Here is a 72,089-nt window from a genome sequence, read left to right on the forward strand (position 1 = left end):
GAGAAATAGGTATTCAATGGCATGCTAATATTTATTAGGATTTAGGGACGAAATTATATACTTTTTTTTTTCTCAATTTGGTTTTCTAGAGTGATAAGTAATCATCATGTATAAAAAAGAGATCAAATATCACATAAGATTTGCTTTAAAGAAGTGATAGTGGAAGGATTATAAACTCTATCCTCTATTCATCAAGACATCTAAACACAACCCTAGCTAACGAATCTTTAAATGTGAAAATCAAATTTTGAGTAATTTGCTTAAAAAAGATACTAGTGATATAATTAGTGATAATAAATAAATAAATAAATAAAGCCTTGTCGTGAAAACCGACGAGTTTACCAAAATCAAGAACTTAGAAAATATATGTATTTAATGTCCACAAACCTAAGATAAGATTAAAAGTTAAAATGCGGTTGGGTAAGAAAATGCTTCTCCTTGTGGTATTTCATGTGTTGGGGTTCCCAATTTTGTAACATTATATTTGGAATCAATAAAGGTTCGTTTGGCAGTCTCAATGAAAAGGGCTTTCTTAAATTCTAAGGTACATTTCACACCTAAATGGCTAAATACACTTTAGGCCTTTGCCTTGTGTTGGACGAATTCATGCATTCACCGTGCCTCGTGCTTCGTTTATTACGTTGACTTCAAACTTGACATCTTTTTTGCTTTCCTTTTACCTTCAATCTTGGACATCGAGATATTGATTATTTTCATGTCTAAGTTATAATAGTTCAATCATGAATAAATAAGTGAAATGTGTAATGTGTTGGAGATCGATAAATGTTTTTATAATTAAAAAGATTGAAATTGTATCATTATATCGTAGTTTTCCAGTTCAGCCTATCTTAAAGGTATTAGTATAACTATAGATTTAATATCTCATGATTTTCCACATAAACAATATATCATTAATTATGTTCATGTGTAGAGATATGAAAAATTGCAGATTGATTTAAAAAATTGAAGTTGCACAATTAACATAATATATGATTTTTGCTGACAACCATTGCGGACTCATTAATTATGCTCACCTTTCTATTCATTTTTTTTTTTTAAAAAAAAAATGAATAGAAGAGAGAACAAAAGAGAACCTAATCTTGTCCAATGTACATTGGAAATGGCATTACGAGACTCCAACAATTTAGTGTAAAATTGAAATTCTATACAAAAGCAGTGTCTGAGAAAAGCTTACTTGAACCATGAAGCTTGAAGTTCAAATATTTACAACTCACTGGTTTAAAAAATTAATAAAACAAAAATGACTCCTCAATTAATCTTTTTGTACAGCATACATGGGCCAAAAAGAAATCAAGTGGGCTTTAAGAGCCCAAATATATTGGGAGATTTCGCATTTTGAGCCCACAAGGTCCTTGAATAAAATTTCTTATAAGTAGAATTAAATGGATAGCCCAACCACTAATTTCCAGCGCTATCAGTGGCACCTATGCAAATATTTTTGGCAAAAATTATGGATGTACATTGAGTGTTACAGAGTTAATACACAATTGGTCCCTCTTGTTTGTCGCTACTTCCAAAATAGTCACTCTTCTGTTCAGGCAGCCCAAATGATCTCAAATGTTTTGTAATTATTTCCATTAAGTTCTTTTCGTAATCTACCCATTAAAATCTAGCGACGATTCAGCTCGTTTCCTTTTTAAATCTTATGAAATAGTATCTGAAAATAATTTTCTCCAAAATTGAAACCTTTGGACGGATGCACCAAATCGCGAGAACAACAAAGTCGACAGACACTAATTTGAAGCATAACAAGGTAAAGAACATGACCCGATAGGAATGAGAAACAAATGAAAATGAAAATTGAAAACTTTGACCAAGTCAAAATTGATTAGTGAAAAGGTGAGAAAATGGAAAAGAGAACGTGAACCATTTTGAGTAGTGGAGAAAGTGGGAGTTTCTCTAAAAGTTGGAACAAAAACCAAACGACAAAACAATTGAAAGGTCTCTCGCAAATTCATCAATCACACAACTCCAAAAGCTTTGATTTTTCAGCAACTTTCTACATATTTTTCGAAGCTTTCATAGTCTTCATATTTTTCAGAATTTCCAGTGCACGTGTTTAGCACTTTTTGCTAGTTCCTTGAGCTATCCAGCAGCTTATTTTTTTGGTTTTGATAGCAAAAAGTTGTCATTTTCAAGTTTGTAATAGCAACATTATTGATTGTTATTAGGAAATTTTCTCCAATATTTTAGTGTTTTTTGAAATATAACCGGTGGAATTGAGACCGACGACGAAATCGGGACTCACATTCACTTGGTTTTAGAAGTTAGATTATATTTCATTTATTTCATCTTTTGGCACATGAGTGCCTAGCATGCTGCAATCAACTCACTCTAGCCATTTTGTATGCAAACATAATTTTGGCATGTTCGGTGGGACCCCATGCCGTCAAGGAACCTCAGATCAGGAAAAAGGCGACGGGAAGCCGTTGCAGGATGCTACGACAGGGGAATCTGTTCCTCATGTTGATACTGTTGAAAATGTGGTTCAGCCAATGGTTGAACATGTGGAGACGAACAGACAAGCTATTGAAGGAGGATACAACAAAATTCCAGAAATGTTAGTGATTCCTTCTGACCACTTTGATTCCATAGTCTCGAAGAAGTTTGAAGACATGGATCTGATGGTTGCGAGCACTATGGAGTGCATGGAGCAAGCGCATAAACTGATGATCTCCGTCATGAGTTACATGCGAGGTGAAATGAGCAGAATCAAAACTGGTGGAGAACTTGTGCCTAAAACCATCGAAATATCTCAAGAGCAGACAATTAATCCAAGAAGAACTGCTGGTGAGAGTCACAAATCCAACGAAGGTGGAGGATCAAACAGAGGTTCCCCGACAAGCGATCCTCGCCGCCCTGGAAATTCTGGATTTGACAACCAGAATGATAGGTACACTCCCCCTCACAGAAGGGAAGATGAACCATGGATGAGAGTTCTACCCAACCAGAAGGTTGGTGGTAAGGCACCCATTATTCAAAGTTTTGCAGTTACCAACCCTAGAACACAATCTGGGTTATATGATGAACCAAATGATCGCCCGTATCTTATGTTGAACACTCTGGGAGCAACCACTTATCATCATACATTAACTGGACCACCACCAGTGGATCGAGAACTCATACAGAAAATGGTGCAGGACTTGTATGGAATAGAGATTAGGCCAATGACTAGGCCTGAGTTACTTTCACAAGCCTTATCCAAAGATCATTGACATCAATAACCCTTATCCTAAGGGTTTCAAGGTACTTGATTTCACACTGTTCTCAAGAGATGATGGTCAGTCCTCTACAGATCATGTAGCATAGTTCACCATACGATGTGGAACACTGGCCAACTATGAGTATTTTTCATTCTTCAAAATGAAGTTGTTCCCGAATACTCTGAATGGGACTGCGTTCACATGGTAAACTCAATTTCCAAGAAACTCCATTTTTACTTGGCAGGAAATGGAAAAAAATTTCCACACTCAGTTCTACCAAACTGAGCCAGAAACTAGCTTTGCTTATCTGTCCAGGTTAACTCAGAAGTCCAGGAAAACTGCATGGTTGTTCATCAAACGTTTCAAGCAGTTGAAAATCCGTTGTAAGTGTTCCTTCCAAAGCTTGAATTTGTCAAATTGGAGGGTTGGATTTTGAGTTGAGGAAGAAGTTCCAAGGAACCTAATTCCATGATTTCTATGAAATGACCACGAAAGTGGCTGAGTATGAGGAATTCCTACATGAGGAATCATGTAGAAGGAAAACCACTGCTGGTTCCTATTATCAGGATGTGGCATTGGCAGAAGTTGGCAAGGCTGGTTCCTTTATATGCCCATTGCTACAACTTAAATTGTAATTCACCCAAGTGTAGGTTGTCTGAAAGTAATATACTCGTGAGTACGAGATCGATCCATGGAGAGGATGTTGTAAGTTTAATTTTAGCAATGATATATTATAGATGAAAATATTATTATAAAACTTCAAATACACAAATTATAAAATTGTCAAAGCTTCAAAGGTTCATTGTTGGTTTATTTAAGATTGCTTAATAAAAATAAATAAAAGAAACTAAAATAAGAATAAACATAAAATAACAATTAAATATTTATACAAATATATCATATAATATAGTTCCCACTATATTAATATCAGATTAACCGATAATTATCCATAATATATATATAAGTGCAAAAATATAAATTGACATAAAATTAAATGTTAGATCAAATCACCATATTTCATTTAGAACAACCGGCAGAGCCACGCTATCGTCTAAATAAAATATATGACTTTTTATGTTAGATGCGATAAAGTAAATGTTAATTGCGGAAATGTAAATGTTAAATGTTAGTTGCGGAAAGTAAATGTTAATTGCGGAAAGTAAATGTTAGTTGCGGAAAGTAAATGTTAGTTGCGAGAAAGTAAATGTTAGATCAAATCACAATATATTATTTAGAACAACCGGCAGAGCCACGCTATTGTCTAAATAATATATATGACTTTATTAAAAATTGATGCATATATTTATAGTATATAATTATTGTAGTATTTATTGTATCATATTAGACAACAAATCAAGGTAACCACATTCAAGGTACCAAGTATTTGATGTAAATAGATAACAATAAATCATCCAAATTATACCTACAAATAAAGATCAATTAGTAAAACAAAATAAAAAATAGAAAATAAAGAATATACAAAATATAAACAATCTTACTTGACCAACAATGAAACCTTTTCACCTTGACATAAAAAGATTTAGCTTGCCATGAACATGAAACTCAAGAATAAGGATAAAAGAAATTTCATACTTGAACTTGAGAAACTTGCACACTCAAAATTTTATTCTCACACACAATATTTATTTTACAAATGAGGAATTTCTCTACACTCTTGCACACTACAAAGCTTATACAACACATCTATTTATAGGCCAAATGAGAGCAAGGGTCCAAAACTCATTAAATGTAGAATAGTAAAGTTGGTGGGTGCTTGTCTCCTTGAATGTCAATACATTGACCCAACTTTAATTGGCATGTTTGATGCCTTAAACTTTCGATTTGGCTTCTGAATAAAACATATAACACGTAGCCCTTTGTCTGTAAATGTGTTTTGATAACTCATTCACCCCATTTGGATAAAATATAAAATACTTATGATATTTTTACTCCAAGCTGGTCATAGTAAAAGTAAATTTGTCTCCATTTTGATGTTTGATTATTTTGATCATCTCAATGAACTTTTTGGAATTTCTTGTCTTCTACAAAGTTGAAGATGCCTCTTTTGTGATTTTACAGGATTTGAGATTACTCCATTATGACTTCTGTAGCTTGAGTAATTTTGTTTTTACCAAACCTGCGCAAACCGTAAAATACAACATTTTAGTAAAACATTTAAATATAAACACATAACACTAAAATAATACAACTTCATAATTTTAATTAAACTTTAATTTTAAAACACACTTTTTAACATATAAATAATTACAAATTTTAAGTTTCATCATACCCCCAAACCGGCTAATTACTAGTCCCTTAGTAATAAAATTTCATAAAATCACAAGTTAGATTTTTATTCCTTAATATATATATTCAAATTTGCAAACTTTGAAATTTTAAAACATACTTGTAAGAAGATCATATGTTTATTTATAAATCTTGATATTAACTAATATATTAATATATAATTGGATGGGGTATACATATATATTTCACACAATATCAAAATATTAAATATATATAATTTATTTATATTAATATTTTCTAAAAACTATGAGAATAATATAATCAAAATGATAATAGAAATCCTTTTCGTAATACCCCGAATACCCATCAAGAAAACAATAAAAAAGATTACCTGCCACTTTCTCTAAAATTTGATCTAAAAATGGTAACGGAAAGTGATTTTTTCTAGTTGCATCATTTAATTTTCTATAATCAATGCACATACGCCAACTAGGTGGAATCCTAGCTTGTAATAATTCTCCCTTTTCATTTTGTATAACAGTGATGCCTGATATTTTTGGTACTACTTGTGTTGGACTTACCCATTTACTATCCGAGATTGGATAAATAATTCCGGCATCTAATAATTTTAACACTTCAGTTTTAACAACTTCTTTCATGTGTGGATTTAATCTTCTTTGAGGTTGTTGATATTTTTAGCATTTTCTTCCAAGTGAATTCTATGCGTAAAGATTAAAGGATTTATACCTTTTATATCTTGCAAAGTCCATCCAATTGCATTTTTATGCTTTTTAAGTAATATTATTAAATCTTCTTCTTGTTTTGGTAAGAGGGTAGAAGATATTACAATAGGATATGTTTGATTTTCACCAAGAAAAGCATATTTTAGTTCTTTTGGCAAAGGTTTTAATTCAAGTTTTGGATGATCATCTTCTTTTACTTCTTCAAGTTCATTAATTTCTTCAAATAACTTTGATTTAAAAACACTTTTTACTAAATAAACTTCAGATTGTTGATTTAAGTTTTCTTGGTGTATATTTTCTTCCACAATTGTTTCTATTGCATTATCATCTTCATCTTCATTAATAATTGGTTGTTTACATAAGTTGAACACATTAAGTTCTAAAGTCATATTTCCAAAAGATAATTTCATTATTCCATTTCGACAATTAATTAAAGCATTTGAAGTTGCTAGAAATGGACGTCCCAATATTACTGAAATTTCATTATGCACTTCTATTGGTTGTGTATCCAAGACAATAAAATCCACAGGATATATGAATTTATCGACTTGAACTAACACATCTTTTACGATACCTCTAGGTATTTTGATTGACCTATCAGCTAGTAAAAGAGTGACAGATGTAGGTTTTAAATCTCCTAACTTAAGTTTTTCATAAACTGAATAAGGAATTAAATTCACATTTCCTCCCAAAGCTAACAAAGCTTTTTTAATTTTATTTTTTCCAATAATGCATGAAATTGTTGGACAACCTGGATCTTTATATTTTAAAGTAGAATTATTTTGAATAATAGAACTTACTTATTCAGTTAAGAATGCTTTCTTCTTTACATGCAATTGTCTTTTCACAGTACATAAACCTTTTAAAAACTTTGCATAAGAAGGCACTTGTTTAATAGCATCTAATAATGGAATATTTATTTTTACTTGTTTAAAAACTTCATAAATATCAGAATCATTTTTTTGTTTTTTATTATTCAATAATGCATGAGGGAAAGAAACATGTTTATTTGACTCACATATTATTTCAGATAATTTATCATCAACTTTCTTAATCTTAGGACTCAAAGTATCATCTTTCTCGAAAGTATCAAGATTTTCATCCTTACTTTTTGAGTTTGACTGATCTTTGTTTTCATCACTATATGGATCATTAACTATTTTATCACTTTTAAGAGTAATAACAGATTTTACTTGATTTTGATTTTTAGGATTAGGTTGTGGTTGAGATGGAAATTTTCCTTTTTCATGAATATTAAGTGCAAATGCAAATTTTGCTAGAGTTTCTTTCAAATCATTCATAGATTGAATTTTTTGAATATTGATAGACTCTTGTTTTTGAATGTATGCATGAATTTCATCTTCAAAATGTTTTCTTGGAGGTGGGATATAAGGAGCATAACCTTGATGATTTTGGTTATTTTGAAAAGGTTGTTGTGAAGGTTGTGCATTATTATCGTTTCTCCAACTAAAATTAGGATGATTTCTCCAACCAGGATTATATGTTTGTGAAAAAGGATCTAATGTTGGTTTTTTAAAATTGTTAACATAATTGGCTTGTTCATGGAGGCATTCTTTAAATGAAGGCAAAGTAGGACAATTTTTTGTAAGATGATCATGTGTGTCACATATATGACAAACAATTTCTTGAACACTTTTTAATTGATCACTCTTTTTCATTTCTAATGACTCGATTTTTCTTGCTAAAGATGCAAGTTTAGCTTGAACATCTACATCATCTTTAAGATGATAAATACCACCCCCATTTATTGAATTATTGGTTTTACTTGGTGGTTCAATTGAGCTTATATTATCCCAATTTTGAGTATTTTCTGCTAATGACTCCAAATATTCCATAGCTTCATTTGGGTTTTTATCTTCAAAAGTTTCATTACACATGAATTCAATCATTTGCCTATCTTTAGGTATTAAACCTTCATAAAAGTGAGAAACTATCCTCCATATTTCAAAACCATGATGTGGGCATGTATTAAGTAACTCTTTATATCTATCCCAACATTGATAAAATATTTCCCCTTGTTTTTGAGAAAAAGTTGTAATTTGTATTTTAAAAGAGTTTGTTCTATGGGAAGGGAAAAACTTTTTTAGAAATTGTTGTTGCATTTCTTCCCATGATCTTATTGAACTTGATCTCAAATTTTGCAACCATGTTCTTTTTATCTTTTAAAGAAAAAGGGAAAAGCTTTAATCGAACAACATCCATGCTACAATTTTGATCATTATAAGTGTTGCAAACCTCCTCAAATTCTCTTAAATGCAAATATGGATTTACAGAATCTAGGCCATGAAAATTTGGTAAAAGTTGAATGATTTGTGGCTTAAAACTGAAATTAGACGCATCAGGAGGAAAAACTAAACAAGATGGTGTACTAGTTCTTATTGGATTCATATGGTGCCTAAGTGTTCTTGGTTGTTCATGTTCTTGATTATTATTATTATTATTATTATTATTATTATTATTATTATTATTATTATTATTATTATTATTATTATTATTATTATTATTATTATTATTATTATTATTATTATTATTATTATTATTATTATTATTATTATCATCATCAACTTGATTATTAGAATTATCCTCCATGTTTAAAATATTTTCAGATACTCGAACAAGTCTACCACTTTGTTTACGACTTCAAACAATCATACAATTAAAAACAACATACTATTTACATAATAACAAAATTAAACTATTTACATAATAACAAAATTAAAACTTCAAATACACAAATTATAAAATTGTCAAGGTTTCAAAGTTTCATTGTTGGTTTATTTAAGATTGCTTAAGAAAAATAAATAAAAGAAACTAAAATAAGAATAAACATAAAAGAACAATTAAATATTTATAAAAATATATCATATAATATAGTTCTCACTATATTAATATCAGATTAACCGATAATTAATATATGGTACCCATAATATATATATAAGTGCATAAATATAAATTGACATAAAATTAAATGTTGGATCAAATCACCATATTTCATTTAGAACAACCTGCAGAGCCACGCTATCGTCTAAATAAAATATATGACTTTTTATGTTAGATGCGATAAAGTAAATGTTAATTGCTAAAATGTAAATGTTAAATGTTAGTTGCGGAAAGTAAATGTTAATTGCGGAAAGTAAATGCTAGCTGCGGAAAGTAAATGTTAGTTGCGAGAAAGTAAATGTTAGATCAAATCACAATATATTATTTAAAAAAACGGCAGAGCCACGCTATTGTTTAAATAATATATATAACTTTATTAAAAATTGATGCATATATTTATAGTATATAATTATTGTAGAATTTATTTTATCATATTAGACAACAAATCAAGGTAACCACATTCAAGGTACCAAGTATTTGATGTAAATAGATAACAATAAATCATCCAAATTATATCTACAAATAAAGATCAATTAGTAAAACAAAATAAAAAATAGAAAATAAAGAATATAAAAATTATAAAAAATCTTACTTGACCAACAATGAAACCTTTTCACCTTGACATAAAAAGATTTAGCTTGCCATGAACATGAAACTCAAGAATAAGGATAAAAGAAATTTCATACTTGAACTTGAGAAACTTGCACACTCAAAATTTTATTCTCACACACACAATATTTATTTTACAAATGAGGAATTTCTCTACACTCTTGCACACTACAAAGCTTATACAACACATCTATTTATAGGCCAAATGAGATCAAGGGTCCAAGACTCATTAAATATGGAATAGTAAAGTTGGTGGGTGCTTGTCTCCTTGAATGTCAATACATTGACCCAACTTTAATTGACATGTTTGATGCCTTAGACTACCGATTTGGCTTCTGCACAAAACATATAACACGTAGCCCTTTGTCTATAGATGTGTTTTGACAACTCATTCACCCCTTTTGGATAAAATATGAAATACTTATGATATTTTTACTCCAAGCTGGTTATAGTAAAAGTAAATTTGTCTCCATTTTGATGTTTGATTATTTTGATCATCTTAATGAAGTTTTTGGAATTTCTTGTCTTCTACAAAGTTGAAGATGCCTCTTTTGTGATTCTACAGGATTTGAGATTACTCCATTATGACTTCTGTAGCTTGAGTAATTTTATTTTTACCAAACCTGCGCAAACCGTAAAATACAACATTTTAGTAAAACATTTAAATATAAACACATAACACTAAAATAATACAACTTCATAATTTTAATTAAACTTTAATTTTAAAAAACACTTTTTAACATATAAATAATTACAAATTTTAAGTTTCATCACACCCCCAAACCGGCTAATTTCTAGTCCCTTAGTAATAAAATTTCATAAACTCACAAGTTAGATTTTTATTCCTTAATATATATATTCAAATTTGCAAACTTTGAAATTTTAAAACATACTTGTAAGTAGATCATATGTTTATTTATAAATCTTGATATCAACTAATATATTAATATATAATTGGATGGGGTATACATATATATTTCACACAATATCAAAATATTAAATATATATAATTTATTTATATTAATATTTTCTAAAAACTTTGAGAATAATATAATCAAAATGATAATAGAAATCCTTTTCGTAACATGTATATCTTCAGGATTTTAATGTAAAAATCTCAACTCCATATTCTCTCGGGTTATGATATATATATATATTTTATATATATAACTGGTTTTCACTTATGGAGTTGAAAGAAAATTACACACTCATTGAAAATGGTTAATATGTAAAGCAGACAATCAAATAACCTAATATTAAAAATAAGATAGGATAATTTACAAAGAATAAACTCATTTTCTTTTTATTTTGTTTTTATTTTTTTTTTCTTTTTTGCTTGGCTGCAAAATTATTTTTACATAACCAAATACCTCCAATAAACTTTGAAAATGTAACATATTTTTTTTCAAAGTTTATTTATTTGTTTATTTTTTATGAGGTAAATCTATTACATTGATAATTATAGTAGAGATATTAATACTCTACATCTTTACAATCAAATTTCAAACAATCTTTGCAGCCAATTTTCATATGCACAATTTTTTTTTTTAAAAAATGGGTTTAATCTAGTAATCAACCATTTCTTAATAATCAATAAAAGCTTATAAGTTATTTTCTCAATTCTCACCTCTCACTCACAAAATTTATGTGAGTAAATATTGCACTTTTACAAATTAATTCCCTCAATTATACATGTTATTATTAAATCAATCAATATCACTTTAATTATATACTCATAAAAGTTTTAGAAAATATGTTATTTGAAAACACACAATTATATATTATTTATAACTTATATCCCATCAATTATATATTTTCTATTAAATTGATAAAAAAAAGAATAAATAAAAATATATACAAAAAGACTTCATTTTCTTAGTACTTTGCAATTTAAATATATACGAAATATTAAAATCTAATCTATTGTGATAATATGATAAATAAAAACTAATGCGTGTCAGGAGTTTTTGACTCCTTACTCTGCCATTGAAAAAGGAAAAATATATATTATTATAGAAATATATATTTTTTTAAATTTAAATTTTTTTTTTAAGATAAACCCTCCCCCAAACCTGAATATGACATTTTTTTTTAATTTTTTTTTAAAAGAAAAATAAAGAGTACATGATGAAAGAGATATCACCTAGAATTTATTGAAGATAAGGAACAAACACAAACCATTTCGTGACATGTTGAATCAATGATTCAGTTTCCTTTTCTTACTGGTTGGTTGAGACCAATTGATATTTGTTATAGCCGAATCAGGTTGATGAACAAAAGCTTGGAGATCATCAATTAATTGGTCGTCATTCGAAGCAGAGATGAGCATCCTTCGCGAATTTTCTGAAATGAAATTTTGTTCCACAGCTACATCAAGAAAAGTCAACAAACCATCATAATAGTTATTGATATTCAACAAGCCAACAGGTTTATTATGAATATTAAGTTGTGCCCAAGAAACAACATGAAAAATTTCTTCTAAAGTACCAAAACCACCTGGTAAGGCAATAAAAGCATCAGAATTATCTATCATTTTAGTTATTTTCTCGTACATTGATGAAACTTTCAACTCTTTCCCAACCGTAACACCTGTAATATTTCCTTCAGCTAAAGCTGTAGGAATAATACCCAAAACCTTACTACCTCCAAGATGAGCTGCTGTTGAAATAGATCCCATTAACCCAATATTGCCTCCTCCGTATACCAAGTGAATTTTTCTTTCTGCTAACTTTTTTCCAAGATTAATTGCTGCATCAACAAATATTTCACTCTTTCCAGTATTGGAACCACAAAATACACAAATATTTTTCAATTTTTGTGAAGCAGATCCTGCCATGTTTTTTTTTTAATTTTCTTTTCTGCAAAAATATAGAGATAGTTGAGTGATTTTATAAGGAAAACAAGGAATACGACAGAAATAGGAATACAGGTGTGAACATAATAACGAAAACAATAAAAATAATAATATATAATAATGACATGCATGCGTATATACAGCGATTGTGGCTCACAGTGTTCCTTCAATATTTATGAGTCGAGGGTTGGCTTACCATCCAATTTTCTTATAAATTGGCAAATAGGGTCTTTTTTAGTCAGATTCCCAAGACCATTACCATGACGCTGTGCTTGGAATAGTTTTCATAAATGGAGAAGTTGACCTTGCACATCTCCACTAGAATGCGTCTCAAGAGTCAATGAGATATCATCTAATGACTCTTTACTCAGCCCATTCTTAATGAAATCAATTTTATCTTCTCTATTTGTGGAAACATATCCCAAAGATCTGCATCGTCTATCACAAGTCCATCTGGCACATTTATGACAAACATCTAACCTCTTGGCCCTCCTTTTCTTCGTATAGGTGCTTTTTCCTAGTCCAGACATATTTGGAACAAGTAAGAATTTTGGAACTTCACCACCCAATCGAACTTTGGCCGGCTTCAATTATAAGACGAATATCCTCCGAAATTCCTTTTTGCATAAGCATTCTCAATCATTCACATCTACCTTCATAAATCATTCTCAGAACTTTTTTAGAAACAATGGAAAATATTTACCATGTTCTTTGATAGCTTCATCCATTTTGAAAATAAAGAATATTTTTTTTTTCAATTATTTTGGGAAATTGAAATAAAACCGACTAAAAGAAGTCACGGAGTACCGTTATCCGCCACTTAACCGGGAAGTGAACTCAATTCTGCAAAAATAAAATGAAAAAATAAGTAACAATTAATTTGGATCATATAAAGGCATAAACTCATCATTAAGAATTTCATTTTCTAAAAATGGTTTAAGTCTTTGTCCATTAACTTTAAACACATTATTATTTTTAGGATTTTCAACATCAACAACACCATGAGGATAAACATTTTTTACAACATATGGACCTGTCCATCGTGATCTAAGTTTTCCTGGAAACAAATGAAAGCGAGAATTATAAAGTAAAACTTTTTGTCCAATTTCAAACGATTTTCTCATAATATTTTTATCATGAAAGACTTTTGTTTTATCTTTATAAATCTTTGCATTTTCATATGCATCATTTCTTAATTCTTCTAGTTCATTTAGTTGCAATTTTCTTAATTTAGATGCATCATCTAAATTAGTATTAAATTCTTTAATAGCCCAATAAGCTTTATGTTCAATTTCAACAGGTAGATGACAATGCTTACCAAAAACTAATCTATATGGTGACATCCCCAATGATGTTTTAAATGCAGTTCTATATGCCCATAATGCATCACTTAATCTTAAAGACCAATGTTTTCGATTTGGATTAACAGTTTTTTTCCAAAATTTGTTTTATTTCTTTATTTGCAAGTTCAACCTGACCATTCGTTTGAGGGTGATATGGAGTAGAAACTTTATGTGTAATACCATATTTTCTTAACAACGAAGAAAATGATTTATTTATAAAATGACTTCCCCCATCACTGATTATAGCTCTAGATATTCCAAATCGACTAAAAATATTTTTTTTCAAAAATTTTATCACAACTTTATGATCATTAGTTCTACATGCAATCGCTTCAATCCATTTTGAAACATAATCGATAGCTACTAAAATATAAGTAAATCCAAGAGATAATGGGAATGGACCCATAAAATCTATTCCCCAACTGTCAAATATTTCAATAATCATGATTGGATTTAAAGGCATCATGTTTCGTTTTGAAATTGAACCCATTTTGTGACAATTTTCACAAGATTTGCAAAATGAATGCGTATCTTTGAATAAAAAAGGCCAATAAAATCCACATTGAAAGATTTTTGCAGCTGTTTTTTTTGACGAAAAATGACCTCCACATGCCTCAGAATGACAAAATTTAATAACACTACTTACCTCATTGTCGGGTATGCAACGTCGAAAAATTTGATCAGGACAATACTTAAACAAATAAGGATCATCCCAATAAAAATTTTTGACCTCTTTCAAGAATTTATTTTTATCTTGTGAACTCCAATGAGAAGGCATTTTATTTGTCACAAGAAAATTTACAATATTAGCAAACCAAGATATAGTAGTAGCATAGAATAGTTGATCATCCGGAAAATTTTCATTTATTGGTATTTCATTTTGAGACGATTCAAAAATTATTCTTGATAAATGATCGGCTACTACATTTTCTTTTCCTTTTTTATCTTTTATTACAAGATCAAATTCTTGTAACAACAACATCCATCTTATTAATCTCGGCTTAGCAACTTGTTTATTTGATAAATATTTTATGGCAGAATTATCAGTATAAACAATAGTAGTAGAACCAATTAAATAGGATCGAAATTTATCTAATGCAAACACTACTGAAAGTAATTCTTTTCCAGTTGTTGAATAATTGATTTGAGCACTATTTAAGGTTCTACTAGCATAGTAGATCACATGAGGTTTACCTTCTTTTCTTCGTCCTAACACGGCTCCTACAACATAATCACTTGCATCACACATTAATTCAAATGGTAAAGACCAAATCAGGAGGTTGTAAAATAGGTGATGTAGTTAAAAGATTAATTATCTTTTTAAAAGAAGTTTCACATTCTTGAGTCCATTCAAACTGTGCATCTTTTGTTAAAAGATTTGAAATTGGTTTCGATATTATGCTAAATTTTTTTATGAATCTTCTATAAAATCCCGCATGTCCCAAAAATGATCGAATTTCTTTAATCGTGTTTGGTGATGGTAAATTAGCAATAACATCAACCTTAGCTTTATCAACTTCAATTCCTTTTTCAGATATGACATGCCCTAACACAATTCCGGATTTAACCATGTAGTGACATTTTTCCCAATTTAAAACAAGATTTTTTTCTTCACATCTTTTTAAAACTTCTTCCAAATTTTTAAAACAGTTTTCAAATGAGTTTCCAAAAACAGTTATATCATTCATAAAAACTTCCACAAATTCTTCAATCATGTCACTAAAAATACTTAGCATGCATCTTTGAAAAGTTGCCGGAGCATTACATAAACCAAATGGCATTCTTTTAAATGCAAAAGTTCCAAAAGGACAAGTGAAAGTAGTTTTTTCTTGATCTTCTAATGATATTGGTATTTGATAATACCCCGAATACCCATCAAGAAAACAATAAAAAGGATTACCTGCCACTTTCTCTAAAATTTGATCTAAAAATGGTAACGGAAAGTGATTTTTTCTAGTTGCATCATTTAATTTTCTATAATCAATGCACATACGCCAACTAGATGGAATCCTAGCTTGTAATAATTCTCCCTTTTCATTTTGTATAACAGTGATGCCTGATTTTTTTGGTACTACTTGTGTTGGACTTACCCATTTACTATCCGAGATTGGATAAATAATTCCGGCATCTAATAATTTTAACACTTCAGTTTTAACAACTTCTTTCATGTGTGGATTTAATCTTCTTTGAGGTTGTTGATATTTTTAGCATTTTCTTCCAAGTGAATTCTATGCGTACAGATTAAAGGATTTATACCTTTTATATCTTGCAAAGTCCATCCAATTGCATTTTTATGCTTTTTAAGTAATATTATTAAATCTTCTTCTTGTTTTGGTAAGAGGGTAGAAGATATTACAATAGGATATGTTTGATTTTCACCAAGAAAAGCATATTTTAGTTCATTTGGCAAAGGTTTTAATTCAAGTTTTGGATGATCATCTTCTTTTACTTCTTCAAGTTCATTAATTTCTTCAAATAACTTTGATTTAAAAACACTTTCCACTAAATAAACTTTAGATTGTTGATTTAAGTTTTCTTGGTTTATATTTTCTTCCACAATTATTTCTATTGCATTATCATCTTCATCTTCATTAATAATTGGTTGTTTACATAAGTTGAACACATTAAGTTCTAAATTCATATTTCCAAAAGATAATTTCATTATTCCATTTCGACAATTAATTAAAGCATTTGAAGTTGCTAGAAATGGACGTCCCAATATTACTGGAATTTCATTATGCACTTCTATTGGTTGTGTATCCAAGACAATAAAATCCACATGATATATGAATTTATCGACTTGAACTAACACATCTTTTACGATACCTCAAGGTATTTTGATTGACCTATCAGCTAGTAAAAGAGTGACAGATGTAGGTTTTAAATCTCCCAACTTAAGTTTTTCATAAACTGAATAAGGAATTAAATTCACACTTGCTCCCAAAGCTAACAAAGCTTTTTTAATTTTATTTTTCCAATAATGCATGAAATTGTTGGACAACCTGGATCTTTATATTTTAAAGTAGAATTATTTTGAATAATAAAACTTACTTGTTCAGTTAAGAATGCTTTCTTCTTTATATTCAATTATCTTTTCACAGTACATAAATATTTTAAAAACTTTGCATAAGAAGGCACTTGTTTAATAATATCTAATAATGGAATATTTATTTTTACTTGTTTAAAAACTTCATAAATATCAGAATCATTTTTTTGTTTCTATTTATTAATAACTAATGCATGAGGGAAAGAAACATGTTTATTTGACTCACATATTATTTCAGATAATTTATCATCAACTTTCTTAATCTTAGGACTCAAAGTATCATCTTTCTCGAAAGTATCAAGATTTTCATCCTTACTTTTTGAGTTTGACTGATCTTTGTTTTCATCACTATATGGATCATTAACTATTTTATCACTTCTAAGAGTAATAACAGATTTTACTTGATCAAATTTTTCTTGATTTTGATTTTTAGGATTAGGTTGTGGTTGAGATGGAAATTTTCCTTTTTCATGAATATTAAGTGCAGATTCAAATTTTGCAAGAGTTTCTTTCAAATCATTCATAGATTGAATGTTTTGAATATTGATAGACTCTTGTTTTTGAATGTATGCATGAATTTCATTTTCAAAATGTTTTCTTAGAGGTGGGATATAAGGAGCATAACCTTGATGATTTTGGTTATTTTGAAAAGGTTGTTGTGAAGGTTGTGCATTATTATCGTTCCTCCAACTAAAATTAGGATGATTTCTCCAACCAAGATTATATGTTTGTGAAAAAGGATCTAATGTTGGTTTTTTAAAATTGTTAACATAATTGGCTTGTTCATGGAGGCATTCTTTAAATGAAGGCAAAGTAGGACAATTTTTTGTAAGATGATCATGTGTGTCACATATATGACAAACAATTTCTTGAACACTTTTTAATTGATCACTCTTTTTCATTTCTAATGACTCGATTTTTCTTGCTAAAGATGCAAGTTTAGCTTGAACATCTACATCATCTTTAAGATGATAAATACCACCCCCATTTATTGAATTATTGGTTTACTTGATGGTTCAATTGAGCCTATATTATCCTAATTTTGAGCATTTTCTGCTAATGACTCCAAATATTCCATAGCTTCATTTGGGTTTTTATCTTAAAAAGTTCCATTACACATGAATTCAATCATTTGCCTATCTTTAGGTATTAAACCTTCATAAAAGTGAGAAACTATCCTCCATATTTCAAAACCATGATGTGGGCATGTATTAAGTAACTCTTTATATCTATCCCAACATTGATAAAATATTTCCCCTTGTTTTTGAGAAAAAGTTGTAATTTGTCTTTTAAAAGAGTTTGTTCTATGGGAAGGGAAAAACTTTTTTAGAAATTGTTGTTGCATTTCTTCCCATGATCTTATTGAACTTGATCTCAAATTTTGCAACCATGTTTTAGCTTTATCTTTTAAAGAAAAAGGGAAAAGCTTTAATCGAACAATATCCATGCTACAATTTTGATCATTATAAGTGTTGCAAACCTCCTCAAATTCTCTTAAATGCAAATATGGATTTTCAGAATCTAGGCCATGAAAATTTGGTAAAATTTGAATGATTTGTGGCTTAAAATTGAAATTAGACGCATCAGGAAGAAAAACTAAACAAGATGGTGTACTAGTTCTTATTGGATTCATATGGTGCCTAAGTGTTCTTGGTTGTTCATGTTCTTGATTATTATTATTATTATTATTATTATTATTATTATTATTATTATTATTATTATTATTATTATTATTATATTATTATTTATTATTATTATTTATTATTATTATTATTATTATTATTATTATTATTATTATTATTATTATTATTATTATTATTATTATTATTATTATCAACTTGATTATTAGAATTATCCTCCATGTTTAAAATATTTTCAGATACTCGAACAAGTCTACCACTTTGTTTACGACTTCAAACAATCATACAATTAAAAACAACATACTATTTACATAATAACAAAATTAAACTTAATTTATACCTCCCCGGCAACGACGCCAAAAACTTGCTACGACTTAAATTGTAATTTACCCAAGTGTAGGTTGTCTGCAAGTAATATACTCGTGAGTACGAGATCGATCCACGGAGAGGATGCTGTAAGTTTAATTTTAGCAATGATATATTATAGATGAAAATATTATTATAAAACTTCAAATACACAAATTATAAAATTGTCAAGGCTTCAAAGGTTCATTGTTGGTTTATTTAAGATTGCTTAACAAAAATAAATTAAAGAAACTAAAATAAGAATAAACATAAAAGAACAATTAAATATTTATACAAATATATCATATAATATAGTTCTCACTATATTAATATCAGATTAACCGATAATTAATATATGGTACCCATAATATATATATAAGTGCATAAATATAAATTGACATAAAATTAAATGTTAGATCAAATCACCATATTTCATTTAGAACAACCGGCAGAGCCACGCTATCGTTTAAATAAAATATATGACTTTTTATGTTAGATGCGATAAAGTAAATGTTAATTGCGGAAATGTAAATGTTAAATGTTAGTTGCGGAAAGTAAATGTTAATTGCGAAAAGTAAATGTTAGTTGCGGAAAGTAAATGTTAGTTGCGAGAAAGTAAATGTTAGATCAAATCACAATATATTATTTAGAACAACTGGCAGAGCCACGCTATTGTCTAAATAATATATATAACTTTATTAAAAATTGATGCATATATTTATAGTATATAATTATTGTAGTATTTATTGTATCATATTAGACAACAAATCAAGGTAACCACATTCAAGGTACCAAGTATTTGATGTAAATAGATAACAATAAATCATCCAAATTATACCTACAAATAAAGATCAATTAGTAAAACAAAATAAAAAATAGAAAAAGAAAGAATATACAAAATATAAAAAATCTTACTTGACCAACAATGAAACCTTTTCACCTTGACATAAAAAGATTTAGCTTGCCATGAACATGAAACTCAAGAATAAGGATAAAAGAAATTTCATACTTGAACTTGAGAAACTTGCACACTCAAACTTTTATTCTCACACACACAATATTTATTTTACAAATGAGGAATTTCTCTACACTCTTGCACACTACAAAGCTTATACAACACATCTATTTATAGGCCAAATGAGAGCAAGGGTCCAAGACTCATTAAATGTGGAATAGTAAAGTTAGTGGGTGCTTGTCTCCTTGAATGTCAATACATTGACCCAACTTTAATTGACATGTTTGATGCCTTAGACTACCGATTTGGCTTCTACACAAAACATATAACACGTAGCCCTTTGTCTGTAGATGTGTTTTGACAACTCATTCACCCCTTTTGGATAAAATATGAAATACTTATGATATTTTTACTCCAAGTTGGTTATAGTAAAAGTAAATTTGTCTCCATTTTGATGTTTGATTATTTTGATCATCTTAATGAAGTTTTTGGAATTTCTTGTCTTCTACAAAGTTGAAGATGCCTCTTTTGTGATTCTACAGGATTTGAGATTACTCCATTATGACTTCTGTAGCTTGAGTAATTTTATTTTTATCAAACCTGCGCAAACCGTAAAATACAACATTTTAGTAAAACATTTAAATATAAACACATAACACTAAAATAATACAACTTCATAATTTTAATTAAACTTTAATTTTAAAAAACACTTTTTAACATATAAATAATTACAAATTTTAAGTTTGATCACACCCCCAAACCAGATAATTTCTAGTCCCTTAGTAATAAAATTTCATAAAATCACAAGTTAGATTTTTATTCCTTAATATATATATTCAAATTTGCAAACTTTGAAATTTTAAAACATACTTGTAAGAAGATCATATGTTTATTTATAAATCTTGATATCAACTAATATATTAATATATAATTGGATGGGGTATACATATATATTTCACACAATATCAAAATATTAAATATATATAATTTATTTATATTAATATTTTCTAAAAACTTTGAGAATAATATAATCAAAATGATAATAAAAATCCTTTTCGTAACATGTATATCTTCAGGAATTTTAATGTAAAAGTCTCAACTCCATATTCTCTCGGGTTATGATATATATATATATTATATATATAACTGGTTTTCACTCATGGAGCTGGAAGAAAATTATACACTCATTGAAAATGGTTAATATGTAAAGCAGACAATCAAATAACCTAATATTGAAAATAAGATAGGATAATTTACAAAGAATAAACTCATTTTGTTTTTATTTTGTTTTTATTTTTTTTCTTTTTTGCTTGGCTGCAAAATTATTTTTACATAACCAAATACCTCCAAGAAACTTTGAAAATGTAACTTATTTTTTTTCAAAGTTTATTTATTTGTTTATTTTTTATGAGGTAAATCTATTACATTGATAATTATAGTAGAGATATTAATACTCTACATCTTTACAATCAAATTTCAAACAATCTTTGCAGCCAATTTTCATATGCACAATTTTTTTTTTTAAAAAATGGGTTTAATCTTGTAATCAACCATTTCTTAATAATCAATAAAAGCTTATAAGTTATTTTCTCAATTCTCACCTCTCACTCACAAAATTTATGTGAGTAAATATTGCACTTTTACAAATTAATTCCCTCAATTATACATGTTATTATTAATTCAATCAATATCACATTAATTATATACTCATAAAAGTTTTAGAAAATATGTTATTTGAAAGCACACAATTATATATTATTTATAACTTATATCCCATCAATTATATATTTTCTATTAAATTGATAAAAATAAGAATAAATAAAAATATATACAAAAAGACTTCATTTTCTTAGTACTTTGCAATTTAAATATATACGGAATATTAAAATCTAATCTATTGTGATAATATGATAAATAAAAACTAATGCGTGTTAGGAGTTTTTGACTTCTTACTCTGCCATTGAAAAAGGAAAAATATATATTATAATAGAAAAATATATTTTTTTAAATTTTAATTTTTTTTTAAAGATAAACCCTCCCCCAAACCTAAATATGACATTTTTTTTTAATTTTTTTTTAAAAGAAAAATAAAGAGTACATGATGAAAGAGATATCACCTGGAATTTATTGAAGATAAGGAACAAACACAAACAATTTCGTGACATGTTGAATCAATGATTCAGTTTCCTTTTCTTACTGGTTGGTTGAGACCAATTGATATTTGTTATAGCCGAATCAGGTTGATGAACAAAATCTTGGAGATCATCAATTAATTGGTCGTCATTCGAAGCAGAGATGAGCATCCTTCGCGAATTTTCTGAAATAAAATTTTGTTCCACAGCTACATCAAGAAAAGTCAACAAACCATCATAATAGTTATTGATATTCAACAAGCCAACAGGTTTATTATGAATATTAAGTTGTGCCCAAGAAACAACATGAAAAATTTCTTCTAAAGTACCAAAACCACCTGGTAAGGCAATAAAAGCATCAGAATTATCTATCATTTTAGTTATTTTCTCGTACATTGATGAAACTTTCAACTCTTCCCCAACCGTAACACCTGTAATATTTTCTTCAGCTAAAGCTTTAGGAATAACAACCAAAACCTGACTACCTCCAAGATGAGCTGCTGTTGAAATAGATCCCATTAACCCAATATTGCCTCCTCCGTATACCAAGTGAATTTTTCTTTCTGCTAACTTTTTTCCAAGATTAATTGCTGCATCAACAAATATTTCACTCTTTCCAGTATTGGAACCACAAAATACACAAATATTTTTCAATTTTTGTGAAGCAGATCCTGCCATGTTTTTTTTTTAATTTTCTTTTCTGCAAAAATATAGAGATAGTTGAGTGATTTTATAAGGAAAACAAGGAATACGACAGAAATAGGAATACAGGTGTGAACATAATAACGAAAACAATAAAAATAATAATATATAATAATGACATGCATGCATATATACAGTGATTGTGGCTCACAGTGTTCCTTCAATATTTATGAGTCGAGGGTTGGCTTACCATCCAATTTTCTTATAAATTGGCAAATAGGGTCTTTTTTAGTCAGATTCCCAAGACCATTACCATGACGCTGTGCTTGGAATAGTTTCCATAAACGGAGAAGTTGACCTTGCACATCTCCACTAGAATGCGTCTCAAGAGTCAATGAGATATCATCTAATGACTCTTTACTCAGCCCATTCTTAATGAAATCAATTTTATCTTCTCTATTTTTGGAAACATATCCCAAAGATCTGCATCGTCTATCACAAGTCCATCTGGCACATTTATGACAAACATCTAACCTCTTGGCCCTCCTTTTATTCGCATAGGTGCTTTTTCCTAGTCCAGACATATTTGGAACAAGTAAGAATTTTGGAACTTCACCACCCAATCAAACTTTGGCCGGCTTCAATTATAAGACGAATATCCTCCGGAATTCCTTTTTGCATAAGCATTCTCAATCTTTCACATCTACCTTCATAAATCATTCTCAGAACTTTTTTAGAAACAGATGGAAAATATTTACCATGTTCTTTGATAGCTTCATCCATTTTGAAAATAAAGAAATATTTTTTTTTTCAATTATTTTGGGAAATTGAAATAAAACCAACTAAAAGAAGTCACGAAGTACCGTTATCCGCCACTTAACCGGGAAATGAACTCAATTCTGCAAAAATAAAATGAAAAAATAAGTAACAATTAATTTGGATCATATAAAGGCATAAACTCATCATTAAGAATTTCATTTTTTAAAAATGGTTTAAGTCTTTGTCCATTAACTTTAAACACATTATTATTTTTAGGATTTTCAACATCAACAGCACCATGAGGATAAACATTTTTTACAACATATGGACCTATCCATCGTGATCTAAGTTTTCCTGGAAACAAATGCAAGCGAGAATTATAAAGTAAAACTTTTTGTCCAATTTCAAACGGTTTTCTCATAATATTTTTATCATGAAAGACTTTTGTTTTATCTTTATAAATTTTTGCATTTTCATATGCATCATTTCTTAATTCTTCTAGTTCATTTAGTTGCAATTTTCTTAATTTAGATGCATCATCTAAATTAGTATTAAATGCTTTAATAGCCCAATAAGCTTTATGTTCAATTTCAACAGGTAGATGACAATGCTTACCAAAAACTAATCTATATGGTGACATCCCCAATGATGTTTTAAATGCAGTTCTATATGCCCATAATGCATCACTTAATCTTAAAGACCAATGTTTTCGATTTGGATTAACAATTTTTTCCAAAATTTGTTTTATTTCTTTATTTGCAAGTTCAACCTGACCATTCGTTTGAGGGTGATATGGAGTAGAAACTTTATGTGTAATACCGTATTTTCTTAACAACGAAGAAAATGATTTATTTATAAAATGACTTCCCCCATCACTGATTATAGCTCTAGATATTCCAAATTGACTAAAAATATTTTTTTTCAAAAATTTTATCACAACTTTATGATCATTAGTTCTACATGCAATCGCTTCAATCCATTTTGAGACATAATCGACAGCTACTAAAATATAAGTAAATCCAAGAGATAATGGGAATGGACCCATAAAATCTATTCCCCAACTGTCAAATATTTCAATAATCATGATTGGATTTAAAGGCATCATGTTTCGTTTTGAAATTGAACCCATTTTGTGACAATTTTCACAAGATTTGCAAAATGAATGCGTATCTTTGAATAAAAAAGGCTAATAAAATCCACATTGAAAGATTTTTGCAGCTGTTTTCTTTGACGAAAAATGACCTCCACATGCCTCAGAATGACAAAATTTAATGACACTACTTACCTCATTGTCGGGTATGCAACGTCGAAAAATTTGATCAGGACAATACTTAAACAAATAAGGATCATCCCAATAAAATTTTTGACCTCTTTCAAGAATTTATTTTTATCTTGTGAATTCCAATGAGAAGGCATTTTATTTGTCACAAGAAAATTTATAATATTAGCAAACCAAGGCATAGTAGTAGCATAGAATAGTTGATCATCCGGAAAATTTTTATTTATTGGTATTTCATTTTGAGACGATTCAAAAATTATTCTTGATAAATGATCGGCTACTACATTTTATTTTCCTTTTTTATCTTTTATTACAAGATCAAATTCTTGTAACAACAAAATCCATCTTATTAATCTCGGCTTAGCATCTTGTTTATTTGATAAATATTTTATGGCAGAATGATCAGTATAAACAATAGTAGTAGAACCAATTAAATAGGATCAAAATTTATCTAATGCAAACACTACTGAAAGTAATTCTTTTTCAGTTGTTGAATAATTGATTTGAGCACTATTTAAGGTTCTACTAGCATAGTAGATCACATGAGGTTTACCTTCTTTTCTTCGTCCTAACACGGCTCCTACAGCATAATCACTTGCATCACACATTAATTTAAATGGTAAAGACCAATCAGGAGGTTGTAAAATAGGTGATGTAGTTAAAAGATTAATTATCTTTTTAAAAGCAGTTTCACATTCTTGAGTCCATTCAAACTGTGCATCTTTTGTTAAAAGATTTGAAATTGGTTTCGATATTATGTTAAATTTTTTTATGAATCTTCTATAAAATCCCGCATGTCCCAAAAATGATCGAATTTCTTTGATCATGTTTGGTGATGGTAAATTAGCAATAACATCAACCTTAGCTTTATCAACTTCAATTCTTTTTTCAAATATGACATGCCCTAACACAATTCCGGATTTAACCATGTAGTGACATTTTCCCAATTTAAAACAAGATTTTTTTCTTCACATCTTTTTAAAACTTCTTCCAAATTTTTAAGACAGTTTTCAAATGAGTTTCCAAAAACAGTTATATCATTCATAAAAACTTCCACAAATTCTTCAATCATGTCACTAAAAATACTTAGCATGCATCTTTGAAAAGTTGCCGGAGCATTACATAAACCAAATGGAATTCTTTTAAATGCAAAAGTTCCAAAAGGACAAGTGAAAGTAGTTTTTTCTTGATCTTCTAATGATATTGGTATTTGATAATACCCCGAATACCCATCAAGAAAATAATAAAAAGGATTACCTGCCACTTTCTCTAAAATTTGATCTAAAAATCGTAACGAAAATTGATCTTTTCTAGTTGCATCATTTAATTTTCTATAATCAATGCACATACGCCAACTAGATGGAATCCTAGCTTGTAATAATTCTCCCTTTTCATTTTGTATAATAGTGATGCCTGATTTTTTTGGTACTACTTGTGTTGGACTTACCCATTTACTATCCGAGATTGGATAAATAATTCCGGCATCTAATAATTTTAACACTTCAGTTTTAACAACTTCTTTCATGTGTGGATTTAATCTTCTTTGAGGTTGTTGATATTTTTAGCATTTTCTTCCAAGTGAATTCTATGCGTACAGATTAAAGGATTTATACCTTTTATATCTTGCAAAGTCCATCCAATTGCATTTTTATGCTTTTTAAGTAATATTATTAAATCTTCTTCTTGTTTTGGTAAGAGGGTAGAAGATATTACAATAGGATATGTTTGATTTTCACCAAGAAAAGCATATTTTAGTTCATTTGGCAAAGGTTTTAATTCAAGTTTTGGATGATCATCTTCTTTTACTTCTTCAAGTTCATTAATTTCTTCAAATAACTTTGATTTAAAAACACTTTCCACTAAATAAACTTTAGATTGTTGATTTAAGTTTTCTTGGTTTATATTTTCTTCCACAATTATTTCTATTGCATTATCATCTTCATCTTCATTAATAATTGGTTGTTTACATAAGTTGAACACATTAAGTTCTAAATTCATATTTCCAAAAGATAATTTCATTATTCCATTTCGACAATTAATTAAAGCATTTGAAGTTGCTAGAAATGGACGTCCCAATATTACTGGAATTTCATTATGCACTTCTATTGGTTGTGTATCCAAGACAATAAAATCCACATGATATATGAATTTATCGACTTGAACTAACACATCTTTTACGATACCTCAAGGTATTTTGATTGACCTATCAGCTAGTAAAAGAGTGACAGATGTAGGTTTTAAATCTCCCAACTTAAGTTTTTCATAAACTGAATAAGGAATTAAATTCACACTTGCTCCCAAAGCTAACAAAGCTTTTTTAATTTTATTTTTCCAATAATGCATGAAATTGTTGGACAACCTGGATCTTTATATTTTAAAGTAGAATTATTTTGAATAATAAAACTTACTTGTTCAGTTAAGAATGCTTTCTTCTTTATATTCAATTATCTTTTCACAGTACATAAATATTTTAAAAACTTTGCATAAGAAGGCACTTGTTTAATAATATCTAATAATGGAATATTTATTTTTACTTGTTTAAAAACTTCATAAATATCAGAATCATTTTTTTGTTTCTATTTATTAATAACTAATGCATGAGGGAAAGAAACATGTTTATTTGACTCACATATTATTTCAGATAATTTATCATCAACTTTCTTAATCTTAGGACTCAAAGTATCATCTTTCTCGAAAGTATCAAGATTTTCATCCTTACTTTTTGAGTTTGACTGATCTTTGTTTTCATCACTATATGGATCATTAACTATTTTATCACTTCTAAGAGTAATAACAGATTTTACTTGATCAAATTTTTCTTGATTTTGATTTTTAGGATTAGGTTGTGGTTGAGATGGAAATTTTCCTTTTTCATGAATATTAAGTGCAGATTCAAATTTTGCAAGAGTTTCTTTCAAATCATTCATAGATTGAATGTTTTGAATATTGATAGACTCTTGTTTTTGAATGTATGCATGAATTTCATTTTCAAAATGTTTTCTTAGAGGTGGGATATAAGGAGCATAACCTTGATGATTTTGGTTATTTTGAAAAGGTTGTTGTGAAGGTTGTGCATTATTATCGTTCCTCCAACTAAAATTAGGATGATTTCTCCAACCAAGATTATATGTTTGTGAAAAAGGATCTAATGTTGGTTTTTTAAAATTGTTAACATAATTGGCTTGTTCATGGAGGCATTCTTTAAATGAAGGCAAAGTAGGACAATTTTTTGTAAGATGATCATGTGTGTCACATATATGACAAACAATTTCTTGAACACTTTTTAATTGATCACTCTTTTTCATTTCTAATGACTCGATTTTTCTTGCTAAAGATGCAAGTTTAGCTTGAACATCTACATCATCTTTAAGATGATAAATACCACCCCCATTTATTGAATTATTGGTTTACTTGATGGTTCAATTGAGCCTATATTATCCTAATTTTGAGCATTTTCTGCTAATGACTCCAAATATTCCATAGCTTCATTTGGGTTTTTATCTTAAAAAGTTCCATTACACATGAATTCAATCATTTGCCTATCTTTAGGTATTAAACCTTCATAAAAGTGAGAAACTATCCTCCATATTTCAAAACCATGATGTGGGCATGTATTAAGTAACTCTTTATATCTATCCCAACATTGATAAAATATTTCCCCTTGTTTTTGAGAAAAAGTTGTAATTTGTCTTTTAAAAGAGTTTGTTCTATGGGAAGGGAAAAACTTTTTTAGAAATTGTTGTTGCATTTCTTCCCATGATCTTATTGAACTTGATCTCAAATTTTGCAACCATGTTTTAGCTTTATCTTTTAAAGAAAAAGGGAAAAGCTTTAATCGAACAATATCCATGCTACAATTTTGATCATTATAAGTGTTGCAAACCTCCTCAAATTCTCTTAAATGCAAATATGGATTTTCAGAATCTAGGCCATGAAAATTTGGTAAAATTTGAATGATTTGTGGCTTAAAATTGAAATTAGACGCATCAGGAAGAAAAACTAAACAAGATGGTGTACTAGTTCTTATTGGATTCATATGGTGCCTAAGTGTTCTTGGTTGTTCATGTTCTTGATTATTATTATTATTATTATTATTATTATTATTATTATTATTATTATTATTATTATTATTATTATTATTATTATTATTATTATTATTATTATTATTATTATTATTATTATTATTATTATTATTATTATTATTATTATTATTATTATTATTATTATTATTATTATTATTATTATTATTATTATCAACTTGATTATTAGAATTATCCTCCATGTTTAAAATATTTTCAGATACTCGAACAAGTCTACCACTTTGTTTACGACTTCAAACAATCATACAATTAAAAACAACATACTATTTACATAATAACAAAATTAAACTTAATTTATACCTCCCCGGCAACGACGCCAAAAACTTGCTACGACTTAAATTGTAATTTACCCAAGTGTAGGTTGTCTGCAAGTAATATACTCGTGAGTACGAGATCGATCCACGGAGAGGATGCTGTAAGTTTAATTTTAGCAATGATATATTATAGATGAAAATATTATTATAAAACTTCAAATACACAAATTATAAAATTGTCAAGGCTTCAAAGGTTCATTGTTGGTTTATTTAAGATTGCTTAACAAAAATAAATTAAAGAAACTAAAATAAGAATAAACATAAAAGAACAATTAAATATTTATACAAATATATCATATAATATAGTTCTCACTATATTAATATCAGATTAACCGATAATTAATATATGGTACCCATAATATATATATAAGTGCATAAATATAAATTGACATAAAATTAAATGTTAGATCAAATCACCATATTTCATTTAGAACAACCGGCAGAGCCACGCTATCGTTTAAATAAAATATATGACTTTTTATGTTAGATGCGATAAAGTAAATGTTAATTGCGGAAATGTAAATGTTAAATGTTAGTTGCGGAAAGTAAATGTTAATTGCGAAAAGTAAATGTTAGTTGCGGAAAGTAAATGTTAGTTGCGAGAAAGTAAATGTTAGATCAAATCACAATATATTATTTAGAACAACTGGCAGAGCCACGCTATTGTCTAAATAATATATAACTTTATTAAAAATTGATGCATATATTTATAGTATATAATTATTGTAGTATTTATTGTATCATATTAGACAACAAATCAAGGTAACCACATTCAAGGTACCAAGTATTTGATGTAAATAGATAACAATAAATCATCCAAATTATACCTACAAATAAAGATCAATTAGTAAAACAAAATAAAAAATAGAAAAAGAAAGAATATACAAAATATAAAAAATCTTACTTGACCAACAATGAAACCTTTTCACCTTGACATAAAAAGATTTAGCTTGCCATGAACATGAAACTCAAGAATAAGGATAAAAGAAATTTCATACTTGAACTTGAGAAACTTGCACACTCAAACTTTTATTCTCACACACACAATATTTATTTTACAAATGAGGAATTTCTCTACACTCTTGCACACTACAAAGCTTATACAACACATCTATTTATAGGCCAAATGAGAGCAAGGGTCCAAGACTCATTAAATGTGGAATAGTAAAGTTAGTGGGTGCTTGTCTCCTTGAATGTCAATACATTGACCCAACTTTAATTGACATGTTTGATGCCTTAGACTACCGATTTGGCTTCTACACAAAACATATAACACGTAGCCCTTTGTCTGTAGATGTGTTTTGACAACTCATTCACCCCTTTTGGATAAAATATGAAATACTTATGATATTTTTACTCCAAGTTGGTTATAGTAAAAGTAAATTTGTCTCCATTTTGATGTTTGATTATTTTGATCATCTTAATGAAGTTTTTGGAATTTCTTGTCTTCTACAAAGTTGAAGATGCCTCTTTTGTGATTCTACAGGATTTGAGATTACTCCATTATGACTTCTGTAGCTTGAGTAATTTTATTTTTATCAAACCTGCGCAAACCGTAAAATACAACATTTTAGTAAAACATTTAAATATAAACACATAACACTAAAATAATACAACTTCATAATTTTAATTAAACTTTAATTTTAAAAAACACTTTTTAACATATAAATAATTACAAATTTTAAGTTTGATCACACCCCCAAACCAGATAATTTCTAGTCCCTTAGTAATAAAATTTCATAAAATCACAAGTTAGATTTTTATTCCTTAATATATATATTCAAATTTGCAAACTTTGAAATTTTAAAACATACTTGTAAGAAGATCATATGTTTATTTATAAATCTTGATATCAACTAATATATTAATATATAATTGGATGGGGTATACATATATATTTCACACAATATCAAAATATTAAATATATATAATTTATTTATATTAATATTTTCTAAAAACTTTGAGAATAATATAATCAAAATGATAATAAAAATCCTTTTCGTAACATGTATATCTTCAGGAATTTTAATGTAAAAGTCTCAACTCCATATTCTCTCGGGTTATGATATATATATATATTTTTATATATATAACTGGTTTTCACTCATGGAGCTGGAAGAAAATTATACACTCATTGAAAATGGTTAATATGTAAAGCAGACAATCAAATAACCTAATATTGAAAATAAGATAGGATAATTTACAAAGAATAAACTCATTTTGTTTTTATTTTGTTTTTATTTTTTTTCTTTTTTGCTTGGCTGCAAAATTATTTTTACATAACCAAATACCTCCAAGAAACTTTGAAAATGTAACTTATTTTTTTTCAAAGTTTATTTATTTGTTTATTTTTTATGAGGTAAATCTATTACATTGATAATTATAGTAGAGATATTAATACTCTACATCTTTACAATCAAATTTCAAACAATCTTTGCAGCCAATTTTCATATGCACAATTTTTTTTTTTAAAAAATGGGTTTAATCTTGTAATCAACCATTTCTTAATAATCAATAAAAGCTTATAAGTTATTTTCTCAATTCTCACCTCTCACTCACAAAATTTATGTGAGTAAATATTGCACTTTTACAAATTAATTCCCTCAATTATACATGTTATTATTAATTCAATCAATATCACATTAATTATATACTCATAAAAGTTTTAGAAAATATGTTATTTGAAAGCACACAATTATATATTATTTATAACTTATATCCCATCAATTATATATTTTCTATTAAATTGATAAAAATAAGAATAAATAAAAATATATACAAAAAGACTTCATTTTCTTAGTACTTTGCAATTTAAATATATACGGAATATTAAAATCTAATCTATTGTGATAATATGATAAATAAAAACTAATGCGTGTTAGGAGTTTTTGACTTCTTACTCTGCCATTGAAAAAGGAAAAATATATATTATAATAGAAAAATATATTTTTTTAAATTTTAATTTTTTTTTAAAGATAAACCCTCCCCCAAACCTAAATATGACATTTTTTTTTAATTTTTTTTTAAAAGAAAAATAAAGAGTACATGATGAAAGAGATATCACCTGGAATTTATTGAAGATAAGGAACAAACACAAACAATTTCGTGACATGTTGAATCAATGATTCAGTTTCCTTTTCTTACTGGTTGGTTGAGACCAATTGATATTTGTTATAGCCGAATCAGGTTGATGAACAAAATCTTGGAGATCATCAATTAATTGGTCGTCATTCGAAGCAGAGATGAGCATCCTTCGCGAATTTTCTGAAATAAAATTTTGTTCCACAGCTACATCAAGAAAAGTCAACAAACCATCATAATAGTTATTGATATTCAACAAGCCAACAGGTTTATTATGAATATTAAGTTGTGCCCAAGAAACAACATGAAAAATTTCTTCTAAAGTACCAAAACCACCTGGTAAGGCAATAAAAGCATCAGAATTATCTATCATTTTAGTTATTTTCTCGTACATTGATGAAACTTTCAACTCTTCCCCAACCGTAACACCTGTAATATTTTCTTCAGCTAAAGCTTTAGGAATAACAACCAAAACCTGACTACCTCCAAGATGAGCTGCTGTTGAAATAGATCCCATTAACCCAATATTGCCTCCTCCGTATACCAAGTGAATTTTTCTTTCTGCTAACTTTTTTCCAAGATTAATTGCTGCATCAACAAATATTTCACTCTTTCCAGTATTGGAACCACAAAATACACAAATATTTTTCAATTTTTGTGAAGCAGATCCTGCCATGTTTTTTTTTTAATTTTCTTTTCTGCAAAAATATAGAGATAGTTGAGTGATTTTATAAGGAAAACAAGGAATACGACAGAAATAGGAATACAGGTGTGAACATAATAACGAAAACAATAAAAATAATAATATATAATAATGACATGCATGCATATATACAGTGATTGTGGCTCACAGTGTTCCTTCAATATTTATGAGTCGAGGGTTGGCTTACCATCCAATTTTCTTATAAATTGGCAAATAGGGTCTTTTTTAGTCAGATTCCCAAGACCATTACCATGACGCTGTGCTTGGAATAGTTTCCATAAACGGAGAAGTTGACCTTGCACATCTCCACTAGAATGCGTCTCAAGAGTCAATGAGATATCATCTAATGACTCTTTACTCAGCCCATTCTTAATGAAATCAATTTTATCTTCTCTATTTTTGGAAACATATCCCAAAGATCTGCATCGTCTATCACAAGTCCATCTGGCACATTTATGACAAACATCTAACCTCTTGGCCCTCCTTTTATTCGCATAGGTGCTTTTTCCTAGTCCAGACATATTTGGAACAAGTAAGAATTTTGGAACTTCACCACCCAATCAAACTTTGGCCGGCTTCAATTATAAGACGAATATCCTCCGGAATTCCTTTTTGCATAAGCATTCTCAATCTTTCACATCTACCTTCATAAATCATTCTCAGAACTTTTTTAGAAACAGATGGAAAATATTTACCATGTTCTTTGATAGCTTCATCCATTTTGAAAATAAAGAATATTTTTTTTTCAATTATTTTGGGAAATTGAAATAAAACCGACTAAAAGAAGTCACGGAGTACCGTTATCCGCCACTTAACCGGGAATTGAACTCAATTCTGCAAAAATAAAATGAAAAAATAAGTAACAATTAATTTGGATCATATAAAGGCATAAACTCATCATTAAGAATTTCATTTTTTAAAAATGGTTTAAGTCTTTGTCCATTAACTTTAAACACATTATTATTTTTAGGATTTTCAACATCAACAGCACCATGAGGATAAACATTTTTTACAACATATGGACCTATCCATCGTGATCTAAGTTTTCCTGGAAACAAATGCAAGCGAGAATTATAAAGTAAAACTTTTTGTCCAATTTCAAACGGTTTTCTCATAATATTTTTATCATGAAAGACTTTTGTTTTATCTTTATAAATTTTTGCATTTTCATATGCATCATTTCTTAATTCTTCTAGTTCATTTAGTTGCAATTTTCTTAATTTAGATGCATCATCTAAATTAGTATTAAATGCTTTAATAGCCCAATAAGCTTTATGTTCAATTTCAACAGGTAGATGACAATGCTTACCAAAAACTAATCTATATGGTGACATCCCCAATGATGTTTTAAATGCAGTTCTATATGCCCATAATGCATCACTTAATCTTAAAGACCAATGTTTTCGATTTGGATTAACAATTTTTTCCAAAATTTGTTTTATTTCTTTATTTGCAAGTTCAACCTGACCATTCGTTTGAGGGTGATATGGAGTAGAAACTTTATGTGTAATACCGTATTTTCTTAACAACGAAGAAAATGATTTATTTATAAAATGACTTCCCCCATCACTGATTATAGCTCTAGATATTCCAAATTGACTAAAAATATTTTTTTTCAAAAATTTTATCACAACTTTATGATCATTAGTTCTACATGCAATCGCTTCAATCCATTTTGAGACATAATCGACAGCTACTAAAATATAAGTAAATCCAAGAGATAATGGGAATGGACCCATAAAATCTATTCCCCAACTGTCAAATATTTCAATAATCATGATTGGATTTAAAGGCATCATGTTTCGTTTTGAAATTGAACCCATTTTGTGACAATTTTCACAAGATTTGCAAAATGAATGCGTATCTTTGAATAAAAAAGGCTAATAAAATCCACATTGAAAGATTTTTGCAGCTGTTTTCTTTGACGAAAAATGACCTCCACATGCCTCAGAATGACAAAATTTAATGACACTACTTACCTCATTGTCGGGTATGCAACGTCGAAAAATTTGATCAGGACAATACTTAAACAAATAAGGATCATCCCAATAAAATTTTTTGACCTCTTTCAAGAATTTATTTTTATCTTGTGAATTCCAATGAGAAGGCATTTTATTTGTCACAAGAAAATTTATAATATTAGCAAACCAAGGCATAGTAGTAGCATAGAATAGTTGATCATCCGGAAAATTTTTATTTATTGGTATTTCATTTTGAGACGATTCAAAAATTATTCTTGATAAATGATCGGCTACTACATTTTATTTTCCTTTTTTATCTTTTATTACAAGATCAAATTCTTGTAACAACAAAATCCATCTTATTAATCTCGGCTTAGCATCTTGTTTATTTGATAAATATTTTATGGCAGAATGATCAGTATAAACAATAGTAGTAGAACCAATTAAATAGGATCAAAATTTATCTAATGCAAACACTACTGAAAGTAATTCTTTTTCAGTTGTTGAATAATTGATTTGAGCACTATTTAAGGTTCTACTAGCATAGTAGATCACATGAGGTTTACCTTCTTTTCTTCGTCCTAACACGGCTCCTACAGCATAATCACTTGCATCACACATTAATTTAAATGGTAAAGACCAATCAGGAGGTTGTAAAATAGGTGATGTAGTTAAAAGATTAATTATCTTTTTAAAAGCAGTTTCACATTCTTGAGTCCATTCAAACTGTGCATCTTTTGTTAAAAGATTTGAAATTGGTTTCGATATTATGTTAAATTTTTTTATGAATCTTCTATAAAATCCCGCATGTCCCAAAAATGATCGAATTTCTTTGATCATGTTTGGTGATGGTAAATTAGCAATAACATCAACCTTAGCTTTATCAACTTCAATTCTTTTTTCAAATATGACATGCCCTAACACAATTCCGGATTTAACCATGTAGTGACATTTTCCCAATTTAAAACAAGATTTTTTTCTTCACATCTTTTTAAAACTTCTTCCAAATTTTTAAGACAGTTTTCAAATGAGTTTCCAAAAACAGTTATATCATTCATAAAAACTTCCACAAATTCTTCAATCATGTCACTAAAAATACTTAGCATGCATCTTTGAAAAGTTGCCGGAGCATTACATAAACCAAATGGAATTCTTTTAAATGCAAAAGTTCCAAAAGGACAAGTGAAAGTAGTTTTTTCTTGATCTTCTAATGATATTGGTATTTGATAATACCCCGAATACCCATCAAGAAAATAATAAAAAGGATTACCTGCCACTTTCTCTAAAATTTGATCTAAAAATCGTAACGAAAATTGATCTTTTCTAGTTGCATCATTTAATTTTCTATAATCAATGCACATACGCCAACTAGATGGAATCCTAGCTTGTAATAATTCTCCCTTTTCATTTTGTATAATAGTGATGCCTGATTTTTTTGGTACTACTTGTGTTGGACTTACCCATTTACTATCCGAGATTGGATAAATAATTCCAACATCTAATAATTTTAACACTTTAGTTTTAACAACATCTTTCATGTGTGAATTTAATCTTCTTTGAGGTTGTTGATATGTTTTAGCATTTTCTTCCAATGAATTCTATGCGTACAGATTAAAGGATTTATACCTTTTATATCTTGCAAAGTCCATCCAATTGCATTTTTATGCTTTTTAAGTAATATTATTAAATCTTCTTCTTGTTTTGGTAAGAGGGTAGAAGATATTACAATAGGATATGTTTGATTTTCACCAAGAAAAGCATATTTTAGTTCTTTTGGAAAAGGTTTTAATTCAAGTTTTGGATGATCATCTTCTTTTACTTCATCAAGTTCATTAATTTCTTCAAATAACTTTGATTTAAAAACACTTTCCACTAAATAAACTTCAGATTGTTGATTTAAGTTTTCTTGGTGTATATTTTCTTCCACAATTGTTTCTATTGCATTATCATCTTCATCTTCATTAATAATTGGTTGTTTACATAAGTTGAACACATTAAGTTCTAAAGTCATATTTCCAAAAGATAATTTCATTATTCCATTTCGACAATTAATTAAAGCATTTGAAGTTGCTAGAAATGGACGTCCCAATATTACTGGAATTTCATTATGCACTTTTATTGGTTGTGTATCCAAGACAATAAAATCCACAGGATATATGAATTTATCGACTTGAACTAACACATCTTTTACGATACCTCTAGGTATTTTGATTGACCTATCGGCTAGTAAAAGAGTGACAGATGTAGGTTTTAAATCTCCCAACTTAAGTTTTTCATAAACTGAATAAGGAATTAAATTCACACTTGCTCCCAAATCTAACAAAGCTTTTTTAATTTTATTTTTTCCAATAATGCATGAAATTGTTGGACAACCTGGATCTTTATAAAGTAGAATTATTTTGAATAATAGAACTTACTTGTTCAGTTAAGAATGCTTTCTTCTTTACATGCAATTGTCTTTTCACAGTACATAAATCTTTTAAAAACTTTACATAAGAAGGCACTTGTTTAATAGCGTCTAATAATGGAATATTTATTTTTACTTGTTTAAAAACTTCATAAATATCAGAATCATTTTTTTGTTTTTTATTATTAACTAATGCATGAGGGAAAGAAACATGTTTATTTGACTCACATATTATTTCAGATAATTTATCATCAACTTTCTTAATCTTAGGACTCAAAGTATCATCTTTCTCGAAAATATCAAGATTTTCATCCTTACTCTTTGAGTTTGACTGATCTTTGTTTTCATCACTATATGGATCATTAACTATTTTACCACTTCTAAGAGTAATAACAAATTTTACTTGATCAAATTTTTATTGATTTTGATTTTTAGGATTAGGTTGTGGTTGAGATGGAAATTTTCCTTTTTCATGAATATTAAGTGACGATGCAAATTTTACAATAGTTTCTTTCAAATCATTCATAGATTGAATGTTTTGAATATTGATAGACTCTTGTTTTTGAATGTATGCATGAATTTCATCTTCAAAATGTTTTCTTGGAGGTGGGATATAAGGAGCATAACCTTGATGATTTTGGTTATTTTGAAAAGGTTGTTGTGAAGGTTGTGCATTATTATCATTCCTCCAACTAAAATTAGGATGATTTCTCCAACCAGGATTATATGTTTGTGAAAAAGGATCTAATGTTGGTTTTTTAAAATTGTTAACATAATTGGCTTGTTCATGGAGGCATTCTTTAAATGAAGGCAAAGTAGGACATTTTTTTGTAAGATGATCATGTGTGTCACATATATGACAAACAATTTTTTGAACACTTTTTAATTGATCACTCTTTTTCATTTCTAATGACTCGATTTTTCTTGCTAAAGATGCAAGTTTAGCTTGAACATCTACATCATCTTTAAGATGATAAATACCACCCCCATTTGTTGAATTATTGGTTTTACTTGGTGGTTCAATTGAGCCTATATTATCCCAATTTTGAGCATTTTCTGCTAATGACTCCAAATATTCCATAGCTTCATTTGGGTTTTTATCTTCAAAAGTTCCATTACACATGAATTCTATCATTTGCCTATCTTTAGGTATTAAACCTTCATAAAAGTGAGAAACTTTCCTCCATATTCCAAAACCATGATGTGGGCATGTATTAAGTAACTCTTTATATCTATCCCAACATTGATAAAATGTTTCCCCTTGTTTTTGAGAAAAAGTTGTAATTTGTCTTTTAAAAGAGTTTGTTCTATGGGAAGGGAAAAACTTTTTTAGAAATTGTTGTTGCATTTCTTCCCATGATCTTATTGAACTTGATCTCAAATTTTGCAACCATGTTTTAGCTTTATCTTTTAAAGAAAAAGGGAAAAGCTTTAATCGAACAATATCCATGCTACAATTTTGATCATTATAAGTGTTGCAAACCTCCTCAAATTCTCTTAAATGCAAATATGGATTTTCAGAATCTAGACCATGAAAATTTGGTAAAAGTTGAATGATTTGTGGCTTAAAATTGAAATTAGACGCATCAGGAGGAAAAACTAAACAAGATGGTGTACTAGTTCTTATTGGATTCATATGGTGCCTAAGTGTTCTTGGTTGTTCATGTTCTTGATTATTATTATTATTATTATTATTATTATTATTATTATTATTATTATTATTATTATTATTATTATTATTATTATTATTATTATTATTATTATTATTATTATTATTATTATTATTATTATTATTATTATCATTATCATTATTATTATTATTATTATTATTATCATTATTATCATCTTGATTATTAGAATTATCCTCCATGTTTAAAATATTTTCAGATACTCGAACAAGTCTACCACTTTGTTTACGACTCCAAACAATCATACAATTAAAAACAACATACTATTTACATAATAACAAAATTAAACTTAATTTATACCTCCCCGGCAACCACGCCAAAAACTTGCTACAACTTAAATTGTAATTCACCCAAGTGTAGGTTGTCTGCAAGTAATATACTCGTGAGTACGAGATCGATCCACGGAGAGGATGTTGTAAGTTTAATTTTAGCAATGATATATTATAGATGAAAATATTATTATTAAACTTCAAATACACAAATTATAAAATTGTCAAGGCTTCAAAGGTTCATTGTTTGTTTATTTAAGATTGCTTAACAAAAATAAATAAAATAAACTAAAATAAGAATAAACATAAAAGAACAATTAAATATTTATACAAATATATCATATAATATAGTTCTCACTATATTAATATCAGATTAACCGATAATTAATATATGGTACACATAATATATATATAAGTGCATAAATATAAATTGACATAAAATTAAATGTTAGATCAAATCACCATATTTTATTTAGAACAACCGGCAGAGCCACGCTATCGTCTAAATAAAATATATGACTTTTTATGTTAGATGCGATAAAGTAAATGTTAATTGCGGAAATGTAAATGTTAAATGTTAGTTGCAGAAAGTAAATGTTAATTGCGGAAAGTAAATGTTAGTTGCGGAAAGTAAATGTTAGTTGCGAGAAAGTAAATGTTAGATCAAATCACAATATATTATTTAGAACAACCGGCAGAGCCACGCTATTGTCTAAATAATATATATGACTTTATTAAAAATTGATGCATATATTTATAGTATATAATTATTGTAGTATTTATTGTATCATATTAGACAACAAATCAAGGTAACCACATTCAAGGTACCAAGTATTTGATGTAAATAGATAACAATCAATCATCCAAATTATACCTACAAATAAAGATCAATTAGTAAAACAAAATAAAAAATAGAAAAAGAAAGAATTTACAAAATATAAAAAATCTTACTTGACCAACAATGAAACCTTTTCACCTTGACATAAAAAGATTTAGCTTGCCATGAACATGAAACTCAAGAATAAGGATAAAAGAAATTTCATACTTGAACTTGAGAAACTTGCACACTCAAACTTTTATTCTCACACACACAATATTTATTTTACAAATGAGGAATTTCTCTACACTCTTGCACACTACAAAGCTTATACAATACATCTATTTATAGGCCAAATGAGAGCAAGGGTCCAAGACTCATTAAATGTGGAATAGTAAAGTTGGTGGGTGCTTGTCTCCTTGAATGTCAATACATTGACCCAACATTAATTGGCATGTTTGATGCCTTAGACTTCCGATTTGGCTTCTGCACAAAACATATAACACGTAGCCCTTTGTCTGTAGATGTGTTTTGACAACTCATTCACCCCTTTTGGATAAAATATGAAATACGTATGATATTTTTACTCCAAGCTGGTCATAGTAAAAGTAAATTTGTCTCCATTTCGATGTTTGATTATTTTGATCATTTTAATGAAGTTTTTGGAATTTCTTGTCTTCTACAAAGTTGAAGATGCCTCTTTTGTGATTCTACAGGATTTAAGATTACTCCATTATGACCTTTGTAGCTTGAGTAATTTTATTTTTACCAAACTCGCGCAAACCGTAAAATACAACATTTTAGTAAACCATTTAAATATAAACACATAACACTAAAATAATACAACTTCATAATTTTAATTAAACTTTAATTTTAAAACACACTTTTTAACATATAAATAATTACAAATTTTAAGTTTCATCACCCATCTTTGAAGCGCAAAACTGGTGAACCGGTGAAACTAAGTTCATCAATGATGCAAGGTCAGAGCAACATTTAGTTCACTTTTGATGTGTCGAATACATAAGAGATCTTTGATTTCCTTGTCAAAGAGAAGTTCATCACATTTTCTTCAAATCACCAAGAGCCAAAAAAGGAGAAGTTAAAAGGAAAATAGTAATATAAGTATCACAATTATTTCAATCATGCTACCAATTATTGTTGGGCATTTAAAAACATCATCCAAGATAGAATCAACAAGGGGGTACTGAAGTTCCCCGATAAAAAAAATTATGCTGATTGACGAGGATCATTTTCATCCTATTGCAAAAGTAAATATCATTACTTCAGATCTACGGAGTATATTTAATCAGAGGAGGGAACATCGATGAAACTCAACAATAGGTCCCAAGAAAATGATAAAAAGATATTGGCCGGTTCCTAGGAACATGATGTCCGAGATCACAGAAGAGAAATACAGTGACAGGATCACCCAATATGCCCAGAGAAAAGGAAATAAGACCCATGCATATACAGAAAGAATCATGGACCATGGGCTAAGGAAACATTTCGAGGGTCCATGGAAAGAACACTCTGAGGGCAATAAAAAAGTGCCTCGAGGAAAAAAAATGTTACCTCTAGTACCTGCGCCATATTACAGACAGATGAACCATGGTCAAAAAATCCAGATCACAAGGATAAATAAACCCAGATTCGTGATTCCTCAAAATGTGCAACCAGATGTACAGTGGAATTTGGTGCGTCACAAGAAGTTTTCTTTATCGCTCACAAGAGCTCAAAAGAGAAGACTTTAGAGAGAGAGAGCAATGACACGTAGAGCTGCTGAGGAATCTTCAATTCCAAGCAAGAGAAAGTTTTCCAGAAAGGCAACTAAGGATAAGGAGTTTGATGATGATGACTTGCTATCTGAGGAAGAACTAAATACCAAGGAACATGTTATTTTCTTTAACGCCCCAAAATTATCTTAATTGAGCTTATTTGAGTTAATCGGAGATTACAGAGTTCAAGAGCCGACTTGATTTTGATCAGGGTCTATTTTGCAAATTTTGGAAATTTCAGCGACTAAAACGTAAATTTGGACTTTATTAGATATTTATACAAGGGTTGACATTATTTTCTCCTCCACCACCTCCCTTGGCCGCCTCCCTCCATTGTTAACGCCTCATTTGAGATTTCAAGCTTTCATATTTCTCCTCGAGCTCGATCCGTCCGTTGGAATTTATTTCTGAAGGCAGTTTAGCGATCACAGCAGCGAGAGCTTCATTTTATCGTAAGTTTTTCTTCGATCAGATACACTTTGATTTTCGGATGTTGTTAGAATCAATTGAGTTTCGGTTATGTTGTTCTTGACAGAGTTCTTATCGTTTATTCTCTGTCGGTTTTGAAATAGAGCGACGTTCGGAATTGTTATGATTTTTGAAAGCCTATTTCGAAAATTTAGTTTTGATATTTGTTGGGTTTGAACCTTAATTGTTGTATTAGCATTGATATGATTTGATATCGATATTATACTGTTGTCTGTATTTCCGTTTTGATCATTTCATAGCCGTTATGCCGTCGGTTTGAGTTTTGGGATTTTGAACCATTTTTGAGTTGTAGAACTTTGGCATTGGGTTTGTTCGTCATTGTTGATCATTCTTTGCCTCCGTACAGATTCGTTTGGAGTTTGTCGAGCCCAGAGTTAGCAGCAGTCGATCGTCAAAGAGTTGGACGAAGAGCGGTAAAGAGTTTACCTTGAGCCGTTGTTGTGTTAGGTTGTATAGTTTCTGATATAACCTTTTATTGTAACTTATCCAAAGTTGGAGCTATTCGTATCAAAAGATACAAGCAGTCATCGTGTTAGCGGGATAGCATACTCGAGACAGTTGGTTCTTGAGTTTTCCCTTAAAATCACATACTTGAATCAATACTTGTTCTAGCATGTGGAACTTGTATTTTGTTGTTGATTGAGTTTTTGTTATATGACTTAATGTTTTATGTTTTCCTTATGCATTCATCTTGAGCCAAACCTTTGATTTCAGCGGGCAGAATGACCCTTTTTATTTAGATGTTTTGGGGGCTATACTGCGAGTGGCCTGGGTTGTAGAAGTTCACTTAGTGTCAGCATACTCCTTATAGTCGCACCAAGTCTAGGGGATTGGGATATGTGGCACCACCTCGATTGGGAGAGTCGGTGAGTTGTTACGTGATCTTATCCTTGGGATCCCAAAAGCATAGCACCAATTCCTTGTTTATCAGAGTTGATATCCCGATTTTAAAGACATGCATTTCATTTACATTTATATTGAATATGTTGTTGTCTTGAAAGCATGTTGTTGTTATTTCACTTGTTATGTTGCTTTTACTTGGAATATCTTTCTCACCGGAGTTATCCGGCTTTTGCTTTGTTTTGTATGTGTACTTGGCAACAGGTGGGACAGGATCAAGTCAGCGAAGACCTAGTTAGCGTCAAGAGTGAGAGATAGAAGTGAGACTCGGTTTAGAAGTCAAATCAGCATGCCAATCTAGTTTATGATTTGAAGCATGTTAGAACTCAAACTTGTTGTTCTTTGTAGCTTATATTATTCAAATATTATGGATTGAAGGTTGTAGTTGCATGTAATATGTACCTTGTTATGCATTGAATGTAATGGACTTGAGCGTTGGCATGATTTTCTGCTGTTTTTCTTGTCCTGTGCTGTCATCTCTCGATCGGTAAGATTAGACCGATCGAGCGGTGGGCTTTATGGATGTTCTCTGTTTTTGAATAAGGGTGCCTGCTCGATCTGTTGAATCTTACCGATCGAGCGGTGCTGGATTTTATTCAGGCAGAAAGTTTGTAACTTTTGGCTCTCTCGATCGGTTGAATTCTACCGATCGAGCGAGTCACTATTTCAAAAAAAAATTTCTTTATTGTTTTTAATCTTGTATCTTGTATTCTTAATTATGGTTTAATCCGAGATTATATTTTTAGAACCGAGGTCTCACATTAAGTGGTATCAGAGAGATAAGATTCTTGGTTGAACTAGAGTGAGCGGGGTAGTTCGAGTCCGCATGTATTGGCTCTTCGCATGTGTTTGAGTTATTTAATTGTTTATTTAATTCCATGCGAGCATGCTTTATTATTTGAGAATTATTTGAATTACATGATTATGTGATTTAATTTATAAAGCATGAACTACTTGAGATATAACTATTTTTGTTATCGACTGGTATCCGATATTCTGAGAGGTTGAAAGGGCACCGAGTTGTAGCGATTGAGATATCTTGTGTCCTAACATTTGATTATCAGATGGGTTCTCGTCGAGTTATTAATAGAAACCCACCGCCAGTTACTCCTCCGAATGAGCAAGCTAGTACAAAAACTGTTCAGATGGATGCCACAGTGAAACCTATGGAAACCTTGCTGAAGAGGTTTAATTCGTTTAATCCGCCTTTGTTGCTAGGTACAAATAATCCTGTTGACGGTGAGAGTTGGTTGAATGACATTGATCAGTTTTTTGATTCCCTTGATTACTCTGACGACCGCCGAAATAGGTTAGTCATTCATTAGCTTCGGGGTGTTGCTAAGAACTGGTGGATCATGACGAAGAGATCCTTGGAGAATCGAGGTACAATTGTTAATTGGACTCTTTTCAAATCTGAGTTTTATAAGCGGTTTTTCCCTATTTCGTACCAAAAGGATAAGGGAGCCGAGTTTGCCAATCTGAAACAAGAAAACTTGAACATCGAGGAGTATGTAGCCAAGTTTGATAGCTTGCTGAGATTTGCACCACACATTGCCGACAATGAAGAAGCAAAAGCCGATCAGTTCATCAACGGCTTAAACCCCGACATCTTCACGTTGGTAAACACTGCTAGGCCTGATAACTTTGCGGATGCCATATATCACACAAAGGGAGCTGAAGCAGGTTTGTGGAGACAAAGAGGAGCTTCGTTCGTACCTCAGCAGCCGAGACAGTCTCAGAATCTACCATCTCAGCAACAGAATCAGCAACCACAGTATCAGAACCAACCCCAGAGGTACGAAGGAGGAAGCAGTGGTGGTAACAGAAAGGATCACTTCAAAGCCAAAAGGAAACAGTTCAAGAAGCCAGGAACATCTCTTCTAGTTCCAGTGGCTCCAAGCAGTTTGGTTCAGGACAGAGTTCTAGATTTTCATCTTCGTTCTGTAACAAGTGTGGGGGTAGACACGCCCAAGATCAGTGTGTAGGAGTATTTGGGAACTGCAATATCTGTTAGCAACCGGGACAGTTTGTTAAGGTGTGCCCTCAGGGAGGTAGAGATCGAGCTCAGAGTGGGAGTTCTTCAAGACCTGCAGCTCAGCCTGAGAGGCAGACTTCTACGGTTCACTCCTTCCAGCCTCAGCAGCAGAACAGACAAGGAGGTAACCCAAATGCAAACCAGCCTCCGAGACAGCATGCACGAGTCTTTGCTCTGACAGAGGATCAGGCTTAGGCACCACCTGAAGATGTTATAGCAGGTAACTATTCGATTTTAGGTTATTCTTCTCATGTTTTGATAGATACAGGTGCTTCTCATTCCTTTATCTCTGAAAAGTTTGTGTTGATGCATGCTTTGCCTACTGAGTTTTTGCCTACTGTAGTAGCTGTTACTTCACCTTTGGGTGGAGAAATTGTTTCTGTCAGATTAGTCAGGAACTGTGAAATTTGGTTTGAGGGAAATTTGTTAGAGTTCGACTGTATTGTACTTGGGCTGTCAGATTTTGACTATATTGTTGGTATAGATGCTTTAACCAAGCACAGGGAAACCATCGATTGTTTTCAGAAGGTTGTCAGATTCAGACCTGAAATGGAAGACGAGTGGAAATTCTTTGGTAAGGGTTCTCGATCTAGAATTCCTTTGATTTCAGTGTTATCTATGTCTCGTTTGTTACAGAGACGTGCAGAGGGATTTTTGGTTTATGCAGTTGATGTACTGAAATCTAGCCCTGAATTGGTTGATATACCCGTGGTTAAAGATTTTGCTGATGTGTTTTCGGAAAAAATTCCTGGATTGCCGTCTATTCGAGAGATCGAATTCAACATCGATTTAGTGACAGGTACTCAACCTATTTCCAAAGCTCCGTATCGTATGGCACCGGTCGAATTGAGAGAATTGAAGGAGCAACTTGAGGATTTGATTGCCAAGGGATACATCAGACCTAGTGTGTCTCCTTGGGGTGCTTATATTCTGTTTGTTCGGAAAAAGGATGGTTCTATGCGGCTCTGTATTGATTACCGTCAACTGAATCAGGCTACAGTAAAGAACAGGTATCCTTTACCCCAAATAGATGACCTTTTTGATCAGTTGCAGGGTTCTACTGTCTATTCAAAAATTGATCTGAGGTTAGGTTATCATCAGCTGAGAGTGCGTGAGGAAGATGTTCCTAAGACCGCATTCAAAATGAGGTATGGTCATTTTGAGTTTATAGTCATGCTTTTCGGTTTGACTAACGCTCCAACGATTTTTATGGGTTTGATGAACCGTATATTTCAGCGCTATTTAGATGAGTTTTTTATTATCTTCATCGATGATATTCTTATCCACTCGAAGAACCGTACTGACCATGCAGAGCATTTGAGAACCAACTTGCATATTTTTCGAGTTGAACAGTTGTTTGCCAAGTTGTCTAAATGTGAGTTCTAGTTGAATCGAGTTGTCTTTCTCGGTCATATTATTTCCGGAGATGGGATTTCCGTCAATCCCAGCAAGATTGAAGCGGTTATGAATTGGCCTAGACCGACATCAGTGCCTGAGATCCGAAGCTTTATGGGTTTAGCTGGTTATTATCGCCGATTCATCGAGGGATTCTCATCTATTGCCAAGCCTATTACCCAGCTGACACAGAAGAATGCGCCTTTTATCTAGACTGCAGATTGTGAGGCTAGATTTGTTGATCTGAAGAGGAGACTGACCAGTGCTCCAATTCTTTTTATTCCATCAGGTACTGGAGGTTTTACCGTGTATTGCAATGCTTCTAACCGAGGCTTAGGATGTGTTCTTATACAGCATAAGCATGTGATAGCGTATGCATCGAGGCAGCTGAAGCCGCACGAGACTCGTTATCCGGTTCATGATCTTGAACTTGCTGCGATCATTTTTTTCTTTGAAGGTCTGGCGTCACTATCTGTATGGTGAGTCTTTCGAGATCTTTTCTGATCATAAAAGCTTTGAGTATTTGTTCTCACAAGCAGAGCTGAATATGAGACAGAGAAGACGGTTAGATCTGTTGAAGAATTTCGACTGTGAAATCAAGTATTACCCGAGAAAGTCGAATGCAGTTGCAGATGCCTTGAGCCGAAAGCTTTGTTCTTTATCTCTTTCTACTATCGGTGTTTCTCAGTTGATCGATGATTGTTGCACTTCTGGTTTGGATTTTGAAACAGATAGGAAGACTATCTGAGTATTTGTTATTCAAGCTAAGCCGGAGTTGTTTATTGCGATCAAAGAAGCACAGAAGTCTGATCCGAGAATTCAGATTTCAGTAGAGAAAGTAAGATCTGGGCATCAGTCTGAATTCCAGGTTAGAGATGATGTTTTGTTTGTGAATAACCGCATTATTGTGCCTGGTATTTTGGAGTTGAGGCAGCGTATTCTTCGAAAGGCACATTGCAGTTGGTTCAGTATTCATCCTGGAGGTCATAAGATGTACAACGATCTGAAGAATCATTTTTGGTGGAAGAGAATGAAGAGCGATGTTGCGAGATTTGTATCTCAATGTTTGAACTGTCAGCAAGTGAAAGCAGAGAGCAAGTGACCGGGTGGTCTGTTGCACAGTCTATCTATTCTTGAATGAAAGTAGGATCACATTTCTATGGATTTTGTCACGAAACTACCGCGATCTATTCGAAGATGCGATGCTATTTGGGTAGTGATTGACAAATTGACGAAGTCTGCTTGCTTTATTCCGTACAGGATGATGTATCATCACGAACAGATGGCTGAGTTGTATGTTAGCAACGTTGTGAGATTGCATGGTATGCCGAAGTCAATCGTTTCAGATCGAGACCCTAGATTCACTTTGCACTTTTGACACAGTCTTTAGGAGGCACTTGGTACTCGATTGCATCTAAGTACAACTTATCATCCTCAGACCGACGAACAGTCAGAGCGGACTATCCAGATGTTAAAGGATATGCTTCGAGTAGTAGTGCTAGACTTTGGCACTAGTTGGCAGAATTCTTTACCTCTTGTCGAGTTTTCTTACAACAATAGTTTCCAAGCGAGTATCGGTATGGCGCCTTTTGAGGCTTTGTACGGTAAGAAGTTCTGATCTCCGTTGTTTTGGGATGATTTGTCCAAGTCACCTGATTTGGGACCAGATATGCTTCGAGATATGGCAGAGCAAGTAAAGATCATTCAGACGAATATGAAGTCAGCTCAGGATAGACAGGTGAAGTATGCGAATATCAGGCATATGTTGGATAAACTCTGGCGGTCAGATCAATCACGATTGATACCCGGTGCAGCGGAAGTTTAAAAATTTTGTTATGGAACAATTCCATAGTGTGGGTATCAACCGTTCAACGATTAAATTATTGTGTGTGTAAAATTTAAATAACAGTTATTAAATTTTACCTTAAATCTCGCAACGAGATTAATGGACACCAACAGATTTGATCTGCTCTTGTTGTCTCTCCCTGGAACCGATGAACTCCTTCAATCAGGTCCACGAACAGAGGTTTAATCCCTCTGATAGATTGCACTAGAAAATCTATCAGAAGTTTTCTGCGAAGAGATTACACGAATCTGATTCGTTATTCCTGACCGCGATTCAAAATCACAGACCGGAATTTTCTCGGGCAGAGGGGGAGGGGTCGGCCGAAATTTCTTTTGAGAGGCTAGGGTTTTCGATTTTTTTGCTCTCAAAAATTATGACCTGTTGTGTGTAATTTCTGTACTGAAATAACTTATTTATAATGCAGGCCACTAACACCTTAGGGCCCATTAGTCATAAGCTGGGGCCCGACAAGCAAAGTCCGCTCGTTCAGAAATTAATATAAAATTCATCGTGACTCCGATTGATGAACTGATTTCACCAATGTGCACAGAAACCATTTCTGCACATTTTAAAGTCAAAATAAATTTTCCTGAATCCGAATTCAGTGATTTCCAAAAATGTCCATCCCTATGTCATTTTAGGAAATCCTACTCCCTTACTCTTATTTAAGAAGTCCAACTCCTTAGTTCATTAAATTTAACTCTTTAAATTTAACTATCTCAACGGGGATTAAAACTCCATTACACTGTGTGACCCTCAATGGTTCAGGGATACAGCTAGCCGTGGGCTCACAACTCCTTGTGACTCGGAACAACACTTTCCGACTTGCCCAACGAATCATGGTAAAGCACCTAGCAACATCGCCCCATGATTCCCTAGGTATCACTGATAGTGCCTACAAGAACCAGTAGATTTTGGTTAGCGTACAGTACGGTCCCTTCATCCATATATCCCGATCGAATCAACAACCATTGGTATATCGAGAGTCGCTCAAGATTCGATAACTATGCAATACATCTTGAAGATCAAATTAGTGACATCGCATGTGCTACTAAGAAACCATTTCTTAAATCACATCAAGTACTCTGGCCAGAGATTTGTCACACTAATATCTCCTCAGATCGCATAGGATATCCACACTCGCAAGTATGTGGTGAATCCTTGACAACAATGCATTGACTCCTATATGTGTCGTAACTGTACCCAATCTCGACACCTGATGACCCCCATAGAGTCGGTAAACGAGTCAAAGCACAGCACTAGCATATAGAGTCTCCATGATGTTTCAAGTCGTAAGGACTAATGGTGTACAACCAAAACCGCGGACTTAATCCACTCGATAAGTGATAACCACTTGGAAAGTCCGGATAGGGTAGTTCGATTATTCATCCTATGAATATCCATTTGCATGCTTCGAACATCTCCATGTTCCCTACCAATGAAACGTGGTACTCCGCATCGCAAATGCTAGTCTCAAACTCGAGCGATCCTTATCCTTATTATCGGACGGCTCAATCGACTAGGAACGGTTTTAGAACATACAGTGACTATAAGATGTATTTCATGATAGACATCTCCATGTTCTACCACATCTTACATACACTATAGTATATTCAAGGTCTTTATCAAAACAACAATAGTATATCACAATATAACAATATGAAGTAATATAAAGTCATTGCCATAAAAGTGTAAATAATATTAAACAAAAGATTGTTTATACAAAGAGTCATCAAAGCCCATAGCCACACAGTTGGCTCACTGGGCACCCACTCTTACAATAGTGATGGCAAACTTGTTTAGACTTGTCCAATTTTGCATGTAACTGCCGAAAGGTTGGCCGAATTAGAGAAATTGTTGGACCATGATCTCAAGTATCTCCCACTTGCCCTATAGCCAACTAGTCATACTACGTAGACCCATTGCTTCGCGATGTTTGTCAAACAATGGTCCTGGCAAGGGCTTAGTAAGCGGATCAGCGATATTGTCTGCAGAGGCCACTCGTTCGACAATGATGTCTCCTCTTTCCACAATCTCCCGGATTATGTGGTATTTCCTCAGTACGTGTTTGGACCTTTGATGAGACCTTGGTTCCTTTGCTTGAGCAACGGCACCCGTGTTGTCGCAGTACACCGGGACTGGACCAACAAATTCAGGAATGACGCCCAACTCTTGGACGAAATTCCTCATCCAAACGGCCTCTTTAGCAGCAGCTGATGCTGCAATGTATTCAGCCTCAGTGGTGGAATCCGCTGTGGTGTCCTGCTTGGAACTCTTCCAAGAGACAGCACCGCCATTGAGCATGAACACAAATCCAGAGGTAGACTTCGAGTCATCCACATCACTTTGGAAGCTAGAGTCGGTATAGCCTTCCAGTTTGAGTTCTCGTCCTCCATAAACCATGAACATATTCTTAGTCCTTCGCAAGTACTTAAGAATGTCCTTCACGGCTTTCCAATGCATTTGACCAGGATTAGACTGATATCTGCTCGTGACACTCAGAGCAAATGCTACATCCGGTCTGGTAGATATCATCCCATACATGATACTACCTATAGCTGACGCATATGGTACATGTGTCATATTCTCTATCTCTGCTTCAGTCTTGGGACACATAGACTTGGATAGAGAAACTCCATGACACATGGGTAGATGTCCTCTCTTGGACCCATCCATTGAAAACCGTTTCAATATGGTATCGATGTAGGTTGATTGAGTGAGTCCTATCATTCTCTTAGACCTATCTCTATAGATCTGTATCCCAAGAATGTAGGATGCCTCTCCCAAATCCTTCATCGAAAATCTACCTGATAACCATATCTTTGTTGACTGCAACATCCCTACATCATTCCCAATGAGTAGGATGTCATCAACATAAAGTACTAAGAATGTCACAGCATCCTTAACTACTTTCTTGTACACGCACGGTTCCTCCGGGTTCTTGATGAAACCAAAATCTTTTATTGTTTCATCAAATTTCTGGTTCCAACTTCTTGATGCTTGTTTTAGACCATAAATTGATCTCTGAAGCTTGCATACCTTATGCTCGCTTCCCATGGATGTGAACCCCTCTGGCTGCTTCATATAGATTTCTTCCTTAATGTCTCCATTAAGAAAAGCAGTCTTCACATCCTTTTGCCATATCTCATAGTCATACCATGCAGCTATGGCAATAAGGATTCTTATGGACTTGAACATAGCAACTGGTGAAAAGGTTTCATCATAGTCAACTCCTTGCCTTTGAGTATAACCTTTCGCCACCAATCGCGCCTTGTAGGTCAATACCTTACCATCAGGCCCAAGCTTTCTTTTGTAGATCCATTTACACCCTATTGGAACAATTCCATCGGGAGGATCTACCAAAGACCAAACTTGGTTTGTATGCATCGAATCCAATTCTGACTGCATAGCTTCAAGCCATAAATTCGAATCCGCATCAGAAATTGCTTCCTTGAAGTTTCTTGGATCACATCCAATGTCGGGTTCATCTTGATCCCCTTCAAGAAGAAGACCATATCGAACTGGAGGTCTAGAAGTCCTTTCGGATCTTCTAGGTGCAGGCGTGTCCAGCAATGGTTCCTGAGGTGTAGGATCGTTATTTTGTATTTCGGGTTCTTCTCGAACTTCTTCGAGTTCCATCATCTCGCCTTTCTTATCCAATAAGAATTCCTTCTCCAAGAAGGTGGCATTCCTAGAAACAAACACCTTTGTTTCAGCAGGATAATAGAAATAATATCCGATTGAATTCTTCGGATACCCTACAAAATAACATAAGCTGGATCGACTATCCAACTTATCTCCCACTATCCGCTTCACGTAAGCAGGACATCCCCAAATCCTCAAGTATGAATACTTAGGAGCTTTGCCATTCCATAACTCGTATGGTGTTTTGTCCACTGCTTTAGTGTGGACGTTGTTCAACAACAATACCGCCGTTTCAAGCGCATAGCCCCAAAACGAAGGTGGAAGCTCAGTGAAGCTCATCATAGATCGAACCATGTCCAACAAAGTTCGATTACGACGCTCCGATACACCATTAAGCTGTGGTGTCATAGGAGGAGTCCACTGAGAGAGAATCCCATTCTCTTTCAGATAGTCCAAAAACTCGGTACTTAAGTATTCTCCACCTCGATCCGATCGAAGTGCTTTAATACTTTTACCTAGCTTGTTTTCTACTTCAGCCTTGAATTCTTTGAACTTTTCAAATGCTTCAGACTTATATTTCATTAAATATAAATACCCATACCTTGAATAATCGTCAGTAAAGGTAATGAAGTAGGTGTGGCCATATTGAGTCCCAACTCTAAATGGTCCACAAACATCTGTATGGATCAAATCCAACAGATTTTGACTACGCTCAGGTTTCCCCTTAAAAGGAGATTTAGTCATTTTTCCTTTTAGGCAGGATTCACAAGTAGGTAGAGAGTTAATATCAGACATATCAAACATGCCCTCTCCCACTAGCTTGTTCATCCTCCTTGAGGAAATATGACCTAGTCTAGCGTGCCAAAGGTTTGCCGGGTTTTGACTATCGATTTTCCTTTTGTTTGTTGTCGCCGGTTTGTCAATACAATTCACTGGAACGTCTTTTAGTTTTAAATTGTATAGATCGTTTTCAAGTTGTCCATTTCCAATTAAACATTCATTCTTGTAAATATTGCAAATCCCATTCACAAAATTACAAGAATAACCATCTCTATCAAGCATAGAAATAGAAATAATGTTTTTAATTAAATCTGGCACAAATAAAACATCTCTCAACAATAATTTAAAACCATTCTGCAAAATCAAACAAACATCTCCAATGGCCGTAGCTTCAACTCTGGAACCATTCCCGAGCCTCAGCTGGGTCTCACCCATTCTAAGCCTGCGACTTCTTGTTATCACCTGCAAATCATTGCAAATGTGAGATCCACATCCGGTATCCAATACCCAAGAAGTTGTATTAAGTGACATGTTTATTTCGATATAGAACATACCCTTTGCAGTTCCTAACTGCTCAAGATACTCCTTGCAGTTGCGCTTCCAATGACCCGGCTTCTTGCAGTAATGGCAAACATCCTTGGATTTTCCATTGTTTGAAGCCTTTGTCTTTTGCTTCTTCTCGGGTTCCACTTTCTTGGGTGGGGCAGAACGTTTCTTGCCCTTCATACTTGGCCCCTTCTTAGCAGAAGATGAGGAGCCCACCAAGAAAGCTGGCTTATCTTTCTTAAGTGTGGATTCATATGTAACGAGCATATTGACCATCTCTTCAAGGGTGGCCTCTATCTTGTTCATATTAAAAATTTATCACGAATCCATCAAATGAAGAAGGAAGAGATAGAAGCAGCAAGTCCACATTGAGTTCATGCTCCAACACCAAATCAAGGGTCGCTAACTTCTGTATGAGCCAAATCACTCGTACCCCATGATCACGGACCGAAGTCCCTTCACGCATGCGGCACGTCATCAACTCCTTAACAGTAGAGAACCTTTCAGCCCTCGACTGAGCCCCAAAAAAGTTCCTTGAGTTGCGCGTGAATGTCAGCAGCATTCACCGTGTCCTCAAATCGCCTCTGGAGTTCATCAGACATCGAGGCTTGCATATAGCATTTGGTCTTGATGTCATGGTCCCACCATGCATCAAGCTTGGCCAATTCCTCCGGACTAACATCAGCTGGTGCTTCCTTCGGAGGTGCTTTCTCTAACACATAGAGCATTTTCTCCGAAGTTAAGACAATCTTCAACTTCCGGAACCATTCCGTATAGTTGGCGCCAGTCAGCTTGTTTTGTTCGAGGATCGAGAATAAAGGATTTCGCGAATTCATTGTATGAAATACTGAAAAGGAAAACAGACATATATCAATGATTGTTTAACAATTTACTAAGACATAAAATAGGCGAATTTAATTTTATGAATCTCACTCCCACTATTTTAACGATTTCACCACCCTCTAGTGAAAACGGGAAACTTTTTCCTTAGTGAGAACATGGAGTCCAATTGACAAACTTATGGTCCCGAATAATATCAGCCAACCATAATTCTCAAAAGGTAGAGCCCAATTGCTTCCAAAGCAACCCCCATGTATTTACCTCATGTCCAATAAGGGCCCAATAATATGACGCCGTTTAAAGTGACATGTCAAGATGACCCATCAATATTAAGTTGTGATGGACGGTCGCCATGTGGATCCCCCAATAATATGAGCCGATCCCATGGGAGTTCCACCCAACTTACAACATTTGTCGATCCAATGTACAGCTTTCCGACGGACGGGCCCCCCAATAATATGAGCCGGACCGTATCCGCGGGTAGCATCACATACATTGACCGTTGATGGAAGGTAGGAACATTTAAACAATATTTAAATTTCCTTTATTTATCTTGATATAAATTTTAAATCATATTTAAAATGAGGGATTTTATTTATAAAAATATTTGTCTCATCATATTTAATTTATTGCATGCATTGCCGGATTCACGCAATTTATGTCTAAACATGCATACAATCATAATATCACATATTATATAGGATGATCGATTCCATTTCTAATTGACCCGTGGTTGCCAATCACGGGTCTTAGTCCAATCCTAGGTAATATGCAGTATGCAAATGCAATCCTATTACATATGCTTCCAATTTACATTTCTTCAGTCTTCATTGTCTGCTGGGCCCACCATCTTCAAATCTTGATCTCCCACTAAATCTAATGTATTTACAATAAATAACAATGACAAGTAGGGGATACATTTTTAGGAGGTGGGAACGGGCTATAAACCAAGCCCACTTTTATTACATATGACATTCATATCGGGCCATAAACCAGGCCCATTAATAAAACCAACAATAATAAAGACAAAATGTAAATTCCTAACATACACCTACAAAATTGGTCATGGCAATCAATCATCCTTATCCAATAACATTTAATTCAAAATTAATTTATTGGATAACATGCTGTGGCAATTCAAATTTAAACAAGATAAAATCATATTTTATATATAAAATCTCATTTCACATATAAAATCATATTTTATCTCTATATCAAATAAAATCATATTTTATCTATAAAATCCAATTTTACAAATAAAATCATATTTTACTTAATATATCATAAGATCATATCTTATCATCAATTGTACCAAAATAATTGATTTCAAAATTCAATTTACGGATAAAATATTAAAATTTTCCAAAAATTCAAATTTATCCAAAATCAATTTTAAAATTTACGGACTCGAACAATTCGATCCGAAATCTCGTGAACCAATCAAAAACAATTTTTGACCGGACCAAAAATAAAATTTTAAATATTAAGATTAATAAAAATATAATTTTTCCCGCGGGCCGCCCGGGACACTCCCGGGCCGGCCCGCACCCGGGGCGCGGGCCGGGGGCAGCCCGGCTGCCCCCTTAGGGCAGCGCCTGGCGCCGCCCCTGGGCGGCGCCGTGCGCTGCCCTGGGCGGCGCCGAGCGCCGCCTGCGCAGCGCCCAGCGCTGCGCTGGGCGGCGCCGAGCGCCGCCCCTGGGCAGCGCCGAGCGCTGCCCTGCGCAGCGCCCAGCGCTGCCCTGGGCGGCGCCGTGCGCCGCCCTGGGCGGCGACGGTCGCCGCCTTGGGCGGCGCCGTGCGCCGCCCGGGGCAGCAACAATTGCTGCCCCACCGGGTAGCGATCCAATCGCTGCCCGGGTTTTGCCCCGAAATTTTTTTTTTTTATTTAAAAATATTTATTTTGTTTCAAAAACCGAGACTCAAAAATTTTGTACAATTGATTAATTTAATCGTTTGATCTGAGCAACCTGGCTCTGATACCACAGTTGGATAAACTCTGGCGGTCAGATCAATCACGATTGATACCCGGTGCAGCGGAAGTTTAAAAATTTTGTTATGGAACAATTCCATAGTGTGGGTATCAACCGTTCAACGATTAAATTATTGTGTGTGTAAAATTTAAATAACAGTTATTAAATTTTACCTTAAATCTCGCAACGAGATTAATGGACACCAACAGATTTGATCTGCTCTTGTTGTCTCTCCCTGGAACCGATGAACTCCTTCAATCAGGTCCACGAACAGAGGTTTAATCCCTCTGATAGATTGCACTAGAAAATCTATCAGAAGTTTTCTGCGAAGAGATTACACGAATCTGATTCGTTATTCCTGACCGCGATTCAAAATCACAGACCGGAATTTTCTCGGGCAGAGGGGGAGGGGTCGGCCGAAATTTCTTTTGAGAGGCTAGGGTTTTCGATTTTTTTGCTCTCAAAAATTATGACCTGTTGTGTGTAATTTCTGTACTGAAATAACTTATTTATAATGCAGGCCACTAACACCTTAGGGCCCATTAGTCATAAGCTGGGGCCCGACAAGCAAAGTCCGCTCGTTCAGAAATTAATATAAAATTCATCGTGACTCCGATTGATGAACTGATTTCACCAATGTGCACAGAAACCATTTCTGCACATTTTAAAGTCAAAATAAATTTTCCTGAATCCGAATTCAGTGATTTCCAAAAATGTCCATCCCTATGTCATTTTAGGAAATCCTACTCCCTTACTCTTATTTAAGAAGTCCAACTCCTTAGTTCATTAAATTTAACTCTTTAAATTTAACTATCTCAACGGGGATTAAAACTCCATTACACTGTGTGACCCTCAATGGTTCAGGGATACAGCTAGCCGTGGGCTCACAACTCCTTGTGACTCGGAACAACACTTTCCGACTTGCCCAACGAATCATGGTAAAGCGCCTAGCAACATCGCCCCATGATTCCCTAGGTATCACTGATAGTGCCTACAAGAACCAGTAGATTTTGGTTAGCGTACAGTACGGTCCCTTCATCCATATATCCCAATCGAATCAACAACCATTGGTATATCGAGAGTCGCTCAAGATTCGATAACTATGCAATACATCTTGAAGATCAAATTAGTGACATCGCATGTGCTACTAAGAAACCATTTCTTAAATCACATCAAGTACTCTGGCCAGAAATTTGTCACACTAATATCTCCTCAGATCGCATAGGATATCCACACTCGCAAGTATGTGGTGAATCCTTGACAACAATGCATTGACTCCTATATGTGTCGTAACTGTACCCAATCTCGACACCTGATGACCCCCATAGAGTCGGTAAACGAGTCAAAGCACAGCACTAGCATATAGAGTCTCCATGATGTTTCAAGTCGTAAGGACTAATGGTGTACAACCAAAACCGCGGACTTAATCCACTCGATAAGTGATAACCACTTGGAAAGTCCGGATAGGGTAGTTCGATTATTCATCCTATGAATATCCATTTGCATGCTTCGAACATCTCCATGTTCCCTACCAATGAAACGTGGTACTCCGCATCGCAAATGCTAGTCTCAAACTCGAGCGATCCTTATCCTTATTATCGGACGGCTCAATCGACTAGGAACGGTTTTAGAACATACAGTGACTATAAGATGTATTTCATGATAGACATCTCCATGTTCTACCACATCTTACATACACTATAGTATATTCAAGGTCTTTATCAAAACAACAATAGTATATCACAATATAACAATATGAAGTAATATAAAGTCATTGCCATAAAAGTGTAAATAATATTAAACAAAAGATTGTTTATACAAAGAGTCATCAAAGCCCATAGCCACACAGTTGGCTCACTGGGCACCCACTCTTACAGCATAGACCTCTGAGTTTCGAGCAGGGAGACCGAGTTTTTCTTAAGATTTCTCCTTTCAGAGGCACTGTTAGATTTGGGAAGAGATGGAAGTTATCTCCGAGATTCATCGCACCGTACGAGATTCTCGAGAAATTAGGCGATCTTGCCTACAGACTTGCACTTCCTCCGTCTTTATCTGGTATTCACGACGTTTTTCACGTCTCTATGTTGCGGAAGTATCATCCAGATCCTTCTCATATTCTTCAGCCTGACGAAGCCGAGCTTGATGAGACTCTAAGATATTTTGAGCAACCGATTCAGATCCTTGATCGAAAAGAGAAGCAGCTCAAAACTAAGTTGATTCCTTTGGTGAAAGTGAAGTGGAGCCGTCACGGTGTCAAGGAAGCAACTTGGGAGACAGAATCTGACATGAGACAGTGTTTTCCTGAGTTATTCGGATAACGTGAGTTCTTCTTACTGTCTTTTGTTCTTTATTCTATCTTTTGTGATTTATTCTTATTGATTTCGAGGACGAAATCTCTTATTAGAGGGGGAGAATTGTAATGCCCCAAAATTATCTTAATTGAGCTAAATTGAGTTAATCGGAGATTACAGAGTTCAAGAGCCGACTTGATTTTGATCAGGGTCTATTTTGCAAATTTTGGAAGTTTTAGGGTCTAAAACGCAAATTTGGACTTTATTAGATATTTATACATGGGTTGACATTCTTTTCTCGTCCACCACCTCCCTTGGCTGCCTCCCTCCATTTTTAACGTTTCATTTGAGATTTCAAGCTTTCAGATTTCTCCCCGAGCTCAATCCGTCCGTTGGAATTTATTTCTGAAGGCAGTTTAGCGATCACAGCAGCGAGAGCTTCATTATATCGTAAGTTGTTCTTCGATCAGATACACTTTGATTTTTGGATGTTGTTAGAATCTATTGAGTTTTGGTTATCTTGTTCTTGACAGAGTTCTTATTGTTTATTCTCAGTCGGTTTTGAAATAGAGCGACGCTCGGAATTGTTATGATTTTTGGAAGCCTATTTCGAAAATTTAGTTTTGAAATTTTTTGGGTTTGAGCCTTTATTGTTGTATTAGCATTGATATGAGTTGATATCGATATTATACTGCTGTCTATGTTTCCGTTTTAATCAGTTCATAGCCGTTATGCCGCCGGTTTGAGTTTTGAGATTTTTAACCCTTTTTGAGTTGTAGAACTTTGGCATTGGGTTTTTTCGTCGTTGTTGATCATTCTTTTCCTCCGTACAGATTCGTTTGGATTTTGTCAAGCCCAGAGTTAGCAGCAGTCGATCGTCAAAGAGTTGGACGAAGAGCGGTAAAGAGTTTACCTTGAGCCGTTGTTGTGTTAGGTTGTATAGTTTCTGATATAACTTTTTATTGTAACTTATCCAAAGTTAGAGCTATTTGTATCGAAAGGTACAAGAAATCATCATGTTAGCGGGATAGCATACTCGAGACAGTTGATTCTTGAGTTTTCCCTTAAAATCACAAACTTGAATCAATACTTGTTCTAGCATGTCGAACTTATATTTTGTTGTTTATTGAGCTTTCGTTATATGGATTAATGTTTTTATGTTTTTCTTATGCATTCATCTTGAGCCAAACCTTTGATTTCAGCGGGCAGAACGACTCTTTTTATTTAGATGTTTTGGGGGCTATACTGCGAGTGGCCTGGGTTGTAGAAGTTCACCTAGTGTCAGCATACTCCTTATAGTCGCACCAAAGTCTAGGGGATTGGGATACATGGCACCACCTCGATTGGGAGAGTCGGTGAGTTGTTACGTGATCTCATCCTCGGGATCCCAAAAGCATAGCAGCAATCCCTTGTTTATCAGAGTTGATATCCCGATTTTAAAGACATGCATTTCATTTACATTGATATTGAATATGTTGTTGTTTTGAAAACATGTTGTTGTTATTTTACTTGTTATGTTGCTTTTACTGGGAATATCTTTCTCACCAGAGTTATCCGTTTATTGCTTTGTTTTGTATGTGTACTTGGCAACAGGTGGGACATGATCAAGTCAGTGAAGACCTGGTTAGAGTCAAGAGTGAGAGATAGAAGTGGGACTCGGTTTAGAAGTCAAATCAGCATGTCAATCTAGTTTATGATTTGAAACATGTTAGAACTCAAACTTCTTGTTGTTTATAGCTTCTATTATTCAAATATTATTGATTGAAGGTTGTCGTTGCATGAAATATGTAACTTGTTATGCATTGAATGCAATGAACTTAGCGTTGGCATGATTTTCTGTTGTTTTTCTTGCCCTGTGTTGTAATCGCTCGATCGGTAAGATTAGACCGATCGAGCGGTGGGCTTTGTGGCTGTTCTCTGTTTTTGAAAAAGGGTTCCCGCTCGATCGGTTGAATCTTACCGATCGAGCGGTGCCGGATTTTATTCGGGCAGAAAGTTTGTAACTTTTGGCTCGCTCAATCGGTTGAATTCTACCGATCGAGCGAGACACTATTTCAAAAAAAATTTTCTTTATTGCTTTTAATCTTGGATCTTGTATGCTTAATTATGGTATAATCCGAGATTAGATGTTTAGAACTGAGGTCTCATTGTTTCCAAGTAGGCGAGACCATATCGGTGGATTGTGCCACTAGATTTGTGATATTGCCTTCAAGTCTAAGAAGAAACCTGTCAGTACAGTGGAACCAATGCAGGAAGATGGTAAAGAAGATATCCTCAGAGAATCTTGAAGTGGTGCGAGTATAAAAGAGGAGAAACCACATAAGACAAAGAAAGTGGTGATAGAAAAGCCTGCTATTGAAATGACCAAGCACATTAGACCATTATATATCAAGGCACATGTGAATGGTCAACCAATCTCGAGGGTGCTGATTGATAATGGTTCAACAGTGAACATTCTGCCATTGAGGGTATTTAGGAACCTGGGGAAAGAAGAAACATATCTGATTATTTCTTCAACTTTGTGCTAGGCATGGACTTCTTGAGAAAGCTAAGTGATATTCCAATGCCTTACTTAAACTATGTGTATAATGGAGAAAGGTTCTCCATGCATGATACAAGCGACAAGTGCTCCACCCGGGGGCAAGTTCAATGAAGCAACTATTAGCCATGCAACTAGTCAAAGGGGTGAAGAAAGGCGAACCCATGTTCTTGGCTACGCTACAATTGGGAGATGGCCTTGACACCCCTTTGAAAGAATAAGTCCCCACTTGCATCAAGAAGGTTATGGAAGAGAACCAAGAATTGATGCCAGCAAAATTACCCAAGTAGTTGCCACCCAGGAGAGAGGTGGATCACAAGATTGAGTTGGAACCCAGTTCCAAACCACCTGCTATGGAACCATACCGCATGGCACCGCCCGAGTTAGAGGAGCTTCGTAAGCAACTCACTGAGTTACTAGATACCGGATGGATCCGACCATCTAAAGCACCATATGGCGCTCCCGTACTTTTCAAAAGAAGAAGGATGGCTCATTGAGGATGTGTGTGGACTACCGTGCGCTTAGCAAGGTAACTATAAAGAAAAAGTACCCCATTCCCTTGATAGTTGACTTGTTTGATCGTCTTGGTCAAGCCCAGTACAATACCAAGATGGACCTACAGAAAGAGTACTATCAAGTTCGTATTGCCAAAGGGGACAAGCCCAAGACAACATGCATCACTCGATATGGATCTTTTGAGTGGCTCGCCATGCCATTTGGCCTAACCAATGCTCCAAGACATTATGTACCCTCATGAACAAGATTTTCCACCCTTATCTTGACAAGTTCATGGTCGTGTACTTGGACAACATAGCCATTTATAGCCACACATTGGAGGACCATGCCCAACACCTCCAAACAGTGTTCCAAGTCTTACGGGAGAACGAGCTCTATGTGAAGAAGGAAAAGTGTTCCTTTGCACAAGAGACAGTTCAATTCTTGGGGCACACGATTGAGCATGTAAAGCTCAAGATGGACGAAAGCAAGGTTCATGCCATCATGGACTGGGAGCCTCCAACCAAGGTAACCAAACTACGTTCTTTCCTTGAGCAAGTTAATCACTACAACAGGTTCATAAAAGGGTATTCAGCTAGAGCGGCACCGCTGACGGATCTTATTAAGAAGAACCGGCTAGGGGATGGTCGGACGCATGTGCCAAAGCCTTTGATGACTTAAAGGCAGCGGTAAGCAATGAACCTGTCTTAGCTTTGCCAGACTTTGACAAAGAGTTTGAAGTGCACACCGATGCTTTTGACTTTTTTATTGGAGGAGTTTTAATGCAAGAAGGTCACCCCATTTCCTATGAAAGCCGAAAGCTCAATGAGATGGAGAGGCGATACACGATGCAAGAGAAGAAGATGACCGCCATAATCCATGGCCTAAGGGTGTGGCGACATTACCTGCTGGGATCTTGATTCTCTGTGAAGACTGATAAAGTTGCCACTAGAAACTTCCAAAGTCAGAAGAAGCTTAGTCCCAAGCAAGCTAGGTGGCAAGACTTCTTGGCAGAGTTTGAATTTGTGCTTGAGTATCGGCCGGGAAAAGCCAATGTAGTAGCCGATGCGCTAGGCCGAAAATCAGAGTTGACATCTATTAGTGCTGCCTTGGGATACCTACCAGCATACATCAAAGAAGGATTGGAGCATGATCTCATGGCCAAGGAGTTGGTCAAGCTTGTCGAGCAAGGGAAGACTCAACCATTCTGGCTTGAAGATGGGCTCCTATATACGAAGGGACATCGACTCTATATGCCTACGTGGGGGGATCTGATGAGAGATCTAATCCGCGAGTGCCATGACACCAAGTGGGCTAGCCATCCATGGGAAAAACGCACAAGAGCCTTATTGGAATCATCTTACTATTGACCGCAAACGAGAGACCAAGTTGAACTATATGTGAAGACACGTTTGGTCTATCAACAAGACAAGGTCTTGAGAAAGCAACCGGCGGGACTACTTGAGCCGCTACCTATTGCGGAGCGTCCATGGGATTCTATTACTATGGACTTCATTAGTGCCTTGCCGAAGTTGGGTTTGGTTCGACCATGGTAGTGATCGATCGATTCACTAAGTATGGAACATTTATTACATGCCCAAAGGATTGCACTGTCGAGGAAGCTGCAATTTTGTTCTTCAAGAACGTGGTCAAGTATTAGGGATTTCCAAGACACATCATAAGTGACAGAGATCCCCGATTCATAGGCCGACCATGGACGGAACTCTTCAAGCTCCTTGGGTCAGGGTTACATTTATCTACAAGCTTTTATCCGCAAACTGATGGCCAAACTGAAGGGGTGAATGTATTGTTGGAATGCTACTTGAGACACTTTGTGAGTGCCAACCAACGGGACTGGGCGAAGCTCATGGATGTGGCAAAGTTCTCTTACAACTTACAACAATGTAAGGCCACTGGAAAGAGCCCATTAGAGCTAGTCATGAGGCAACAACCGACTACCCCGTATACTTTGCAAATATCTTTTAGAAAAGAACAAAGCCCCGCCGCGACAAAGATGGCCAAGTCTTGGAGCGAGCACATGGACTTGGCTCGAGTGCACTTAGAGAAGTCACAAAGCCGCATGAAGAAATGGGTTGATGCAAAGAGAAGGAAACCAGAGTACTCCATCGGAGATGAAGTGCTCATCAAGAACTTTCCACATCAATTTAAAGCCTTCAGAGGGGTACACAAGGGTCTAATCAGGAAGTATGAAGGACCCTTTACAATCTTGCAAGTTTTGGGAAGGTATCATATCGTCTCGGCCTCACCAACACACTGAATATTAATCCGATCTTCCATGGAAGCATTCTGAAGCCTTATTACCAGATGAGGAAGACATAAGCCGGGGTGATTCTCATCGAGCACCTCCTGTAGTAATGACTTTTTTTGACAAAGATGTCGAAGAAGTGTTGGCCAAACGCATTGAGCGGCAACGTAGAGTGCAATCCAGCACTCAATATCTGATCAAATGGAAGGGATTGCCAGAGTTTGAAACAACATGGGAAAAAAAAGATGACTTGTGGTAATTTAAAGAACTACTCCATCAATTTGAGGCAACGAGGGCGTCAGACGAATAGGTGGGGGAGAATGTCACAAATCGGCACCTTCTTGCGCTTTCCGGAAGATTATAAAGCATGGTGAAAGGTAGAGGTTGTGCATATTCTAGAAGTCTCTACATTATTCATGATGTAGGCTTATGTAGAACTATCTAGAATACACTTGTATATAATATGTAGAAGGAAGCATCTAGAATTGTGTAGGAGCTAGAAGCTTTTGGAGAGTTAATCTCCACCGTCGGATCAAAACGATCTTGACCATTCATTGTAGGAAACCACCATTATAAAAGGGTGGATCCATCATTTGTAACTCACTAAGTTGGAAAGCAATACAAAAGCATTCTCCAAGCTCTCTAGTATTCTTACTTAAACACTTACACACACTTGCGCTACAAAGGCTGCTTTGCTAGTACTTGCGAGGGGCGTAGTCAAGGACCAAAGGCCGCACGTGATCTTAGAAGGGCTAAGTCCGTGACACTATGCTGCAATAAAGTATTGGTCAAAAGAATCTGGGACAATGTCAAAGCCTTTGAATAATGAAACATTTGATTCTGCCAATTTTAAGTGGAAAAAGGTTTCAGCAACTTCTAATAAATCAGATGCCTGAGTATCATGCTCCTCACCCTTACTATCAATTCTCATATTCAAATTTTATTCTCTGTATCATTAACTTTTGAGCTTGACCCATTGCAAGGATCCTTATTTGAAGTCAATCCATCAAAATTAAAATCATCATCACTTTTGATATTTAACTCCAGTGAATCAGAATCCTTTCGTTCCCTTGAAAATATTTCAGAGGCTAGTCTTCAATATCTGGTTTGACCAATAAAGTATTGGTCAAAAGAATCTGGGACAATATCAAAGCCTTTGAATAATGAAACATTTGATTTTGCCAATTTTAAGTGGCAAAGGGTTTCAACAACTTCTAATAAATTAGATGCCTGAGTATCATGCTCCTCACCCTTACTATCAATGCTCAGATTCGAATTTTATCCTCTGTATCATTAAGTTTTGAGCTTGACCCATTGAAAGGATCCTTATTCAAAGTCAATCCAACAAAATGAAAATCATCATAACTTTTGATATTGAACTCCAGTGAATCAGAATCCTTTCGTCCCCTTGAGAATATTCCAGAGACTAGTCTTCAATATCAGGTTTGACGTCACTAGAATTGTCCGACGTGGGATCCTGATATCGCATGTGCAGTCCATTAATTGTATAAAAATAAATTTAGATAAATTTCAAAATAAATAGAAAAAAACTCGTGACCAACTAATGAATCATATACATTAAGTTTGAAAATTAAAAAAATTCTAAAAAAGCATATGACAGATGCGAAAGATAATAAAATTAACCAATGACAACGATTAAACTGCTCTAGCCACCATTTACCTCCTTGTCATCTTCACAATGCAAAGAGTTCAAGTTTGTTTTAGAAGTCGGTACATATGAGTATCATATTTTTGCAACAAATATGAATATCATTTACTGACTCGGTAATTGCTATTCTTTTATTTTTGTCCATGCAAAAAGTTCAACTTGATACAATAGTTGTTTGAACATTCAAGAGAGAATGTTAGTTTCCCCAAATAATTACCTGCTCACAGCCTTTCATCTAAATTTATGTTTTTTGTACGAGAGAATTGGTTGTATAACTAACAACACTGTATTAATAAAACAATGAATTTTCTTTTTTATATGACATCTGGACTGATTTCATCATCTTTTTTTTTCCTTAATCCTCATTGACAGTTGAATCTATGATGTATCAGGTTGGTCCCCAGACAATATATGTTGTTGGTCGTGATGATGATGAGTCTATTGCAGCTGCAAGTGGTGCTAGCGAGGATGATGCTGCCAGCTAGGAAACTGTTGTAGATGATAACAATGAGACTAATGAAATTTACGAGTCAGTGAATGATATTCATATTTGTTGCAAAAATATGATACTCATATTTACCCACTTCATAATCATTGAAAATAAGTGAACAAAATAAAACAAATATAAAGAAACTAAGACCTCATGAGTGAAACGAATGCTTTTAATCAATTCAAGAGTCAAATGACCAGAACAAGATCAAAAGTATTAAAACTAAAAAGTGATGATAATTCGTGGGGCATGCAGAAAACTTACCGAGGATATCACCCCATGTGACTTCTATGTCACCATCTTTCAGCCCAATGATGTTCCCAACCCCAAGAGAGCTCCAAAAATTCAGAAGAAATGTCATGAGAAGATTCCATATTATTACTTCCATGATGCTTTCCCTCATCATGCTTTGAATCATGTGAAATATTAATTGCACTGCCAGATTGTATGTGAAAAACAAGACAGTATTTTTAAGTTCTTAGGACTCTTCTCCTCATCTGGAGTGCTATCAGAATCGGGCCCATACCCCAGCATTAGCAATCCATTAAATAAAGTTTGATCCTAGAGCTACTTAGGTCATTGTACCTTCCAACCTATTAGCTTTCCACCTTGAATTTTTGAAAACTGATGATGAGCTTGCCATCACACGTTGGCCAGGATAATATGGAAAATGTCCATCTTCTAAGATGTTCTTTCCAACTGGTTTAAGGCAGAACCATCGTCAAACAGAACAGTCACAACATGGTCGCCTACGTACGGTGAATTCTCTAACGCATTTCAGGTCCTTGGATGACTGATATTTCACAATACAGATCCACCATGTGTCAATAAATCAACATTAATACTGACATCAACCACAATTCCTATTTGACCAGTTGGATCTGAAGTAGCAGCAACATAATACCCTTTTAAAAATCCTCTATCGAGTACTTTATTTTGTTTCAATCTCATCCATCCGAAGAACTCTAACTTGGTCTACTGAGAGGATTCGATGCTTAGATTCATTATCATCAGATTTTCAAGTAGAATTTTCATCATAAGTTGTTTCTTATCTCAAAACACTCCTCTTTATAGCCAGTTTCATCATCTTCTTTCTCTTCTTCATCATCAGTTATGATGCTATCTGAAACGACCCTAACCTTTAAACTTAAATTTAAATAATAAATAAAATACGGATTTATAAAAAATTTGTCATGACTTGTTTGAAATTAAACAAAGCCACTCTGTCACACACAGCAATTCTAACAAAATGAAATAAACGACTGGTAAAAATCCTAACTGCGATAATCATAAATCACGAAAGTAAAAAGGCAACCCCTCATGGTTGCAATAATAGCAATAACAATTTGAAAGACTAAAATTTAAGCACAGGGAGAACACATCCTGGCTAAACTGAAAGTACTCAAACTTTACTACAATCATAGTCTTATGCGGAACATAAAAGTAGCGACGGTCATAGGGCCTTGCACCGCTGGTGGCTTCAACCCTGAGGATCCTGCCCCTCGGTCCCTAGGAACTCCTCCTCACCTGGCATACAAACAAGCATAGTGAGTCTAATGACTCAGCAAGTATAAACAGTGTAATAACAAGGGTTTAAAATAACTGCAGTAATACTCAAAATACTGTACATAATATACTTGAAACTTAAGCTGTAAAAATGCGCATGCTACAAGAGAATGATACAACATGTAAATGATGAACACACACTAACTCACGCCATGCAACTCTTGAACTTTCTTAACTTATCTGAAACTCATGCATGACTGAAAACTTAATGCAATAAGACGAGTCAACTGATATTTAAACTGAAACTGAGAACTTAGATCCTTGAATTGTGACCCTGTGTTTTCGATCATGATCATGGCTACAATGCACTATGCCGCAAGGAAGTCAGGATATCTCCCAAACTCGTCTTGCCCTGTGATTGGTAAGGGAGGCCAAGATTTCTCTTAACCCCACACATACACGTCTATATTTGGTAAGGTAGGCCAAGACGTCTCTCAACCCCACACATACACATCCTTTGGTAAGGTAGGTCAGAACGTCTCCCAACCCCACACATACACGTCATTTCTATAGTCACAATCATCTCACTTCGTTCATAAAAATATTTTCTTTCATACTTTCTTTCTTGCCTTGATATAAAAACTCAGCATGCATATGTAGATGTAATGTACTTGAAAATATTTACTTAATGATCAAGCAAGAGACTCAAACATGCAAGTATGTAACTTTAGGAGATGAGAATCAACACATAGTTGTGGACATAGGGTGGGAGAGTGGCTGCCCCTAGGTGCTAAGACCCATACTTAACTCTATTTCTCTCAACCAAGGCATAACCCGAGCAATCGCACCCAAAAGCCCATATCTCATTCTTACCTTAACCGAATTCGACCCCGCTCAAACCGACACTTTCCATACACTACAAACAACCCCTAGGACCAGATTGTATCCTCATTTGACAGCTCAAGCAATGCATACACAACTCAACTTTGGACAACCCCTTATTTCTTCCAAAAATTCTGCACCGACACCTCAACTTCAAAGACCCATAACTCATTGAATACTTAACCGAAATGAGCCCATTTTATACCGACGCGATCACAACATCATAACCTACTAGGACCAGCCCTAACCACGCCCAAACCTCGTTCAGTTCCTCCCCTGCCCCGAAAACAGAACTGCCCTGCCCATGGAGATCACACCTTACAACCCTTCTACTTGGAGGAAACCATCCCAAGCCCTTTTCCCTTGCCTTTAACTCCTTCCAAACCACCAAACACACCTATAGACATGTCTTAGGACTTTCCACAAACATTTAGGCAGCCCTCAACCACACTCTAACTCCACATTTCAAAAATCACATGATCATGCACCAAAATGCGTCAAACTCATGAATAATCAATCAAGACCAATGCAAATCATTAAAATGCTTCAAACTCACTTCAATTCCAGCCCTTACACATGCAAACTTTCGAATTCTAGGGCACATAACTTCTGGAAAAATCAAAATTACATCAAACATTCAAAATACCTCATGCCTCCAATCACAAATCACCATACAACAACTTAAAACCCAAGCTAAAGCATAAATTCGAAAATCACACATACAAATCTGAATTTTCAGAGGTAAAATTGAGCCCTACATGTTGAAAAATCATAATCATTTCGAAATTTAAGAAAAATCTAGGAGCAAGAACATAATAGCTAGCTTGAATGCCCAAGAAATGCTCATACTTGCCTTGCCTACCAAAAACCCAAGAAAAACGAAATGAGAGGGATGAAGGATGGAAACACTTGACTAACTTCAAGAACAACCTCCCTAGGTGGTCCTTCGGCGACGGAGGTGGCGGCAGGAGGCGGCGGCTGGAGCTTGGAGAATGGGGCGACCGATCAAAAAAGAGAATGGGAGAGGAGAGAAGAATGGGGCGGCTCTTTGATTTGTTTGGAAGACTAGGGTTTCCCAAAAATGGTTTATTGTGTTTAAAATTGAAGTGTGTAGTGTGTATATGTGTGTGTAAGCATAGGTGTAAGTAATTAAAAGTAGGTGTGAGTGTTGCTTTAAAAGTACAACTTTAAAGTACTACAATTTTGCCTACTAACTTACACTAATAAAATTTCTAAGTTTAAAAACTCCAAATTAAAATATTAAATTGGGTTTTACTAATCCGGGTTTATGAAAATTCTAACTTTTGAAAAATTTAAAGAATAAGCCCAATATTGCAATAATAAGAAAAATGATTTCTGATACCCGGAAACTTCTAACTTCCGAACTCTCATCTAATTTCCTCCTACCTCCCTACTAAACTTTTAAAATAACAAATCTTGGAATTTACCGCCGAAATCCGCCATCGCCAAGCACCGGAACCGGAAGTCACTGTCTCAAAAATTTCAATAATAATAACTTAAAATATTTGAGCACTTAAACTTTAAAGAAAACTTAAGCAATTAAAAAAATCCAAGCAATTAAAATCATAAATATTGAAAATGAATTTAGGCACTATCTTAGGAATTAAAATCAACACTTTAAATATTTTGATGTCACTGCAATAAATGGAATATTTAAAAAAAATAGCAGAGAGATTAAAATAATTTAAACAACTAGACAAACGTTTAAAATTAATTTAAATAAATACACAAGCAGTATAAAAACCTTTAAAATGATTTGGATAGATAAAAGAATTTAACTAAATAAGCTAGGCATTTAAAATCATATAAATGAATAAACTAAATAATTAATTAAAATCATTTAAATAAGCAAGATTATACCTTTAAAATATTTAAAATAAATAAGTTGCACAACAAAATCATTTGAATAAATAAATGATATTTTATTAACACATAATTTAAATAAAGAATTTAAATCAATTAAACTTAAAAATAATAATCATAATATTTATTTAATTTAATATATGCGAATTAGTAGATTTGGATTTTAGGTACTACAATTCCTTCTCCCCTTAAATGGAATTTCGTCCTCGAAATTCAGGATTTACTAACTAGGTCCAGATACATTAGACCCGATTGACACTAACTTTTCTTACCGAGCACCCACATGAGTTGACGCTAAATAGCTTACGATGTATACTCTGATACTTAATAGTGTCTATATCATCAAGAATCTGACTAATTTTTACTGCAATACATATTCACAATTCTTATTTGTTCCCAAATGATTGCTTCCAAAGAGAGATTTCAAATCACTGCTCCCATGTGACTTTAAAAGTTTTAATTCGTCACCTAAAGTCCTAAAATATCTTATATCTGTCTTGGTTCGATAACCTTAAATCCTGGATCACAAATTCTAAGCATTAAAGTTCTGTATACCCAATAAAGAATTTATGTCGATCTTTACCATAAATTAGAAGCTTTATAACCACGAAAGTATGCTTAATGTCTATTCACCAGTTAAACTTAACTCATATAATACAGAACTTGAACTCTTGAGAAATCCACAAGTTCTCAGAATACTTAGTGTAACGCCCATAATTATTTAATTTTGATGCGAGAATATTTAATTTGAGAATATTTGGAGTTTTGATTTAAATTATAATATTTTTAAATTATTTAGGATTGAAATTGAATGAAATGAGGAATTGAGGACTAAATTGCAATTTTTGAATAATTGAGGGGATAAAGTGCAATTATGAGTAAACTTATCAAAAATTGAAAGTATTATTCAGCTTGTACACGTGTGAAGCCATATTGCTTTCATCCAAATTTCAGAAAGGGCAAAAGGAAGAACCGAGTGCAAGAACTCCAAACCTATTCTTCATTTTCAAATTGACGTATCTTGAGCTACGGTTATCCGTTTTCGATTTCGAAAGATGTTCTGGAATCCTTGCAACAAAACCTTCGATTTGATGTAAGTTTTATATTTGTTCATCAGGGTTTGGTCATTCGAAAATTACAGATATCAGACTTGTATATGATTTGATGTTGTTGAGCTTCTATCTTGTGTAATCTTGAAATTGGGTTGAGGATTGATTGTTATATCATGTTCTTAAGATTTCCCAGCTATGATTTGATCCATATACCTGCTGATATGTTGGGTTTGAGTTGATATACATCTGATAGGAATGTTAGAAATGGTATAGATATGTTTGGAATCGCCGAGTTATACCGATATGCCGTCGAACTTATGATTTGAAGTGATTTGATATTGTTCTTGGACTTAGAAGTTGCTGAAGTTTTAGCTGATGATTCCTTGCTTGTTATTCTATGATTTCAGTGTTTAAACAGGGCATATAAACTCGAGAAGTCGACTCCGAAACCGATAGAAGATAGAACAAGGTTGGTAGAGTTTGCCTTGAAGTCTTGTTGAAGTTTGGATTGATTTTGAGCAGATTTTGAGATGAGTTTGGTGATTGATCTTGTACAGATTTGGACAAGTGAGAAGACATCCTAAACATCACGTTTGAAAGGTAAAATCGGACTACTATTTGATTGGGATTACAACTCGAGATGGTTTGAATCGAGTTCCCCTAAATCACATACTTGTTTGTTTATTTGCTCTTATGTGCTTTATTTTGAGTTGTTGAATAAGTTCTTGATAT

General features: G+C 33.2%; 4 non-coding genes across 4 annotated transcripts; all 4 read left to right on the top strand.

Moving 5' to 3' along the window:
- The first annotated feature begins 8,182 nt into the window (after positions 1 to 8,182).
- On the top strand, positions 8,183 to 8,293 carry LOC140870137 (small nucleolar RNA R71). Its single transcript, XR_012147115.1, has one exon. It is a non-coding gene; the product is annotated as a small nucleolar RNA R71 (small nucleolar RNA).
- A 9,864-nt stretch (positions 8,294 to 18,157) lies between these two features.
- On the top strand, positions 18,158 to 18,268 carry LOC140870083 (small nucleolar RNA R71). Its single transcript, XR_012147064.1, has one exon. It is a non-coding gene; the product is annotated as a small nucleolar RNA R71 (small nucleolar RNA).
- A 10,044-nt stretch (positions 18,269 to 28,312) lies between these two features.
- Positions 28,313 to 28,423, top strand: LOC140870084 (small nucleolar RNA R71). The gene has a single exon (XR_012147065.1). It is a non-coding gene; the product is annotated as a small nucleolar RNA R71 (small nucleolar RNA).
- A 10,055-nt stretch (positions 28,424 to 38,478) lies between these two features.
- Positions 38,479 to 38,589, top strand: LOC140870024 (small nucleolar RNA R71). The gene has a single exon (XR_012147009.1). It is a non-coding gene; the product is annotated as a small nucleolar RNA R71 (small nucleolar RNA).
- The last annotated feature ends 33,500 nt before the right edge of the window (positions 38,590 to 72,089 follow it).

Source organism: Henckelia pumila, chromosome 4 (genome assembly GCF_033568475.1).
Source record: "Henckelia pumila isolate YLH828 chromosome 4, ASM3356847v2, whole genome shotgun sequence".
Classification (NCBI taxonomy): domain Eukaryota; kingdom Viridiplantae; phylum Streptophyta; class Magnoliopsida; order Lamiales; family Gesneriaceae; genus Henckelia; species Henckelia pumila.